The 58,475-nt window shown below is 40.2% G+C and overlaps 1 protein-coding gene across 3 annotated transcripts; it reads right to left on the bottom strand.

The window, feature by feature from the left end:
* Positions 1-17,380: 17,380 nt before the first annotated feature.
* On the bottom strand, positions 17,381-55,023 carry Dcun1d1 (defective in cullin neddylation 1 domain containing 1). Of its 3 annotated transcripts, none has more exons than XM_048347040.1 (7): positions 54,835-55,023; positions 41,107-41,323; positions 38,250-38,418; positions 35,118-35,248; positions 21,353-21,435; positions 21,024-21,120; positions 17,381-19,159 (listed from the first exon to the last, which is right to left on the bottom strand). In XM_048347040.1, exons 1-7 carry the CDS (start codon positions 54,835-54,837, stop codon positions 19,080-19,082), a joined length of 780 nt encoding a protein of 259 aa, XP_048202997.1. In that variant the 5' UTR covers positions 54,838-55,023; the 3' UTR covers positions 17,381-19,079. The 3 variants fall into 3 exon arrangements, with proteins under 3 accessions (XP_048202997.1, XP_048202999.1, XP_048202998.1); XM_048347042.1 differs by lacking the exon at positions 54,835-55,023 and adding an exon at positions 53,924-54,434; XM_048347041.1 differs by lacking the exon at positions 54,835-55,023 and adding an exon at positions 53,569-53,709.
* Between the last annotated feature and the right edge of the window lie 3,452 nt (positions 55,024-58,475).

Here is a 58,475-nt window from a genome sequence, read left to right as displayed (position 1 = left end):
GGCAAGAGTGCCTGCCTCATATACATGAGGCCCTGGGTTCGATTCCCCAGCACCACATATACAGAAAATGGCCAGAAGTGGCGCTGTGACTCAAGTGGCAGAGTGCTAGCCTTGAGCAAAAAGAAGCCAGGGACAGTGCTCAGGCCCTGAGTCCAAGCCCCAGGACTGGCCAAAAAAAAAAAAAAAAGAATGGGTAAAGAACTTTAATTCAACAACAACCAGGGGCTGGGGATATGGCCTAGTGGCTAGAGTGCTTGCCTCCTATACATGAAGCCCTGGGTTCGATTCCCCAGCACCACATATACAGAAAACAGCCAGAAGTGGCGCTGTGGCTCAAGTGGCAGAGTGCTAGCCTTGAGCAAAAAGAAGCCAGGGACAGTGCTTAGGCCCTGAGTCCAAGCCCCAGGACTGGCAAAAAAAAAAAACACCAAAAAAAAAAAAATCAACCCCATTTAAGATATGCAAAGGACTGGAAATGTGGCCTAGTGGTAAAGTGCTTGCCTAGAATGCATGAAGCCCTGGGTTCAATTCCTAAGTACCACATACACAGAAAAAGTAGGAAGTGGCACTGTGGCTAAAGTGGTAGAGTACTAGCCTTGAGCAAAAGAAGCTCAGGGACAATGCTCAGGCGCTGAGTTCAAGCCCTAGGACTGGCAGAAAGAAAAGGAAGGAAGGGGGGGAGGGGGGGAGGGAGGGAGGGAGGGAGGGAGGAGATAGGGGGGGAGGGAGGGAGGAGGGAGGGGGGAAAGGAGGGAGGGGGGAAAGGAGGGAGGGGAGGGGGAAAGGAGGGAGAGGGGGAGGGGGAAAGGAGGGAGGGGAAGGGGGAAGGGGGGAGGGGGGGGAAGGGGGGAGGGGGAGGAAGGGGGGAGGGGGAGGAAGGGGGGAGGGGGAGGGGGGAGGGGGGGAAGGGGGAGGGGGGAGGGAGGGGGGAGGGGGGAGGGAGGGAGGGAGGGAGGGAAGAAATTAACAGGGAATTATATTGTGACCTGGCAGAAGCAGTCTAACTTTAGGCATATATCTAAAACAAATGATAAAATAAACACTTGTACACACAAATGCAAACAGCAATTATTCAATCTAATAGTCCAGAAAGGAACTCATCTGTCAATCAACAATTAATATATAAACAAAATGCAGGCTGTACAATGACATACTGTGATAAAAAGGAATGGAATACATATATGCCATATACTCAATAAACTTTGAAGTCATGCCGAGTGAAAGAAGTCAGTAACACCAGGCCACATTTTGTTTTATTCCAGTCATGTGAAATATCCAGGGTGGGTAGCTCTATAAAGACAAAAATAAATGCACTAGTGATTGTTAGGGACTAGAGAGAAGGGAATGAAAATTTTCTTCTAATATGATAGTAGTGATCACTGAACAACTACCGGAGAAAGAAGAGGAGGAGGAAGGAATGGAAGGGAGGAGGAAGGGGAGGAGGAGGAGGAGGTGAAAAGGAGGAGGAAGAGGAGGAGGAGGAGGAGGAAACTTTCAGCCAGACTCTGGGGACTCACACCTGTAAATCCAACCTATTTGGGAGGGTGAGATGTGAGGATCATAGATCAAAGCTAGCCCAGCAAGAAAGTCCATAAGACTCTTATCTCCAATTAACCAGCAAAATAAGCCGGAAGTAGAGCCACGGTTCAAGTGGTAGAGATCCAGCCTTGAATGAAAAAGCTAATAGAGAGTAGGAAGCTCTGAGTTCAAACCCAGGTACAGGAACACAAAAAAAAGTATAATTGTATTAACACAAGTTATATCAGATATAGCAAACCAAACACAACAATCATATAAAAAGGGTCCTACGCCTGAACTAAGTATGATTTGTCCCAGGAACACAGGATTTATTTAATTTCCAAAAACGACCTAACGTGGTATGCATGAAAAAGAAACAAAACAAAGCGCCAATCTGAATAAACATATGACAAACGTACAATGCAAATCCAACATTCATCCGTGATAAAGTCCTCAACAAATTAGGGACAAAAAGAAATGTATGAGTAGACATTTTCACCACTTCTGTTTGGCATTCTGTTCAACATAGTAAAGATAATAAAAACAAAAGTATATGGATTTAAAAATAATTAAACTGTCTTTATTTACAGATGACATATCCTGTATGTAGTAAATTCTGAAGAACAAAAATTAGGACAATTAGGGCATTATGCAAAGTCACAGGATAGAAGATCAAAGTACAAAAATCTACTTTAGTTCTACATACTAGCAGCAAAATATTAAACATGAAATTAAAATAAAATAGCAATGGCATTAACATAATCAACAATGACAGTACAACACCTGTAAATAGGAAATCATAAAAACTGATGAAGGACTTGAAAGATCGAAATAACCATTTTTTCCCCAAATAAGTCTGCAGATTTAAAGCAAAGTTTCCTAACATTTTTGATGTTGGCATTATTGGCTTTATTTTGTTTTGCTTCGTTGTGTTTGTCAGATGTGGGGCTTGAACTCTAGGCCTGGGTGCTGTCCCTGAGCTCTTCAGCTCAAGGCTAGCTCTCTACCACTTGAACAACAGCACCACTTCCAGCATTACTGACTTTTGACATTCCTGGCTCCACTCGATGTTGGGAGAACCTCCCTACTCTAGTGCAACTAAACGTGTCAAAAGACAGTGATACCACCCATGGGGATAAATATACCCACCATTGATTATCAAAATTAAGAAAGGATTTTTATAAATAGGCTTTTTAATTTTTAAGAAAAAGCTGAAAATTTATATTCAGATGCCAAACACTTAAACCAGTTAAAAATATTTTACAACAGCAGCTAGACGCTGGTGGCTCACACCTATAGCACACTGAGATTTGAAGATTACAGGTTAAAGCCAATCCAGGCAGGCAAACCTGTGAAACTGTTAACTCCAAATTAACTACTAACAAGCTAGAAGTGGAACTGTGGCTCAAGTAGTAGAGTTAGCTAGCCTTGAGCAAAAAACCTCAGGAACAGTGCCCAAATTCTGAGTTCAAGTCCCAGGACCAGTCCCCCCGCCTCCAAAAAAAAAAAAAAAGAGCCACCAAGTTGGAGAATGTAAGGCAGCAATGTTGAAACACTAAGTATTTAAAACAAAGAGAGAACACTGAAGCTGCAAAAGAAAACCTACACCTCACAGTGGCAATAACAAATTTCTTAAACTCTAAGGGCAAGGAAGGCATAGAAGGACATAATCCCATCCCTGAAAGATAATATTTGTCAACTAGATTAGTGTATTCAGTGAAACATACCCTTTATAATTGAGGGAGAAATTAAAATCTTCTATGATAAACAAAAAAAGCTAAAGGATTTCATGACAAAACCAGCACTACATACGATGTTTAAAGAAATTCTATAAACAGGGGAAGACAACTACAACAATGAAAATACAGAGAAGAATAAAGCTCACTAGATAAGAAGTAAATGAAAGGAAGAATAGAAATAAGCAAGCTTCCCCAAAACAATACAACACACCTTTCAGTATTAACATAACAGTTTCAACTCCCCAAACAAAAAACGGAACAGCAGGCTGGGAATGTAGCTTAGCAGTAGAGTGCTTGCCTAGCATGCATAAATCCCTGGGTTTGATTCCCAGAACCACCATATAAACAGAAAAAAAAAAAAAGCCAGAGGTGGCACTGTGACTACAGGTAGCACGCTAGTTTTGAGCAAAAAGAAGCCAGGGACAGTGCTCAGGCCCTGAGTTCAAGCCCCAGGACTGGCAAAAAACCAAAAACTTATAGGTAGGGATGGAAGGGAAAAACTGGGAGAGAATGAAAGAGGGGGTAATACTGTCCAAATAGAAACGTACTCTTTACGCCTGACTCATGTAACTTAACCCCTATGTATATAGCCTTTATAACAATAAAAATCTTTTTTAAATGGGGGGAAAATAACGGCAATCATCAAGAAACAATAAATGCTGGGAAAAAGGAATCCTCGTGTACTGTTGGTGGGAATGTACTTTAGTGAAATCACTATGGAAATAGTATGGAGGTTCCTTAGAACATGGCAAAAAGATCTATGATCCCAGTGACCATACCACTCTTCAGCTATCCAAAAGTGTATAAACAAACACAAAAAGAGAAACCTGCATCGTTATACTTACTGTAGCTCTGTTCACAATATCCAAGCTATGGAATCAGTTGAGGTACCCAACAACAAATAAATGGATAAAGAAAATATGCTACATATATGCCATGGCATATTACTAAAGAAAAATGAAACTGTCATTTGCAGGAAAATGGATGGAACTGGAGATCACCAATGTTGGGCAAAGTAAGCTTACAAAGCCAAATAAGCACCTTTTTGCTCATTTATGGAATAGCTTAAAAATACAACTATATACATGCATAAACACATTTATATACATACTTTTATAGACATGTGCATACAGATACATGTATTTGTATCTGTAGATACAGGTAAACCTCTGTTGTGACTGTGGGGCTGTCTGGGAAGACAAAGGGGTGTCTGGGAGACAGGAGAGAAAAAGCGAATAATGGAAGATGAATGATGTTAAAATACATTGAGTCTGCAAATGAAGATGGCATCAGGGATCTTTCTGAAAGGTGATTGGGGGAAATGGTGAAAGAGCACTTGGGACAGCTGATCTGACTACATATTTATGTACCATGATGAACCTACTTTGCACAATGAATGAAAAAATATATGACAGAAAAGTAAAGCAAGCTCTGTTAGGGGTGGCTATCAGCAGAGGGGAGAAGCCAGTGGGAAGGAGGGCTAACAAAGAGAGTAAGTATAATTTAAGCACTTTATATTTATGGCATGCATAAAAACAGAACAATGAAACCTGTTGAAATTGTTTTATAAAGGGATAATGAAGAATGAAGGAATGAGTAATTCTGATGAAGTGCATCATATGCATGTATGGGAATACCATAATGAAATTCCCTTTATACAACTAATACATGTTAATATAAAGGTGTCTTTAAAAACACATTAAGTTATATGCTGATGGCTCATGCCTGTAATTCTAGATACTTAAGAGGCTGAGATGTGATGATCAAGGTTTGTAGCCAGCTGGGGCAGAAAAGTCTGAGAAACTCCATCTTCAATTAGTCAACAAAATGCCAGACTGGAGCCATGACTCAAGTAGGTAGAGGACAACCATGAGTGAGAAAGCAGAGCAAGCATTCAAAGGCCTGAATTCAAGCCCAAGTTCAATAGGAAAATGAAAATTTAAACACAATTAAGAAAATGAGGATACCCTAGCATTGCAGAGAGATACAAAAGGGGAAAAAGATAAGCCATCAATGAAAAAGTAAATATAAAATATACATCTAGTAATAGACTTGATCTAGATCTATTTTACAATCTCCTGTAACCAAACTATTCTAAAACATCCTGCAATGTAACATCTCTATGACTCTAAATATAAAGAGGTGGATTTTTTACTAACAGAAGTGAATTAGAGGGCTGGGAATATGGCCTAGTGGCAAGAGTGCTTGACTTGTATACATGAAGCCCTGGGTTTGATTCCCCAGCACCACATATATAGAAAATGGCCAGAGGTGGCGCTGTGGCTCAAGTGGCAGAGTGCTAGCCTTGAGCAAAAAGAAGCCAGGGACAGTGCTCAGGCCCTGAGTTCAAGGTCCAGGACTGGCAAAAAAAAAAAGAAGTGAATTAGAAAGATCAGGTCGGGGCTAGGGATATGGCCTAGTGGCAAGAGTGCTTGCCTCGTATACTTGAAGCCCTGGGTTCGATTCCCCAGCACCACATATACAGAAAATGGCCAGAAGTGGCACTGTGACTCAAGTGGCAGAGTGCTAGCCTTGAGCAAAAAGAAGCCAGGGACAGTGCTCAGGCCCTGAGTCTAAGGCCCAGGACTGGCAAAAAAAAATAGAAAGAGCAGGTCCTCTGTTGTGCTAAAACACTTATAAGAAACGTTCCTAGGAGCACCCTTTTTAACTCCACCACTGGGAAATTCAAGACTCCAAGGCCAGCCTGGGCTTGGAAGTGGGACTTTATCCACATCTATATACCTGGTATATCATGCCTCCTAGTCAGGAGAAAGGCTGGTTGATAATCAAGATACCGCTAACCACCTGTAAGAGCCATAAAGCCCACTGTTGTACCTAACATTTTCAAAAAGGACTCTCTTTGGATAGACTGCCGCTTCATGGGTGACTTCAAGTGGAAAGAAAAGGAGCATGTTGGCTTGTTGGGGAAGTGGAAGGGTGGTGTCTCTCAAGTGATCAGGCTCCAGAGAAACCAGTCATCCAAGAGCTTAAGTAGTCAAATTAATTATTCAGGTCTTGAATTCCATTTGGGTGACAGCAAGCTTGCCTTCAGAGCCACATCCTGCCATTGTATTCTTCGGACCAAAGGATGGCCTCCTCCTCAGCCTGGTTTAAAACAAAAACATTTCCCAAAGCAGGTAAGTCATATAAATGAGAGATTTATTCTCTTTCTGAAAAAACAAAACAAACAAAAACCCTGCAAACAAAACAAGCTCTATAAAAGGATCTGTCACAATACATGAATTAACCTTAGAAAACATTGTAAAATAATAACATTTCTTCAATCTTTCTTCTTTTTTAGGGTTTTACAAAACCTTTAATATCAATGTTATCCTTCCCTTATCCTCAATTTCTATTATACCAAATAAAATATAGAAGGGCAATGATCTGATGTAAGCTTCTGCCTTACCCTCCAACAGACCAACCAAAATGGAGTCACACATGCTAACATTTTAGGTCACCAAACCAAAACTAAGTTATCTAAGCTTCTGGGTCATCAGGAAAGTCAATAGTCAGAACTCCAAACAGACTTTGTCAGCTGGCTTTTTTTTTTGGCCAGTCCTGGGCCTTGGCCAGCCCAGGGCCTGAGCACTGTCCCTGACTTCTTTTTGCTCAAGCCTAGCACTCTGCCACTTGAACCAAAGCGCCCCTTCTGGCCGTTTTCTATATACGTGGTGCTGGGGAATTGAACCCAGGGCCTCATGTATATGAGGCAAGCACTCTTGCCACTAGGCCATATCCCCAGCCCCGTCAGCTGGCATTTTGATGAGCATCTTTTTTTTTTTTTTTTCCAGTCCTGGGGCTTGGACTCAGGGCCTGAGCACTGTCCCTGGCTTCTTTTTGCTCAGAGCTAGCACTCTGCCACTTGAGCCACAGCACCACTTCTGGCCATTTTCTGTATATGTGGTGCTGGGGAATTAAACCCAGGGCCTCATGTATATGAGGCAAGCACTCCTGCCACTAGGCCATATCCCCAGCCCAATGAGCATCTTCTTAAAACAACCTGTTGTAAGCCAGTCTGGTTTGTTCCTTATTAAAAACCTACTAACTACTCCACCAGGCTCAGTGAAACTCCTGCTTCTTAGATGAGCTGCTACTAGATTCATGAATCATGAATAAAAGCCAAATTGGTGATTTAATGCATTTGTTGAAATTCTGTCTTGAGAATGATAAATATCACAGACCATTTGCCCCTTAGAAGAATCCTCACAGCTCACCAACTTAAGTTAGCAAGGAACAGGACAAAGCTGGAAAAGATAAATGTGCCACCTAGACCTTGGGGAAAGGTCTAGCTCTAATGGGGTTAGCCTAAAGAATACAATCCCCTCTGTGTGAAGTCAGAGTGCTGATACAGATGAAAGAAGCTGGGTGCCCATGGCTCACACCTGTAGTCTTAGCTACTCAGGAGGCTGAGATCTGAGGATCATGGTTCAAAGCTAGCCAGGGCAGGCAAGTCCCACAAGACTCCTATCTCCAATAAACCACCAGAAAAATGGAACTAGCCTGGGGCTCAAAATGGCAGAATGGTAGCCTTGAGAGAAAAACCTTAGGGAAAGTGTCCAGGCCCTGAGTTCAAGCCCTACAACCAGAAAAAAAATAAACTAAAAAAAAAAAATTAAAAGATGAGAAAAAGCAAGGCTTCAAGTGAATGACTGAAGGTCAACTATTATCATAACTATCAGAATAGACTTCTTTGGGTAACTGTAGGGTGTTAATATTTCAGCCATTATTTTCTGCTGGTAAGAAAAACAACACACACACACACACACACACACACACACATACACACACAGAGAGAGAGAGAGAGAGAGAGAGAGAGAGAGAGAGAGAGACCCAGAAACTACCCAAATAGTCTCCCTTGCTACTTAGTAGAGGCACAACATTGAGAACTCAAAAGAAGCTGAGCAGCTCCTAAGCTTCAGTCTGGAGCCATAGTGCCTACATTCCCTCCAGATATGACCCAAGAATATTTTTACCTTCAAGTCCTGATGGATTCCCTATTTCAGTCATTTACCAAGTTGCTTTCATCAAAGATGCTGAAGGTACAATTCTTCCTGTTTTAAAAGGGAAAATTTGAGCCACATGTGCATGCAATAGTGCAACAATGCTATGGGTGGTTAGAATTGTTCCTAAAATCACATTATTTTCCTGATACATTCATAGAATGTCATTATCACAAAGCTTCACTGGCATCCTAAGAGGATAGTTCATATGCCATTTAAGCCTTTATAACCTTAAATTTATGCCTTGATAACCTTAAATCAGTTTTTAGTATTCACAAAGTTGAGCATCCGACATTGTCACAATATTTTCATTATCCTAAAAAGAAACATGCATCCATTAGCAGTTACTCCCTACTTGCCACTACCCGTGCCAGCCACCAATCTTTCCTTAACAGATTTGTCTGTGCAAATACACCATGTAAATGAAGTCATACTGATGTACCCTCATAACTGTTTTTCACAAATGTTTTCAAGGGATATCTACGCTATAGAATCTTAATACTTCCTTTTCAGTGCCAAGTTCTGTTCCATAATCCTGTCACATTAATAGATATTTTCAGTTTCTACTTTTCCCATATTCTGTGCAATGCTGTATTTATATGTATAATTTTGTATATATATTTTTCAATTTTCTTGAGTTTTATACAAGTAAAACTGCTCGGTCACATGCTAATTCCTATGTTTTCCAAAGCAGCTGCATCAGATTACAATCCAACCAACCATTTTTGGCTTTTTTTCCTTTTACCATTTTCTCAATCCATTCTTTTTTTTTTTTTTTTTTTGCCAGTCCTGCGCCTTGGACTCAGGGCCTGAGCACTGTCCCTGGCTTCTTTTTGCTCAAGGCTAGCACTCTGCCACTTGAGTCACGGCGCCACTTCTGGCCATTTTCTGTATATGTGGTGCTGGGGAATCAAACCCAGGGCTTCAAGTATAAGAGGCAAGCGCTCTTGCCACTAGGCCATATCCCCAGCCCTCTCAATCCATTCTTACTGTCCATCTTTCTCTTTTCCTTTGTGTGTGTGTGTGAGGGGGGGTTGGAGAATGCAGGGTATCAAGTATACTGACCTAATGTGCCAGGTTATTGTCCATCTTCATGATGAAAGCAGCCTCAGGGGTTATGATGTCTCATTATTTGCAATTTCCCTAATCACTAATGATGCTGAACATCTTTTCATGTGGCCATTTTTGTATTTTCTTATGTATCTTCAAATATTTTGCTTAATTGTAAATTGAGCTGTCCTTTTATTAAGATTTAATAGCTTTTTAATATATTCTAAATCCAATATACAATGTGTCTTATGTCTGTTGATAAGCTGGGCTACTGAGGAGGCTGAGACCTAAGAGGCTAATAATTCAAAGTGAGCCTGCAGGAGCTGGGAATATGGCCTAGTGGTAAAGTGCTTGCCTCGTATACATGAAGCCCTGGGTTCCATTCCTCAGCACCACATATATAGAAAAAGCCAGAAGGGGCACTATGGCTCAAGTGGTAGAGTGCTAGCGTTGAGCAAAAAGAAGTCAGGGACAGTGCTTAGGCTCTGAGTTCAAGCCCCAGGACTGGCAAAAAGAAAAAGAAAAAAAAAGTCAGGCTGGGCAGAAGCATCAGAGACTCCATCTCCAAAATAATCAGCAAAATGCAGGGCTGGAAGCATGGCTCAAGTGACAAAACACCCAAATGAGCAAGCAAGTCAGAGATACAGAACCAGCGATCGATGTAGCTGACCTAATTATACTAACTTCTTATATCATCCTTCAGTAACTGCTTTCTCAAATCAGTTCCAAGAGGTTTTAAGGATCCTCAAGTTTAGACTGAAGAAATATAACATACGAACTTTCCTTCAATCATGATGAACTTGGGGGTAATTTGTATACTGACTAGTTACCAACACTAAAATCATAATTACATAGAAAATTAGAATTGTGGGGTTTTTTGTTTTGTTTTGTTTTTGGCCAGTCCTGGGGCTTGGACTCAGGGCCTGAGCACTGTCCCTGGCTTCCTTTTGCTCAAGGCTAGCACTCTGCCACTTGAGCCACAGCGCCACTTCTGGCCGTTTTCTGTATATGTGTGTATCTGTATTCTGTATATATATGTGGTGCTGGGGAATCGAACCCAGGGCCTCATATATACGAGGCAAGCACTCTTGCCACTAGGCCATATCCCCAGCTCCTGTGGTTTTATTTTTTAATTCAGTATAATAAAATATGTACAAATTAAGTGATGTATTGAGACTGTCCCTGTGCTCTTTTTGCTCAAGGCTAGCACTCTACCACTCAAACCACAGCACATCTTCTGACTTTTTCTGTGATTAATTGGATGAGTCTCATTGGGATGTTTCTGCCCAGGTTAGCTTCAAATTGCAATCTTCAGATCTCTGCCTCCTTAGTAGCTAGGATTACAGGTGTGAGCCACCAGCACCCAGATTCATACACTGGTTTTTAAGCAGTCACTTAAGGTTGCTTTGGGCCATGCCTGCCTAAGAACATTGGTAGCTACAACTAAAGAATCACTGATTCCATTTCCAAAGTTATCTCAGCAGTTTGGGAAACAGTGAGATGGAGATTATCAATACAATGCTAATGACCCTCCCCAGCCACTGACTAGGTGGACAGCTGTAAAAGACACAGTAGTGTACAGTAACAGTCAGAGCACCAACCACCAGCAGCACTCTACACCTTACATATTTTATCTCCTCCAAGACCATGAGGGTCCTTGGATAACTACCCCTAATACAAATGCCACCTGGAAGGAAGTACAGGCCCATATAACTTACCTGAAGTTACAGCAATCCCCATCTGAAACTCACCCAATTTGTACATCCCACAATCATACAGGCTAAGGGCATGGTAAAAACTGGTATACTTTTTTTGTTTTGTTTTTTTAGCCAGTCGTGGGGCTGGAACTCAGGGCCTGAGCACTGTCCCTGGCTTCTTTTTGTTCAAGGCTAGCACTCGGCGACTTGAGCCACAGCGTCACTTCTGGCTTTTTCTATATATGTGGTGCTGAGGAATCGAACCCAGGGCTTCATGTATACGAGACGAGGACTTTACCACTAGGCCATATTCCCAGCCCCTGGTATACTTAAAATACTCACCAGAACAGCTGAAGCAATAGCTGCCCAGATGTAAAAAAACAAACAAAAAAACCCATTCTGTATTGTAGTAGGAATGTGTCTAAACAGTCCAGCAATTTTGGAAAAGTTTAATTTTCTTTAAAAATTAAACTTGTCAAACAACCCAATAATTCTGCTGTTGGTAATCTGCATAAGAGCTAAAGTATCTCCACAGACACCTGTGAGCATTGATGCTGTCAAGACTCATAGTGGAATGAAGTGATAATGGAATACAGTGGTATTCCATGGTAAACCATGACACACCAGGGAACAGTGTAGAACACTGAATTTTGTGGTTCTACTCAGATCGAATATATAGGTAAGATTTATGAAGAAAGACTTACCAGTGAGTGCCTGGGGCTGGGGAAAGGAGCAAAATGAGCTGACAAAAATGTACCCATCTGCTGATATACTGTAACCCCTCTGTACATTAGCTTTATAACTTTTTTTTTTTTAAGTGAACTGCAGAGAATTTACAAAGGGAACTTTCTGGTCTGATGAAAATGTTCTAAAACTGGGTGGCTTTAAAAAAATTCTATATGTTTTCTAAAATTGTTGAAATGCACATCTCTAGTAGCTGAATTTTAGGGTGCATAAATTATACTTAAAAGGTGCTGGGGATTGAACCCAGGGCCTTGTTTAACCTAACTTAAGCTCCATCACTGAACTATATCCCCAACATCAAAGCTGGGTTTTTGTTGTTGTTTTAATACTATAATTAATAAAGTCTTAGGAGTTGCCAGATGCTGATGGCTCATGCCTGTAATCCTGGTCACTGGAGGCTTAGATCTGAGGATCACAATTCGAAGTAAGCAGGAAAGTCTATGAGACTCATCACCAATAAACTACTCAGAAAAAACCAGAAGTAGCACTGTGGCTCAAGTGCTAGAGAACTAGCAAAAAGTAGCTCAGGAATGGTACCAAGGCTCTGAATTCAAGCCCCAAAACCTACACACACACACACACACACACACACACACACACACCCCTTATGACTAACAGCCCATTTACTCATATTATTTTAATACAAAGGTAGAACACTACTGGGGCTGACAGCATTGGCATTTGCTTGGAAATTAAACATGCTAACTCTGTGAAAGCTTCTAAATAAATCTACCACTGCTCTGAGTTATGAGCCACTGTATGCTCTAAAACATTTTTGTAAACCTCTTGGTTATTATTCCCAAATTTGCCACTAGATGAAATATCATCTTAGAATACTTCACAGAACTTTTAATGTTTACATTTAACATGGACTTAATATGTACTTTCTAAATATAAAGGTGTTTACTTTTCCATTTTCTCTCCCTATACTTGTGCATTAACCACTCAAATGCTGCCCCAGATGTTTCAAACATTCCACTGTTTCAAGTCAAGACTTGTTTTCACTGCTTTACTTCAAAATTCTTCTTTCTTTGGGACTCAAAACAATTTTTTTCAAAGCGTTGCTGAATCATATACCTAGGTGATTTTTTTTTTTTTTGGCCAGTCATGGGCCTTGGACTCAGGGCCTGAGCACTGTCCCTGGCTTCTTCCCGCTCAAGGCTAGCACTCCGCCACTTGAGCCACAGCGCCGCTTCTGGCCGTTTTCTGTATATGTGGTGCTGGGGAATCGAACCTAGGGCCTCGTGTATCCGAGGCAGGCACTCTTGCCACTAGGCTATATCCCCAGCCCCCCTAGGTGAGTTTTAATATCAGGTAGCTTATATTTTCCAAAGATTGGTTTTCCAAAGAGGTAATGTTCCCTCTCAGCCATTAGGAACTTCTTTTTCTTAATTATTAAAAACCATCAAGCCCAACATCAGTACCTTATACTTGCAATCCTAGTTACTGAGAGAGGATGAGATCTGAGGATCACAATTCAAAACCTTCCTAGATGGGAAAGTCTGTGAGACTATCTCCAATTAACAACCAAAAACCCAGAAGTGGAGCTGTGGTTCAAGTGGCAGAACAGTTGCCTTGAGCACAAAAGATCAGGGACAATGCCCAGGCCCCAAATTTAAGTCCCAGTACTGGCACAAAAAAAAAAAAATAGAAAATAAAAATAACAGTCAGGGGCTGGTGGTTTATACCTCTAATCTTAGCTACTCAAGAGGCTGAGATCTGAGGACTGGTTTGAAGAGCCCTCTTATTCCCAATTAACCACCAAAAAGATGGAAGTAAAGCTGGGGCTTAAGTGGTAGAGCACTAGCCTAACATAAAAAAGCTTAAGGACAGCACCCAGGTCCTGAGTTCAAGCCCCAAGACTGGAATAAAAAACAAAAACAAAGAAAAAACCCACCAAATTGGGCACTGTGACATACACCTATAATATCAGCACACAAGGACATGCAAGGCAGGAGGTGCACCAGCCTGTCAGGCAGATACAGAGCAAAATACATCACTGCCTGCCCAGCCCCTCCCCAAATAAAGCCCAAACAAAAACGACCAAATCAAGTTTCATATGGAACACTAATAACCTACACCAGATAAAATGATAAAGCTACTGATTAAGTGAAAGAAAGATACCCTGCCTGTTAAACCCCAAAGAAACTCCCCAAGTTACAACTTAAGAATCAAAGTATAGGATGGCCTAGTGGCAAGAGTGCTTGCCTCGTATACTTGAAGCCCTGGGTTCGATTCCCGAGCACCACATATACAGAAAATGGCCAGGAGTGGCGCTGTGGCTCAAGTGGCAGAGTGCTAGCCTTGAGCAAAAAGAAGCCAGGGACAGTGCTCAGGCCTTGAGGCCTTGAGCCCAGGACTGGCAAAAAAAAAAAAAAAAAAAAAAAAAAAGAATCAAAGTATACATATACAAGCTGCATTAACTCAGACACAGGGCAACTGCAGAAACTTCAAACTGAAGATAAAGATGTTTGTTATTACTGTTAAATCCTTCAAATACATTTGTTGGTTTCTCTCAAAACAGAGCACTAAAAGCTGAAAGGGGCTGGGAATGTGGCTTAGTGGTAGAGTGCTTGTCTAGCATGCATGAAGCCCTAGGTTCAATTCCTTAGCACCACATATACAGAAAAAAGCCAGAAGTGGTGGTGTGGCTCAAGAGGTAGAGTGCTAGCCTTGAGCAAAAAGAAGTGAGGGACAGTGCTCAGGCCCTAAGTCTATGCCCCAGGACTAGCAAAAAAACAAAAACAAAAACAAAACAAATACACAAACTGAAGATAATGAAGCAATACTTGTAAGAGAAGGAAGCTTTGAGATACACATAATTTTTTTTCAAATCTCTTACCTAAAAATAACTACAAAGTGATTCCCTTTAATTTTCCTCTAAAACTCCAGATACACCTTTTTAGAAATTCCATTTGCTACAAGAGTGTGCCTTTTATCATAATTTCCTTATGACAATTTTTTTTTTGCCAGTCCCAGGGCTTGAACTCAGGGCCTGAGCACTGTCCCTGGCTTCTTTTGGCTCAAGGCTAGCACTCTACCACGTGAGCCACAACACTACTTCTGGCTTTTTCTGTTTATGTGGTGCTGAGGAATCAAACCCAGGGCTTCATGCATGCTAGGTAAGCACTCTACCGCTAAGCCACCTTCCCAGCCCCTGACAAATTTTTTATATAAGAAAAAAAAATGAGGGCTGGGAATATGGCCTAGTGGTAAAGTGCTCGCCTTGTGTACATGAAGCCCTGGGTTCGATTCCTCAGCACCACATATAGAAAAAGCCGGAAGTGGCACTGTGGCTCACGTGGTAGAGTGCTAGTAGCCTTGAGCAAAACGAAGTCAGGGACAGTGCTCAGGCCCTGAGTTCAAGCCCCAGGACTGGCAAAAAACAAAACAAGCAAAAAAAAAAATGAATAAAACTAAAGTCAAAAGCTGCATTAACTTTCCACTGTGAGTAATGAAAAGTTATCATATAAATGAACTGGCCACAGGCAGTACAAAAAGTACTTAAAGTGTTTGGGTAAAGCCTGATTTGGACACAGAAAAAAACCCACTTATTTTTGTAAGTTTAAAGACTATTTCTATCTGCCTCCAAAATCAGGTATAAGTAAAGCAAATATTCAGCTAAAAAAAAAGAAAATGGCAAGGATAACCCTGGATAAAAGACACTGGTACTACTAGGAATTCTCAAAATTAACTACAAAACATAAAAACCCTTATCCTAAGAATCAAGGCAAATACTCTCCACTATGTACTATTACTAAAATTTACTTCTATGATTACAAAAATGGAGGCAATAAAGAGTTCAGAAATATACTCAAGTTTATAATCAATTAAATAATGAGCCATAATTTGAACCCTGTTTGTCACATTATATAGAAATCACAATTCAGGATTTATGTCCTCCATTAAGATATATGTTAAATAATTCACATTTGAAAACAGTACATTATCAAATTTGATAAAATCTTATCAAAACATCTAAGTATTCAATATAAATCATATTATTAAAAGTATAAGATAACATTTAAAGAAAACTGTTGAGGTGCCAAGGTTTTTCCTACTAAGTATACACAATTCAACATTTATAACTACATAAATTAATGCTTGTTTAAGTGTTGATTCAGTTTTACAAAGGCATACTTTGTGAACCATAATGAATTTCCCCAGCACCAGTCCTTTTTATTCTAAAATTCACTATTCTAATGTTTTGTCGTTCATATGTAAAAAGTACAAGTTTACAATATGCAACCCTAATAGTAACATGTATAAAAATTGTGTACACTCAACTACCTATGACTACTCAAATTTCTTGACTATAATCAAATAAAAAATAAATAACACTTCACTTAAATCTTTGAGGACAAAATAGTGTACCTTCCATAAATAAGAATTCTCCAGAAAAGATATTATTTAAAATATTTCCCATGATTGTTAATTTACTTTGTCTCATCAAAACTATTTAAAAGTCTAATAAGGACATGTACTTACAATGCCATATTACACAACTACAGTGGTGTTAAGTAAGTAAAGCAGCCCAGTATAGTTGTAAACATTTCAAATGTAGTAAACAGGACTTGGCAGATCTTTTCTCCCCAAAATCGTACAAAGCTCTTTCCATGAGTACTTATTCTTCCTGGGAAAGTTTTCAGGTATGTTTTAGTTTTTTAAAAACTAATACACTGAAATAATGTGTAAAAAGATCATGGCAATTTCACGGAAGCTTTTATTGCCTCTGTTGGTAAGATGACAGGGATCTTAAGAAACACAGTTGAACTTACAGATATATGCAGGTGATATGCACTAAAGATAACCTTGATCTCAAGTATTTTTATATGTGGGTACTTCTAATTTTATACATTTTACTATTTAAAAAGCATTACATTTTAAAATGGGTACCTGTTCTGACATTTGGCAAAAAGGAAACTGTACCTGCAGTTCAGTTTGAAACAAAGAGATCAGCATGGGAAGTTGACCAGAATGAAGACCAAAATGCTGTGAACTAAAGCATTCAAGTCAAGTGTGTGTCTTTCTCTTAGACGCGCACACATGCACACACACACACACACACATACACACACAGTCATATGTGTAAGCTTTTCTCAGTACAAAACATTATCTATAACCATTTATCCTCAGAATAATCACACCATATTAAATCAGTTTTCTCTTTTCAGCCCTAGTAATAGTTTTAATTCTAAGATGCCATCATAGTGAACAACCTTAACTTTTATGCTACATAATTATATTCAAAGCTTTATGTATTTTTGTTTATAATTACACAGTAATTATAAATGTTTAGTACCATACTGATGACAAACACTATTTTGTTGAAAAGGTCTTGCATTTAAAAGGAAAAATTTGTAAAACTCAAGGCACTAGGCCACAACCAATATCCAATTTTTATGGAAAAAATTGTATTGTGGGAAAAAAGCTAATGAAATCTCATTTCAAAACACAGCATACTTGAATTTAAGAATCTAAAAACAATATTAAAACTCAATCTTCAAGACAGAAAACAATACAATGAAATATCTTTTGAATTTTTTTCATAATTGAAATTCCTCTTCCGTTACAAAAATGAAATCAAGAAAACAACAGGATTCTTCTTTTTTTCTTTTATAGTAATTCCTTTAACCTAAACAAAATTTTCCAATTCTTCTTTTGGTAGTACTGTATTCTTGAAGTTGTAGCTAGAATATTAACATAATATGGAGGGGATGAGACTTCTAGTCAATTTCAAATCAGTAAATCCATGTTTTAGTATGTCACTGTTTCTTAAAAACATATTCTGGTATAAAATGTACTGCTATTCTGAAGTACATCTTTTGTTAATATCAATACTAGATTCTTAGTACCAAGATACACCAAGGAAAATCTGTTCCTATTAATGGCCATGGTCATCTAAAATTTAAGCTTTAACTTGCCTTATCAAAACATTTAAGAAAGTACTTAAAGCCTTCACATGTAAGTAAACACAAATGGGTGTTTTCAGCAGGAAAGCAGTGCATGGGCCTTGTAACAAGCAAAATAAATACAAGATAGCAAACTGCTTTAATGTGAAAACTGAACTAATTTGAGAGAAACAAAAAAAAAATAGTCCAAATAATTTACAAAAATAAAAGCCAGATTGGTATTCTGCATAAAGTATATGGTTGGTTGAAAATCTTTGCTCTTGAAGTTTTTAAATATTTGGCAACCACAGTGATTTAGCAGTTAAAGCAATTTCAACAAAATAAGAAGTCATCAAAAATGGACTACTTGTCTGAAAGAGCAGTACCTATATTATAAAGATTGAACTTCATGGCTCATCACAACCATTTTCAAAATTTAATTCCTACTATCTTCTTATAAATTAAGAGAATTTCATTTGTGTTCCATAGTGCGATGACCAAAAAAGAAGGAAAAAACAAAAAATAAACCCTCATGCCTAAATTTAGAATATTGTATTGTGTAGCAATCCAAAACATTCAAAACAAATTAAATAGTTTAACTTATCTGATAGGCATATAAGTATTTCAAAAGCATAATGAAATCCAATTACGTAGTGCATAATATAGACCAGAGTGGGATCTACATTATGCAGATGTTTTTTCAATAAAAGCTCCCTGTGGGACCACCTGGGTAAGGTAAGTACAGACTAGTTCTGTAGAACCTTTTTGGAATCAAGAGTCTAAAACACAATACATCTTTTGGGTAGGCACCAATTATCCTAAAAAAAATTTTCACGTTGGTTATTTTTGACATTTCTTTCATCAGATATTCTACTCACGTCAATGATACATGTGATTCGCCAGGAAAAAATTAAATCCCCCCTAACAAAAACACCATTCCAGATTCAGTACACTTAAATATATCACTCTCATTGGAAGTGCTATCAGCATAGTCTTTGCAACTAGCCCAAAGCATATATTTAAGAAGTTTTTATAAATTGCTTGTGATGTTCATTATGTTTAATTCTTATGCCAAACTGTTTTCTGATGAAGACAGCATTGTGCTTTATGCAAGAATGGAAACCTCAAAATAATCACCATAAAGCTTCTAAGACTTATGGGAGAACAAACTAGGATGGTCCACAGATATAAGATGAAATCCACAATGTTGGAATTATAAATGTTTAGAGCGGCCCAGACTAGAAGACAAGCCCAAACCACCATTAGGAGAATGAAATACGATATGGTCCAAGATGTATCCTTAAAGATTTGTCTCAACCCTCAGTTTGAATTATGAGGATTGATCTTCAGTTCAGTCCAGCCAGCAGAAATTGACTGTGCAATTTTCCGTTGTATTTATTGTACAGACTATGTACATTCTAGAAGGTTCCTTTAGTGCTACACTGTTGTACTTTTTGTCCCAGCAATTTGAGGGCGTGCAAATTCCACAAAGTCATCAATAAGAACAGGCCATGCTCCTGGAACAAAGAAAAAAAATGTGGGAAAATGGAAGAAAAAAAGAAAGACTAATATTTTAATAAAGTCTTTTGGGCTTTTTTCAAATTCCTTCCTCAGATATCACTGTTTGTTTGGGCTGTTTTTTTGTTTTGCTAGTCCTAGGGCTTCAACTGTGGGCCTGGGCACTGCACCTGAGCTCCTTTTGCTGAAGGTTAGCATTCTAACTAACTTGAGACACAGCTACACTTGAAGCCTTTTCTGTGATTAATTGGAGATAAGTTTCATGGACTTTCCTGGCCTGGGCTGGCTTTGAACTAGGATTCCTAGATCTCAACCTCCTGAGTAGCTAGGATTACAGGTGCGAGCCACCAGTGTGCCAAGCTTTTTCAGATATCCTTCTCACCTATTCCCAATGATACATCTTTCAAAACTCAGTAGTCATAGTTTCTACACAAAATACCCTATGTATTCTTATTACTTGAGTGATGAAAATAACTCCTGGCAATCAATCAACAACATAGTACTATGGTTTCCTGGAAGTCACCAATGACAGGCAATGGGAATATGATTTGGTCAAAACTGGCAGCAGTGCTACAGGAATGGCTCAGCACCCATCTCACAAGCACAAGACTCACAGAGTTCAAATCCCAGTATTGCCAAAGAACAAACTGGAAGCCTAAGGGACAACCAAGATGATGGCACACTGCCACTGCTACAAGTCTAACAGGAAGAAACAAGTTTCCAGACACTTTGAGCTGCTCTCACAAAGGAAATCAACAGCAAGTGTCAAACTATCCCATTTCATGACAATTACTGAAAGATTTTAAATGGAGTACGTGTATGTCTGTACACATCTACATGTCTATCTCCAAATGCTCTATTACACAAACCAGGAAGTTTCCTAGCTTTGTATAAAACCTAACAGAGGGGCTGGGAGTGTGCTCAATCAGTAAAGCATCAAACCCCAGTACTGCCCAACAACAAATAAACCCTCTATCATAACAGAAAACATAATAATCAGTCACAGGAAAGACCACATGTTTCACATTTTAGTGAAGACTATACATGCAGAACAATGAAAATGGGAAGAAGAAAAACTATCAGCTCTGGACAGGTTAATTGGTTCTAGGACTGAAGGCCATAAAAGATTTTTCAAAGAATACTTCCACATTTAATAATCTGAAAAAGTCACCCTGCTAGCTCTCAAAAGGGATGACAGATAAGTATCTGTGAGGAAATAGATATAAATCACCACAACTTCAAGAGCCACAAAAGTACACATGCTGGTGGTAATGGATGGGAAAATTGTATACATATATGAAGAAACAAGTATTTAACTGATGATGATTTACTGAATGTCAATGTACCACACTAGGCAGCAGAAGTGCATGTCAAACTAGACAAAGTCAGTGGACTCAAGGAGTTTACAATAAAGCTTACATACAACACTAACAAAAAGCAGTGAAAATACACACAAGTAAAATACTTAAGAAAATTATTTGTGCTTTACTGAGCCAATCGTGTCTGGAGTTTTTCCCCTCTAAAGCTAAGAATGAAACCCCAGGTGTTGCCATGCTAGATAAGCACTCTACCTCTGAGCAACGTGTACCCCACAGGATGGTAGTAACAGAAATATACAGGTAACAATAAAAATATTATAAATCCGGAAGAGGATAAACAGAGCAAGCATGTGGTCAGCATGTGTAAATCTCCAATATCTCCACAAAAGAGAGAAAAGGAATATGAAACTAATAATAACACAAAAGCCCAGAAGAAAGTTCAACTCCAAAGAAGGCAGAAGTAGATAGAAAGTTCAAGGGTAAAGAATAAAAGACATAGGAAGGCATCTTTTTTTAAAAATGGTAGGGGAAAATTTTTCATTACCTTCTTCATCATAATTAGACATGTCATCGGCAATCATTGTACTGAAGTCTAAAAGAAGATTCCAAGTATCTTTTGGTATTGATCGTTTATGATGTTCCTGTTTAAGAAAATAAAAACATTAAAATAACCTACCACAGTTGCAAAAAATATAGACCAGATAATGCAAAATGCAAAAATGCAAAGAATGAATGGAATTCTGGTAATCAAATTTCTCATTGTATGTCAGATGTTCTGAGACTAGTTTATCATGCTTTAAAATGTTAATTTTATCCTTAAGGACAACATAATCTTAGAGAAAATATAGGAAGCTGCAGAAAAGGTGAACTTACCAACAAAAATTTATTCCATAAGTCTAAGAATTTAAATCTTCCATTAAGCACTAAGTTCCAGTATGCAATGGCCATTTCTAGATCTGTAATATTAAAAATATTTTATGTACTTCAATATTATAAGCATTTGTTCTCCAAGACCAAAAAATGTTTTAAAAAAATCTTGCATCCTAAATATTTACCTATTAAATTTTTCCTAAACAATTATGTCTAAGGTTTGTATCCCGCTTCTTCAATGAACTTCAAGGTCTTAAGGAGGATAAAAATTATATCCCTTACCTCACAGAGGTTTCCTAACATGTAAGTCATATACTGTAGTTAAGACTAACTAAGCTGGTAAATATCAAATGTTAGTAACATTAAGTGTTACAACCTAGGCACTACAAACATTTGTAGCCAGATACTTCTTTGTTGTAGGACGTATTTCTGTGCAATGTAAAAACACCGGCAGCATCCCTGTCTCTGTCCTTTAGGTGCCAGGAGCATCTTCACTCCATCTGCAGGTGACAATCAAAACCACTCTTGATATTGGCAAAAACGCAAATCAACTGGGGAAATTTGTTCCTAGATGGAAATGGATTCATGGGGTTTGGAATGCAAAGGACTGCTCCCCGAAATTTAAAAAACACTGACACTCCAAGATTTTGGCTAAGCCTAAGTATATTGATTTTAAAATGCACAGGGTGGGCACTGGTGGCTCACATCTGTAATCCTACTCAGGAGGCTGAGATCTGACAATAGTGTTTCAAAGTCAGCCCTAGCAGCAAAGTCTGTGAGGCTCTAATCTCCAATAACTACCAAAAGCCAGAAGTGGAGTTGTGGCTCAAGTGGTAGATCCAGCACCAGTCTTCAGCAAAAAAAACCTCAGTGACAGCATCTAACCCCCCAAATTCAAACCCCATTCCTGGCACCAAAGAGAGAGAGAGAGAGAGAGAGAGAGAGAGAGAGAGAGAGTGAGAGAGAGAGAGAGAGAGAGACAACAAATGTAGAAGGCAGCTCTGGTTTCAATTCTTTAGCAGTGAAAAAATTTTTTCAAAATTAAAACTAACAATAATTTAAGACTTTCTTCAAAGTTTGCCAAAAACACAGGCAAGGGGCCCAAAGCAATACTGTCAACACAACAAAAACCATATTTGTCACATGAGAGGATGAATTATAATCCTTCTCAAGGCACTAAAGTACTTAAGAAAGTTGTCTATTATGAGTGAATTTGCATCTCCAAGATAAAAAGAATTATAACTCAGGAAACTGGATGAATTATACCTATTCAGGTGTGATCTCAAAACCAGTCTTGATAGTCACAGGAAGCATGAGAAGTCAAGAAAGACCAAGTTGGCCAAATGCTGCTCCAATTTTTAGAAAATTAAAAAAAAATGGTGTTTATTCAGGCATAAAAACCTATGATTGATAAGAAATCAATTAAACAATTATGAAGGGCAGAAACCTGAAAAGGCTCATTATGAATAAATTGTATGAAACCAATTTCATTTTCTCTTATGAGGATTACTGGATTGGTAGAAAGTGTTCAAGAACTCCATCTTTATAAAGAAATGAAAAGACTTGAACAAAATTATGTTAAGTGAAGTCAGGCCTAGAAAGACAAAGGGTGCATATGTGTGGAAGTTAAATTTACCTTATGAACTTTTAAATAAATATGTTGGGTGGTATGCAAGTGTATACAAGTATATAAACTGAAATACAGACAAACGAAAAAAGAAAATTTTCTATCATATAAAAAATCGAAACTAGAATAAGCAATAATTAACTGATTAAATCATCATTTCCCCAAGAAAAAAGATGAAGTAAGTGTTAACAAAAGTGTTAAGAAAAAGGCTGAAGGAAAATCTCTCCAGGAACATTACTATTCTGTTAGTAATCTTTTTCCATTCAACAATCTCATCAGTGGCTTACATGAAGATAAGGCAAAGTGTGGTTATCACATGTATAGAAAACACAAAGTTGGACAGATATTCAATCCAATGGTTTAGCAGCACAATAAAGCAGTCTCATCATCTTTGCTAATCTCCTTCCTGGTGGACATGATACTATAGAAACTCAGTTAAGAAGGTAGTAAACAACAGAATTTATTTAAATTTTGAGGCCAACTAATTTCTCTGTCATTCCTATTACACAACACTCAAACCTCATGGCTGAGAATGTGGCTTAGTGATATAATAAGAGTGCTTGCCTAGCATGCATGAAGCCCTGGGTTTGATTCCTCAGTACCACATAAACAGAAAAGGCCAGAAGTGGAACTGTGGTTCAAGTGGTAGAGTGCTAGCCTAGAGCAAAAGGAGCTCAGGGACAGTGCATAGAACCCGAGTTTAAGCACCAAGATTGGCAAAAAACAAACAAAACTCAAACCTCTCGTTATCTATCTTCTATATTCACATCCTAATCCCCTTATCTGTGATTCCCTCACTTCCTATCCATCCTCCCTAAATGATCCTACTGTGTCCTGGAATGTCCACTACAACACAACCAATCTCCCTGGACCTTGGGCTTTTTCAGAAAATGTTTCCTCAATCCCTGTGTGCTATTTTGAAGTCTGGCCCTGCTTTCAAGTGCAAGTTCCCAGTTATCCTTCCCAAAGGAGCTCAGTCACTTTCTTAGATCACTATGACTTGGCCACATACCAAACTGCTATTCTTCTGCCTTCATAGAGACAAACTGCATTATGCAACATTTCTCTCCTCATCCCCATTAGTGAAGACTCTATTTAGACCCACCACACTTACTGATGTCCTTGGTAACTAGTTCACAGTCCTTCTTAATCTCATCTTCTGTCGTCATCTTGTGTCATATAACCACTGTAATTTATTAGGTTATACCTGCCCCTACTCTAATCCAAAACAACCACCTTGTCTAAAAGACTCACCAAAAGACTACTGGAATTGATAAGCAGATGCAGTAAGGTTGCAGGATACAAAATTGACAATGCAAAAATCAGCAGCATTTTTATACTATAACAAATATGAATTTGTTGGGAGAAAAATCATGAAAACAATCCAATTGCACAATAGGCATAAAAGATATGAAATACCTGGAAATAAATCCAACCAAGGTAGTGAAAGACTTCTACAATAAAAATTTACAAAGCACCAATGAAATACACACACAAAAAAATATTTAATTTAAAAATTTTTATATGGTTTTCCATGTTTATGCATTAGAATATTGGTAAAATGGCCATAAAAACCTAACCAACTTACAGAGTCAATGCATTCCCTATCAAAATATCAATGAGATTCTTCACAGAACTAGAAAAATCAATCCTACAATTCATACGGAAGCACAAAGGCCATGAATAAGGATTTGGAATGAAGCTCATGATAAGCCTAGCATGTACAAGTACTTGAGTTCAATCCCAATGCCACAAGAAAAAAAAGAATCTTAAAGAATAAAATTGAAAACATTACAATACCTAATTTCAAGACATACTACAGAGCTATAAAATAACCAAAGTAGTATGGCATGGGCTGAAAACAGATGCTTATTATAAACAGAACAGATTCCAGAAATAAAAGTATGCATCAATAGTCAATTGAATCTGGACAAAGGCACCAAAAACATAAACACACATTGAAGAAAGGGCAGTCACTTCAATAAATAATACTAGGAAAACTAGCTACCTAAGTACCGAAGACATAGCTACTACATCTCTCACTGTACAGAACTCAAAATGTACCAAAGATCTATATAAGGTCGGAACAGTAAAAACTACCAGAAAAAAACATACAAGAAACACTTAAAAGATTACTTGCATAAAACTCCAAAAGCACAGGAAACAAAAAACAAAAATAGATCAATGGAATTGTACCACACTAAGAATCTTCATAGCAAAGTAAGAAAGTGGAGAGAAAACCTACAGATTGGGAAAAATATTTACAAATAATTTATTTGACAAAAGATTACTATCAAAGACATAAGAAACTTGAAAAATTCAACAACAGAACCCCAAACATTCCACATTTTTTTAAAAAAAGGAAAAATAATCTGAATTGTATTTCTCAAAAGAAGAAATACAAATGGCCAAGAAACATATGAAAATGATATCCAATATCATCAGACATGAGGGAAATGTAAATCAAAACCACAATGAGGAATCACCTTGCCCCACTTAGAATGGTTAATTATCAAAAGAACAGAAACCAGGCTGGGACTATGGCCTAGTGGTAAAATGCTCGTCTCATATGCATGAAGCCCTGGGTTCGATTCCTCAGCACCACATATATAGAAAAAAGCCGGAAGTGGTGCTGTGGCTTAAGGGGCAGAGTGCTAGCCTTGAACAAAAAGAAGCCAGGGACAGTGCTCAGGCCCTGAGTTCAAGCCCCAGGACTGGCAAGAGAACAAAAGCCAACAAATGCTGGCAAGAAGGTGGAATAAGGGAACTATTCTATACCCTTGGTGGGACAGCCATTATGGAGAAAAATACAAAAAAACTAAAAATAGGAGCCAGACATTTTGTGATTCACAGCATTCTTAGGAAGCTGAGACAGTGATTACACGTGCAAGACCAGCCTGGAATACTCAGCAAGTTGGAGGTAGAGCTATAGCTACACTACAAGTTCCTGTCTTGAACACACACACACACACACACACACACACACACACACACACGAAAAAATAATCTACCATAGACCTCTTGGTGGATTATCCAATAAAGCCCATCAAAGATACCTGCATGTGTATAGTTACTGTGACACTATTCAAAATAGCAAAGATACACAGTCAACCCAGGTTCCCATCAATGGATAAATAGGTAAAGCAAATATAGTACATGCACACAAGGGAGTATTATTCAGACATAAAGGTGAGTAAATACTGTCATTTACAGAAATAGAACTGGAGGGCATTTTAAATGAAATAAGCCAGAAACAAAATAAGCCAATGAAGGCTCTTTCTTTCTTTTTTTTTTTTTTTATGAAGGCTCTTTCTGATCTGTGCAAAGTAGGATGGTGGTTACTAGAGTGGGAAGGTTAAAGAGTAGAGCTGGATAATGGGTTATAGTGTTATACAACACAATACAGTGACTACAGGTCACATAAACTTGCTTTTTATAGTGAAAATTTTATAGTGAAAATCTATTAGGATAGCTCAGATGTTCTGAAAGAATAAATTGCTGCCACCTCTAATGCCAGCTACTCAGGAGGCTGAGATCTGAGGACTGTGGTTCAAAGACAGGCAGAAAAGTGTGCAACTCTACCCTAATTAGCCTGCATGCTAGAGGATATAAAAATGGTAATTAACCTGATTGATCAGTATATACTACAATTATGTGCTGAAATATACTGTGCTCTATATTGTACAATTGTTTCAGGTTAATAATTTTTGTGTGTCTGTGTATGTAGGTCCTGGGGTTGAACTCAGGCAGGGCCTGCTGCTGTTCCTGAGCTCAAGGCTAGAACTCTACCAGTGGAGCCACAGTTCCATTTCTGGCTTTGGGGGGCTTAACTGGAGATAAGAATTTCATGGACTTTGCTGCCCAGGCTGGTTTTGAACCAAGATCCTCATATATTAGCTTCCTGAGAAGACAGACTTATAGGCATGAGCCACTGATTCCTGCCTAGGTTAATAAATTTTAAAACTTCCAGACACTAGTAGTTCACATCTGTAATCCTAGCTACTCAGGAGGCTGAGATCTGCGGATCACAGTTCAAAGCCGGCCCAGGTAGGAGTTTGTGAAACTCATCTCCAATTAACCTCCAGAAAGCAAGTGGTGCTATGGCTCAAAATGGCAGAGTGCTAGCCTCAAGCAAAACAAGAGCCCAAGGACAGGGCCTTGCCCAGGCCCCAAGTTCAAACCCCCATGACTGACATCATCAACAGCAGCAGCACCCTCATCATCATCGTCATTATCAAAATAATAATTCTGGGGCTGGGGATATGGCCTAGTGGCAAGAGTGCCTGCCTCATATACATGAGGCCCTGGGTTCGATTCCCCAGCACCACATATACAGAAAATGGCCAGAAGGGGCGCTGTGGCTCAAGTGGCAGAGTGCTAGCCTTGAGCAAGAAGAAGCCAGGGACAGTGCTCAGGCCCTGAGTCCAGTCCCCAGGACTGGCCAAAAAAAAAAAAAAATAATAATAATAATTCTGTCCTAAACCTTTAAACTACACCATCTCATATATAGCCTAATCACTTCAGCTTTCTCTCCTCTGTTCTGATTTTATCTGTCCTTCAGTTGCACCCTACTCCATTCCCTTTCCATGATGTTTTACTTCAAACAAACCCTTCCTATAGTCCTGGTAACCTTCCCTTTGCCTCTCTCTCAAATTTAACAGCTCTCTAAAATTCATATCCTAGACGAATACATCTTCAATCCTGACAGTGAGGGACACATTTCAAAAATAATGCTGTAGGAATCCAGTGATCTACTTGTTAAAAAATAGTCACTTTGGGCTAGGGGTATTGCTTAGGACAGAGCATAGTCACCATGGGTAAGGCCTTGGGTTCAATTCTCAGGAGAGAGGGAGAGGGAGGGAGAGGGAGGGAGAGGGAGGGAGAGAGAGGGAGGGAGGGAGGAGATGGGGGAAGGGGGCGGGGGAGGGGAGGGAGAGGGGAGGGGGGAGAGGGAGAGAGGGAGAAAGAGAAAGAAAGAGAGAGAGAGAGAGAGAGAAGAAAGGCACCTTTATTGTCTTCCATTAGATTTTTCAAGTTCCTTAACTCCATACTTTCTTTAAGCAGAGAATCCCACATCCTACTTCAAAGAAATATAGGCTCTAAGGCAGAAAAGTTCCCAAATTCACTGAATGTTATCCTCTTTAATGACAAGAACTACATTTCCCCAAACAGTAGAGTCAAACACACCGTGGGCATTCAGAATAAATGAAGTCTATTGTTTCATATATAAATTAATATATATATATATATATATTTTTTTTTTTTTTTGGCCAGTTCTGGGCCTTGGACTCAGGGCCTGAGCACTGTCCCTGGCTTCTCTTTGCTCAAGGCTAGCACTCTGCCACGTGAGTCACAGCGCCACTTCTGGCCATTTTCTGTGTATGTGGTGCTGGGGAATCGAACCCAGGGCTTCAAGTACAGAAGGCAAGCGCTCTTGCCACTAGGCCATATCCCCAGCCCAATTAATATATTTTTTAACCTTCAAATCCATCATCATCTTCCTTCCAACTCAGTCAGGTAGAAACCCATTATATCCCTACTCTGCATACATTATCATCCTGCTTCTAAAGGACTTACATTTGTTGAATGACTATCCTCTTTTCAACAACTTAAACCTTTTCCCTTCTATATTTCTACACTCCACAGAGAAATGTGTTCAGATTATCACATATCTTATCCCTTTTACTATCTACCCACAAAGATAGTCCTGAAAGAGTATAGTCCCTCTACTTTTATACATCAATCATTCCTGAAAACATATCTACAAGTTAAAAAATCTGATCTTTATGTTCTGAGAGAACTAAAAAATATGGCACAAATTCCTAAGTGTGCTTCCTTGGTTCTTGTTGATGCCAGTTCTGGGGCTTGAACTCAGGGCCTGGGCACTGTCCCTGAGCTTTATTACTCAAGGGTAGAACTCTACCACTGTTGTAGGGAGTACAACTGACTCCATCTGACTAGGCAAACATAGTAGGAAATGTTGGGGGGAGTAGATTAGGTCAATCTGATCCCAAAATTCTGCTTCTGTAAATGGCTTGCTGAACTTGTTTGTTGCTTGCTCTACCCCCTACATCAAACTCCTATATCTGTGCTATGCTTTTACCTTTATAAACCCCAGCTCGAGGGGCTGGGAATATGGCCTAGTGGCAAGCGTGCTTGCCTTGTATACATGAAGCCCTGGGTTCGATTCCCCAGCACCACATATATAGAAAATGGCCAGAAGTGGCGCTGTGGCTCAAGTGGCAGCGTGCTAGCCTTGAGCAAAAAGAAGCCAGGGACAGTGCTCAGGCCCTGAGTTCAAGGCCCAGGACTGGTAAAAAAAAAAAAAAAAAAAAAAAACACCAGCTCGAGGGCTGGGGGGGAACAGTGTTAGCGCCCGAGTCTGCACTGAGTCCCTGGCTGGTCAGCCCGCTTTTCACTGTCGCAGTTCAGCTCCCGAGTCTGTGCTGCATCCCTGGCTGGTCAGTTCACTTTTTGTTTCCCCAATAAATCCATCTTTTTGCTTGAGATGGTCTCTGAGTGGTAGACTCTTGGAGGGACGTGGAATCTCCTCCCTCGAACCCCGTAACACCACTTAAACCACAAATCAAGTTAATTGGAAAAAAGAGTCTCATTTTCCTAAGTAGGCTGGCTTTGAACTCAGATCTCAGTCTCCTTAGTAGATAGGATTACAAGTGTGAGCCACTGGCACCTGGCCAAATTTTCCTTGAAAGTACTCCTCAATAAATGCCACTATCCTCCTGCACTGAAAAACAATTTCTTATTGTGAGGGAACATCCTATGCACAATAGGACATTCAGCACCCCTAAATGCTAGGATAAGCCCTCTGTCATTACGACTACCAAAGCCCCACAAATTTCTACATGCCCTGTTAAAGGTACTGAGACACAATGGAGAAAACTTCTCCTCTTATTACCTTTCAAATCTCTCTCTTCCCATTCCCAGCAGTGGGGGCTATGTTAGGATAGTCTTCTTCCTAACTATCTGGCTACAACCATTATCTGTACTCGTTTATAAAGAACCACAGTATTTTGAGATGGACAGCTCAAGCATGAGTCTTGTGTTACCTTCCATGTTAAAATTTATCAATGATTTCCTGTTACCTTCAGATAACATATATTCTTCCAGTCAAATGAACCACAGTTCCTCAAAGGTATGATATTCCTAATTTACCACTAAGCAACTGAACATTCCAATCCACAAGCTGGAATGGCGTTTTTCTTTTGGCCTTGGAAATGTTTATCCTTCAAGGCTCAAATTTATAACCTTTTTGAAGACTTCACAAACTAGTCTGACTTTAGAAGTTCCTGACTCTGAGTTATTAAGAGTAAGCAATCAATGAATGTTTTTAGCTTTAAAAGACTCTGATTAATAACTTGTAACTAAGAGCTGACTGTGACTGGCTTTAGAGTAATACTTAACAGATAACCTTAAAATAATTTAAATATGCTGCACAGGTATAAAATTTTACCTGAACTACAATTCACAAGAGAACAATCTACAGATTTTATTCTAACAAAGATTCAATATGACTCTTCAAGTGACATGGCTGCTAAGAACAAATATAATCATTGACCAACTTAAAAGAATTACCAGCTAGGTGCCAGTGGCTCACACTTACACCCAGGAGGCTGAGATATGATGACTACAATTTGAAGCCAATCTGAGCAAGAAAATTCATGAGATTCTTATGTCCAATTAACCACCAAAAAAGCCAGAAGTGGAGCTGTGGCTCAAGTGTTAGAGCTCTAACCTTGAGCAAAAATGCTCAAGGACACAGTGTTCAGTCCTTGTGTTCAAACCTCAGGACCAGCACAAAATAATTTTTTTTTAAGTGCAGTGTTCTATTTTAAACAGCTTCCTTCTGGAATACTGTTTTCAGCTTTTTTCTTTCTTTTGCCAGTCCTGGGCCTTGGGACTCAGGGCCTGAGTCCGGTCCCTGGTTTCTTTTTGGTCCAGGCTGACTAGCACTCTACCACCACTTGGGCTACAGCACCACTTCCAGCTTTTTTTGTTTATGTGGTGCTGAGGAATCGAACCTAAGGCTTCATGCATGCTAGACAAGCACTCTACCGCTAAGCCACATTCCCTGCCTGTTTTCAGCTTTTAGTGCTCTATTTTGAGAGAAACCAACAAAGTAGAAATGTATTTGAAGGATTTAACAGTAATAACAAACATCTAAAATGAAGAAGAGTTAAATTGGAATGCTGACCTGGAAAAAAAGGACAAGAGATGAGTGATAGTGATCTTTAAGTGGTTAGACTTTCTCAATGCTGCACTGGAGAACAAGTAAGACCAAGCATGGAAGTTGTAAAAACAAAGATATTATCTTAGAAAGAAAGAGCCATGTTATAAAAAGTGAATTTTTGTGAGAATAGAATAACTTCCTAAAACAAAGTGTGTTCAGTCCCTGTATGTTCAAAAGTAGAAGTTAAATGAGAATTCTTAGTTAGGGTTGCTAGTTTGGGTAGGTTATAGATTTTATAGAGGACTTAAGAAATCTCTTCCAACTTAAAAGCACCATAAAAATGACAGGTGTTGGGCTGGGTATATGAGGCAAGCAAGAGTGCTTGCCTCATATACATGAAGCCCTGGGTTCGACAGCCAGAAGTGGCGCTGTGGCTCAAGTGGCAGAGTGCTAGCCTTGAGCAAAAAGAAGCCAGGGACAGTGCTCAAGCCCTGAGTCCAAGGCCCAGGTCTAGCCAAAAAAAAAAAAAAAAAAAAGAAGAAGAAAAAGAAATGACAGGTGTTTAAAGCAGATACTGGTGTCAAAAACAAATGATTACTGGACTGTAGGTATAGCCTTATTAACATAGCACTTGCCTACTCTGGGTTCCATTTCCTGAGCACCACATACAGAAAAGGCCAGAAGTGGTACTGTGGCTCATGTGGGAGAGTGCTAGCCTTGAGCAAAAAGAAGCCAGGGACAGCGGCCAGGCTTTGAATTCAAGCCCCAGGACTGGCAAAATAAAAAGAGGAAAAAAAAGTGGGAAAGCAACAGTACTCATAATTTAACACAGCTATTTACCAACAAACTAGTGTTGTCACTGTCACTTTTTGCTAATTTCTTTGGACCTCATCTCTAAGGTCTTCTTTCAGCCAAGTCTTGTAATTTAAAAGCCCTGTGAACTTTTAGACTGTCAAGAACATTTTCTTTTTAATTAAGCTCATCAAACAAGTTGTAACTTTTCCTAACACTTAACATGAATACAAAATAAAGAGAAAACATGTCTTTTGTTACTTCTTCCTCTTTCCCCTTCTTCCTTGTCCTCTCCTCTCTCACAGACTTCTTTCATTTCCCTCTCAGTTCCTAGTAATTTTAAGATCTTGCTTTAGGGGGTGTATTTTTCATAATTGAGGAATCAATGTGGACACATTACAATTAACTAAAGCTCTTCTATGTCAGGGTTCACTTTCTGTATTGTTTGTGGCTAAATACACATGAAATTTACATGTTTCTATGCATCTTTCAGAATAGAAATTCTGTAACTACTAAACAATATTTCAATCTTCTAAACCACAATACTAGAATAAGCACAATTTTTTAAATGTTTTACATAATCTTCAACTTTTTCTGCAATCTAAAATTCCAATTTAACACCATATTAATATATCTAATATCCAGAAAAACTTAATCTTAGCTATCAGCGACTCTTGTTTGTAATCCCAGCTATTTAGAAGGTTGCAATCTGAAGGATCATGACTGGAAGCCAGCCCGTGCAGAAAAGTTCCAGACTCCATCTCCAAAATAACCAGTAAGAAGCTAGGCTGTAAACAAAAGTTCAAATGGCAGAATGCCAGCAGGGCCTGCAAGTCAAGAGAATGGCAAGGCCCCCCGGAACTGGGGGGGGGGGGGGGGGATTTACTTTCACAACATCAAAACTATTTTATTCACTAAAACACATATTTTTGGTGTTCCCATATAAGGAGTAAGACTACAAATAACAAATAGTTTCAGTCTCTTTAAATCAATTTGACATTTACAACATTATGTTTTATCTTATCAAAATGTTATATTTTAAGTGTCACAACATTTGTGTGTGTGAGAGAGAGAGAGAAAGAGAGAGAGAGAGAGAGAGAGAGAGAGAGAGACAGAGTCTGGTACTACTGGGGCTTGAACTCAGGGCCTGGGTGCTATCCCTAAATTGTTGTTGTTGTCTTGTGCCACAGCTCCACTTCTGGGTTTTTTTGAAAGTTAAACAGAGTTTAAGAGTCCCATGGACTTTCCCGTCCAGGATCGCTCTGAACCACAATCATTAGATCTCAGCCTCCTCAGTAGCTAGGATTATAGGCTCAAGGATTGGTGCCTGACCACAACATTCTTGTAGTACAAATTCAAGGGCTTCTTAATAGATTTTAATTTGTGAGAAAGACGAAACTATAGAAAGGAGGGAAAACCCATGTAACTGATGGCTACATATAATAGAAACTAGCCCTAAATATCTTAGCTTATTTTGTCTGCAAAATGAGGATAAAAGACACACTACACCTCATAAATATACGTAACTACTATGTGTTGACTAGAAATGAAAATATGAATAAAATACAACCTATATTACACAATCAGCCCAGAAGGAAGCTGCATTAGAAATTTTGCTTTAGGAATATTCGAAAATCTTAATTCAGTCATATTTACTCCCACTTTAGGCTAACTCACAATTACAAATGTTGTACATATTCCTTTCGCTTTTAACTGCCTTTTTTCCCCCAGTCCTGGGGCGTGAAATCAAGGCCTGGGTGCTATCTCTAAGCTGTTTTTGCTCAAGGCTAGCACTTTACCACTTTAGCCACAGTGTCGCTTCTGGCTTTTTCTATTTATGTGGTACTAAGGAATCAAACCCAGGCCTTCATGCATGCTAGGCAAATACTCTACCATTAAGCCAGATTCCCAGCCCATGCTTTCTTGATATAACACCTAATCATATAACCTTTTTCTTAAACTGTTCCCCACTCCATCTAAAATATAACTAAGGATTAGTACAAAGAGCCATATTAGTCTTTCCAACTACTGTACCTTCAAAAAACAAAAGCAATGCCTGGGGGTGCAGCTCATTGACAGAACTCTTGCTCAGTATGTATGAGGCCCTGAATTTAAAATTCACTTCCATCATTCCAAATCATTTAACCTTCCTGTGCCTTAAGTTTCTCATTAAGGATAAAAAATGACTGGCATGCCTTACTACATACCAGGTACTCAACTCATAAAACTCAGTTTCTGGTATAATGGACATGAAGCACTTAGTACCCCACCATGCATGCTACAATTTCTCATTTATTAGAAGTTTACTACAGCATCAAAATCTTTGCTCTAAAGCATAAACCAGTGGGTCCGTCCTTCCTACAAATTCCAATTTAAATATTTTTGTCCCATTTCCAAAAGCAGCCTACGGTTATTTAGCCTCATTATATCTCACCAAATGATCATTCCCACTAAAATCAAACCAATACCCTCTCTCTTCCACAAAGCATCTAAGCCTGTTACTGAGATATATCATTTATAACTAGTGGGCATCTTTTCTGTTCCCTCATCCAGTAAAATACTAAATTCTTTAGTTCATATGTCACCTTCCCCAGAAAGCATTTTCTAGTCATTCCTCCCTTTCTCTAAAACTCTTATGTTCATTTAGATTATAAGATCTACAACTGTGTAATCATTTTAGGAAATTTATAAATTGCACTGCTTCTTTGACTTCCTTATTTCCCTGTCTCAAAAGCAAATATATGGGCATTACATTCTGTATACAGTAATTGATCTAAACCAAGTGAGGTCATTGCTTGATTATATTGTTATCAGTTATTTTTGAATAAAGTTATCTCGTATTCTGTGATTGAGAAATCTTATCATGCTATGTTATAAGATCATCTATAAATAAAAGCATATATAAATATCAGTGGAATATTAACAACTATTTAATTTCTGTATTTATAGTTTTTATGTTAAAAAAAAAAATCAGTGGTTTACCTATGATACCCAGAATAGCCCTGGCATCTTCTGACTAAAGTCCAATGTTCCTTATTGTTTTCCAATGAACTCGTATTTTCATAATGAGTTTATGTTCAAAACACATTTCTACTGCAAAAACAACTACTCATTTATTTAAGTATATATGAACACCAAATATAATTTTCAAATATTCTTACCTAATCCTTTTTGTCCTGGATTCTTTGCAAAATTAAAAGTAAACTGGTAAAAATCCTTAAATCGTCCTGGTTCTTTCAATTCTTGTTCCATCTTGGGTATCTGGGCCTTTAGTTTTTCTATGCTGTCACATCTACGTTATAAAATTAAGTTTATAAAAGGTTAACTTTTCACTATAAATTTAAAACTTAGCTTATTTATTTTGATAAAGGTTCATACTTATTTATAGCAAATCATATAGAACTGTATCTTCTTATATTTACATAAATAGTGCAGGCGTCCCCCATTATCCACAGGGCATATGTTCCAAGACTCACAGTAAATGATTGCAACCTTGGAGAGTAGCACCATACATATGCTTTGCTTTCTTCTATACTACCTACATGTAATAGTTTAATTTATAAATAAGGCCCTAGTAAGAGATCAACAATACTAATTTAAAAATTATAAAAATGTACTACCATGTAACTCTTACGTAAGTATGGTCTATCTTAAAATATCTTATACTTTTTCACTTAAATGAAGCAATTTTCAGCTTTTCTTCAGCATATCTGAATTGCTATTTTACTACTCTTGCACCCTGGGACCATTATTAAGCAAGATAAAGATTACTTGAACATAAGCAGTTGATCTGGTAAATAAAGATTACTAAATGATGAGCAGGTAGGTAATATCTACAGTGTGGATAAGCTGGACAAAAGAAAGATCACTTCCCAGGCTAGACAGGCAGGTAGTGCAAAAATTCACCAACCTACTCCGAACAATGAACAACTTAAAACTGATGAACTGCCTTTATTGTGGGATTTTCCAGCTAGTAATTTGGGACCACAGTTGATCATAAGTCACTAAAGCCTCAAAAAGCAAGGACAGACAACAGGGAATTTGTGTATGGGTTAGCTGAGGAAGAGGTCTGGACTGATAAAATGTTAGAAATAATTACTTTAAAAAACAGGTTATGGGGCTGGGGATATGGCCTAATGGCACGAGTGCCTGATTCGTATACATGAGGCCCTGGGTTCGATTCCCCAGCATCACATATACAGAAAACGGCCAGAAGTGGCGCTGTGGCTTAAGTGCCAGAGTGCTAGCTTTGAGCAAAAAGAAGCCAGGGACAGTGCTCAGGCTCTGAGTCCAAGCCCCAGGACTGGCCAAAAAAAAAAAAAAACCAGGTTTTGGAGGCTGGCCTAGTGGAAGAGTGCTTGCCTCGTATACATGAAGCCCTGGGTTCGATTCCCCAGCACCACATATATAGAAAAAGCCGGAAGTAGCACTGTGGTTCAAGTGGTAGAGTGCTAGCCTTGAGCAAAAAGAAGCCAGGGAGAGTGCTCACACCCTGAGTTCAAGCCCCAGGACTGGCAAAAAACAAACAAGATAAATCAAAATAGGTTATGGGGCTGGGAATATGGCCTAGTGGTAGAGTGCTTGCCTCATATACTTGAAGCCCTGGGTTCGATTCCTCAGCACCACATAGATAGGAAAAGCCAGAAGTAGCACTGTGGCTCAAGTGGTAGAGTGCTATCCTTGAGCAAAAAGAAGCCAGGGACAGTGCGCAAGCCCTGAGTTCAAGCCTCAGGACTGGCCAAAAAAAAAAAAAATGGTTATTACTTTTAAATACGTAATTCATTGAACCGTCAACATGCTAATAAAATATATAGTAATCAGCATTACATATTAGTTTAAACTGTAAGAGATACTTCTTAATTAGTAATTAATCACATGCCTAGATCCTAAACTAACTAGAAACAAGAATCTTTTGCTTTAGATGAATAAGTGTTCCTCTTGGAAATTTGCTTCTTACTATGTACAAAGTATAATAATAAATATCAACTGAGCCTCCCACCACTTCTACTCTCCCTCCCTCCTAGAAGGACTGGATCTCAGCAGTGCTAGGAACTCTTCAGTTTCTAAATTCCTTCTTGGTTTCTTCATTTCACTTGACTCTAGGGATGACAACAGCTACAGCTACCTGTGACATCTTAAGAATTTCCTTTTGCATAATACAACACATAGATGAATTTCCCCTAGCCAGGGCTAGGGTAGATGAAGCTCAGGGGTAAGAGTACCTGTGAGATGCTAGGTTTCATCCCCAGCATCGCGGAACAAATAAATGAAATTTTCACTGGTCAAATTTCTGGTGTTGCTTTTTTTTTTATTTTTATTGGCTGGATGCTGACTGATTACGATGTCCTCATGTTCAAGAAGCAGAATCCTGACTTCAATCCTGGCTCTAATATTGCCTTTTATAATACCTTTGTACCTTAATACTTGAAAACTTGTTAAGATGTGGGAAAAGCAATCAGCATAGTTATTAAAATAATGGCCAACTATCGTTAGCTATTATTATTCAACATCAGCCCACTAAAAACAGAAGGTAGCTTGCTACCTACATACCAACTAAAGACAGACTTCTGCAATCTCATTAAACACAGACAACTAAAGATCACAAGTAAAAGCTTCACTCAGGACTTTTCAATCTATTTATCCAAATACATATCCAATAAATTAGTTGTCAAGGCACAACTGGGACAAAAGGCAATTATAACTTATAAGGGGCCTTCCAGGGGCTGGGGATATGGCCTAGTGGCAAGAGTGCTTGCCTCGTATACATGAGGCCCTGGGTTCAATTCCCCAGCACCACATATACAGAAAATGGCCAGAAGTGGTGCTGTGGCTCAAGTGGCAGAGTGCTAGCCTTGAGCAAAAAGAAGCCAGGGACAGTGCTCAGGCCCTGAGTTCAAGGCCCAGAACTGGCCAAAAAAAAACAAAAAGGGGCCTTCCATTTTATCAACCTATAGTATACAGCCTTGCATTAAGAAATATTCTTTATTAAACTTGTTCATTTCACTTTTCCATATTAAATCTATTAATGTCCATTAATGCATATAGTATTAACTTTAACACTAATGATCCTCTCTTAGAAACAAATGATGTAATAGCAAATTGAGTAGGATGTAATAATTATACAGACACTTGACAAACCCAAAAAACTACTTAACATGAGAACTAACATGTTATCTCATTTCTATTTATGCCATTTGTGTAGAAATTTAAATTACATTTAAGAATTGATGACACAGGTCAGTTCATATCCTCACAGTACTGCATCCGATTTTCTACAGCAGTCATATACTCACCCTAGTTCTGTCATGCCATCCAGAAACTCCTGTTTGGAGAACTCACACTGTGTTGCTGCTCTGAACTTCCATGCAATGATCAACACACTAATGCTGGCTGGATCAAGTGCCAGGTCATCACAGAACTGCTGTATACCATCTATTCCAATTTTATTTTCATCTTGAGGATCTTTAAAAATAATATAATATCAAATTAGTGGTATACCTTATTATGATACATTCTTAAATTTCAAAGGCAATGCTGTACTTTCCATTTTAAAGCAGGTAACAATACACCAAAAACGTGTAACAATATTACACTGATAGCTGAAGTCATTTTGCCTTCTAAACAGTATTATCAAGATGAACAAGAGGATATATATGTAGATGTATACATTTCTAAAACTCTCATTTATCCATATGAAAAAGTCCCATATCTGTACATATTCAGGAAATCAAACATTCCTATGTAGGGGAGGAGGAGTTCTGATTGAACACAGCCATATTTAAAAGTCATTTTAAGATAGCAGTCTTAAATACAGAAGTTCTTTTTTTCTTGAAGTTCATTTTACCATTACAATCACTTTTTAAAAGTTATCAGAGAAAAACTACTTTGGTTTCAATAATATAAACATGTTATTTAAAGAAAAAAAACAGTATTATTTACCACAGGAAAATTTTATATTGATAGAACACAAGTATAAAAGCATCCTTATACTATTATCAAATATGATTTACTAAAATCTTTCTAAAAACAATCTGGCAATAACTCTACCAGTAATAAACACATTGAGCTAGAGCGCAGCTTAGTGGTACAGTGCTTCCCTGGAATGTACAAGCCTCTAGTTTTAATCTCTATATCACAATCACAATCTCTCTCAATCTCTCTCTCCTTTTCATTTTTTTAAAGCACATCTTTGACTTTACAGCATGAGTTAGCATGTAATATAATCCTATTAGAGGGAAAAATTCATATACTTTTCTCCATGTATATCTTTATAAACATGAAAGACATGGAAGGAGGCCTGGGATGTAGCTCAGTGGCAAAGCGCTTGCCTAGCAAGTACAACATCCTGGGTACGATCCCCAGTACCAAAAAAGAAAAGACAAACCCAGGGGCTGGGAATGTGGCTTAGCAGTAAAGTGCTTGCCTAGCACGCATGAAGCCCTGGGTCAATTCCTCAGCACTACATAAACAGAAAAAGCTAGAAGTGGCGCTGTGGCTCAAGAGGGAGAGTAGCTAGCCTTGAGCAAAAAGAAGCCAGGGACAGTGCTCAGGCCCTGAGTCCAAGCCCCAAGACTGGCAAAAACAAAACAAAACAAAAAAAACCCAACCCAATGAAAAAGACATGGAAGGATCCATACCAAGCTACTAAATATTTCTGAAGGAAAAGACAACCTAACTATTAACTCATCACCCACAGCCCTATGCAAACTAGACAAGTGGCTCTACCACTGAGCTACAACCCCATCCCCAGTCTCTTGATAAATGTACTGCTTTTCTCCCCCACCCCTTTTATTTCTTTGCCAGTACTGGGGCTTAAACTCTGGGGCCTGAGCACCGAGCTTCTTTTATGCTCAAGGCTAGCCCTCTACCATTTGAGCCATGGCGTCACTTCCAGCCTTTTCTGTTTATGTGGTACTGAGGAACTGAACCAAGGGCTTCATGCATATTAGGCAAACATTCTACCAGTAAGCCACATTCCCAGCCCATCTTTCTTTCTTTTTTTTTTTTTTTTTTAAAAAAAAAAGAGTTAGTTGTAGAGCTTTCCCAGTGCCTCATACATACTAGGCGAGCATTCTATAACTGAGCTACATCCTCAACCTTGTTAAACTTTTTAAAGTAGATATTGCTTTATAATTCTTTTTTTTTTTTTTAAGTCACTGTGTTGTGTTAGTCAGGTGCCAGTGGCTCACACCGGCCGAGATCTGAGGATCCCAGTTCAAAGCCAGCCCAGGCAGGAAAGTCCTTGAGACTCTTTTCTCCAATTAACTACCAGAAAACCAGACAGGGCACTGTGGCTCAAAGTGGTAGAGCACTAGCTAGCCTTGAGCTGCAGAGCTCAGGGACAGCACCCAGGCCCAGAGTTCAAGCCCCATGCCCAACAACAACAACAAAAGTCACTGTGTAGCCAAGTAGCATTGGCTCATGCCTATACTTTTAGCTTCTCAGGAGGCTGAGGTCAGAGGATGCAGTTTGAAGCCAGTCCAGACAATAAAGACTATGAAAGTCTTACCTCCGACTAACCACCAAAAAGCCAGAAGCAGGGCCACTCATGTGGTAAAGCGTAAAGAAACTCAAGGACAGTGCTCAGGCCCTGAGTTCAAGCCTCAGGAATGGCCAGAAAATAAAAATAAAAGTGTGCACATTCTCATAAAATCTGGCTCAGCTGAGTTTTAGAAAAATGAGGGGTGGGGGTGGGAATGTGGCTTAGTGGTAGGGTGCTTGCCTAGCACGCATGAAGCTGTGGGTTGGATTCCTTAGTACCACATAAACAGAAAAGGCTGGAAGTGGTGCTGTGGCTCAAGTGGTAGAGTGCTAGCTTTGAGCAAAAGAAGCTCAGGGACAGTGCCCAGGCCCTGAGTTCAAGCTTCAGGACTGGAAATAAAAGGGGGGGGGGAAATGGCCCACCACCTCCCATTTTTAAGTTGGACAATAAAAAAAGAAAAAAAAAGGAGAGGATAATAAAGAGATCCAGGAGATATTTTGGCAAGGAAGAAAATAATTTCTCCTTTCAGATCTCTTGAAATAATTTCAAGATCTACAGAGTTCTGCTGGACACACCACTCAAATTATATTCTACATAGTAGGGTCATTTCTCCCAAGCCCATAACTTTGGGAAACCTGGTCAAAATATTTAAAGTTACAAACACTCACCTTTGTATCTATTGTATAGTTGTTCTAACTTCTTCCTGTCCAATGATCCTTTTACGCTTTCTCGTATATAAAGTTCAGGATTTTGGAAAAAATTATCTGTTGCAACATCTAACTTCCAGTCATTTTGAGAAAGACAACTTACTGCTGTTTTTTCACTAGATTGTGTGAAGATCATAAACTGACGAACTTTATCCTTCTGCGATGATTTCAACTTGTTCTATTGAAACCAGAAAATAAACTGAAAGTATGTAAAAATCACATGAGACTCTAAATATTTCTATATGAATGACTGGTCATTCTAAGTAATAGTTTACTCATACAATACTAAAATATTTAGCTTATGACTTATTCTTATCTATTGTTAATCATCAAGGCAATTTTAAAAATATGGAATATGAAATCTGTCATTTTCAAAAAGGAACTAGCAGCACAAAGGTAAGGAAATTCTCGCCTCCCTGCACTTCTCCTCAGGTAGGCCCAAGTACATGGATAAAGACTCTATAAGGGAAGTACCTCAAAACCTCAAAGAAGATGCAGGACCCTCAGCCAAACGACCCTGACAATGAGGTGCAAGTGTTCGCTGAAGTCCTAACAGCCATTACAAAGCATATAGAGTACCATGCTCCTCAACAGTATCTGCCTTGTTTTCTTACCATTTTTACCAAGTAGAGAAAGGCAACAGAGTATTAGTATCTTACATTTCTCCAGATGGTACTCAGGAACCATATTATTATTACTAAATTCCTCATATTTTCACTCAAATGGGAGGGGAACATCTTTCCTACTGAGATACTTTTTAATAGGACTTTCCCCTCTGCTTCCCCTGAAGGACTCATCCTCAGCCTGAACCAGATTTCCTCTTTTCACTTGCCCCACACCAACAAGAATTCATTTCCCAGGGACCAGAACCCAAAGTAAAATGAGGTAGGGCAATTGAGCCCACCACTCTCTCCTGGTAAAGACCACATTCCAGCACCTAGCACCATAACCAACACTCACCAGGCACCTGCTCTCACCCCACACTAGATTCCATTTCTCCCCACTATTAACTCTTCGTCCTCTCATGTCCCAATACCATTGTCTAGCAAAAAACTTTTGCTGCTGGTCTTATACTACTATACTAAATGAGAGGGGAAAGGGCTGGGAATATGGCCTAGTGGCAAGAGTGCTTGCCTCCCATACATGAAGCCCTAGGTTCAATTCCTCAGCACCACATATATAGAAAATGGCCAGAAGTGGCGCTGTGGCTCAAGTGGTAGAGTGCTAGCCTTGAGCAAAAAGAAGCCAGGGACAGTGCTCAGGCCCTGAGTCCAAGGCCCAGGACTGGCCAAAAAAAAAAAAAAAAAAAAAATGAGAGGGGAAGGATGTAACTGAGTTGAATACATATTAATAGACAAACTATTCTATAGCTTAAGCAACACATTTGAGAACCTCAGAATCTATGGCTGGACAGGTGAGAAAACCAAGGTTTTTGCTCTCTAAAATCACTCAGGTTGTTTAGTAGAAATAAGACAAGAACAAAGCAGTCTCACAAATGAAAGTCTTAGTAATCTTTTCATTAGTCACAATGCTTGCTGTACATATTTATAAAGATATATTTCTATCTGTCACAATCTTAGTAAAACTAAGACTGTAAAATCAAATATGAAAACCAATTCTATCTCTTACAGTATAAAATGTGTATGCCTAGGGATCTGATCAATCTGCTACATTCTTCTCTTTGCAAATTTTACTGTTTATGATTAAAGATTAAAATCCCAACCTCTGTTCTCCATTAAAACTAAGAAACTAGCCCAATGGTGGCTCACACCTTTAATCCAAGCTATTCAGGACACTGAGATCTGAGGATCGTGGTTTGAAGCCTGCCCAGACAGCATTTGAAACTCTCTCTAAAAAAGCCAGAAGTAGAACTGTAGCAAGTGATAGAGCGCAAAAAAAAAAAAAAAAAGTTGAAGGGCAGCACCCAAACCCTGAGTTCAAGCCCCAGAACCAGCACCCTAAGAAACCTAAAAAACCCTAAGAAATTACATATAAATTCACTAACCTCCTGCTAACTCCTAATGCTGCCACCTGACACTAAATAGGATATATCACACTAGACAACTCATCTCTCAAAGAACTAGCATTCTTCCTTTTTGAAAACTTACTTCTCGAGATTTTTTTTTTTTTTTTTTTTTTTTTGGCCAGTCCTGGGGCTTGGACTCAGGGCCTGAGCACTGTCCCTGGCTTCCTTTTGCTCAAGGCTAGCACTCTGCCACTTGAGCCACAGCGCCACTTCTGGCCGTTTTCTGTATATGTGGTGCTGGGGAATCGAACCCAGGGCCTCATGTATACGAGGCAAGCTCTCTTGCCACTTGGCCATATCCCCAGCCCTCTCGAGATTTTTTTATTCACAATGAAATCAAATACCAAGGAAGGAAACTATTTAAATTTCTGAAATTAACTCAAACTAAATAAGAAATGATTTCAACTTGTTACTGCAAACTATTTTTAAACTTAGTCACCCTTTCTCCTCTGAGCCTTTCAGGCACAGAGAAGTACTAAGGGCCACTTCAGTCATCAGTGACTGCTGCACAATGCTGTGTGAGGCACTGGACACTAACCTGAAAGCAGACCAACCAAAAGCCATATGGAAATCATAATAAAAGCTAATACAGAAGCCAGGCACCAGTGGCTTCTGCCTATAGTCCTAGCCAGTGAGGAGGCTGAAATCTGAGGGTCACAGTTCAAAGCCAGCCTGGGAAGACAAGTCTGGGAGGCTCTTATCTCCACCTAACCAGCAAAAAGGCAAAAGTAGAGCGCCAGCCTTGTGAGTAAACTAAGGGAGAGCATGCGACCCTGAGTTCAAGCCTTAATACTGGCACAAAAAGTAAAAATAAAGTAAAATCTAAGATTAACTTCTTGCCTAACTTTTCTCCCATTCTCCTAAGTGATGGAGGCAACAAAATAACCAGGCTTATTTGAGGTTTTGCCATACTGTATGTATTAAAACAAGTGCTCTGGGGCTGGGAATATGGCCTAGTGGTAGAGTGCTTGCCTTGCATACATGAAGCCCTGGGTTCGATTCCTCAGCACCACATCTATAGAAAAAGCCGGAAATGGCGCTGTGGCTGAAAAAGAAGCCAGAGACAGTGCTCAGGCTCTGAGTTCAAGCCCTAAAAGAACAAAAACTACAACAAAAGAACAAAAACTACAACAAAAGAACAAAAACTACAACCCTTCTCCCCCACAAATAAAAGTTTCATGAAATTACCAAAAGAAAAGTGCTCTGTACCCTGAAGTTTTAATCATCTTTATTGAAGACAAAGTTTTAAAAAACATGCAAATTAAATAATTTCCCCAAGTAATAAAGAGATGTTCTCGCTTATTAATAATCTATCAGAAAGCAAGATATTAGAAAACACCCATTTCCAATATAATAAAAACTAATGGAGGACACCTGACAAAGAACTGATAGTGTAGAGAGACTCCAGCTCTGCCCAGAGATTATGGCCATTCCTTTCCTGCCAAGTGTGTTAACACTTTCCACCTTGTGTACTTAGAATGTACTCTCATCGCTGTCAGCTTTCTGACACTACTTCCCTACTTGGAAGGATATACTCATTCTGTAGTCTCAAAGACTGTTAAATTACATACATGTGCCCTTTTCTCAGGCCTGTTTAAAACCCAGGCCACGGGGCTGGGGATATGGCCTAGTGGCAAGAGAGCTTGCCTCGTATACATGAGGCCCTGGGTTCAATTCCTCAGTACCACATATACAGAAAACGGCCAGTAGTGGTGCTGTGGTTCAAGTGACAGAGTGCTAGCCTTGAGCAAAAGGAAGCCAGGGACAGTGCTCAGGCCCTGAGGCCAAGGCCCAGGATTGGCCAAAAAAACCCCAGGCCACACAGTTAAGTGGCCAACTTGCCTGATGGCAAGGTGTTCACATTTTGATAATATGGCATCAACAGTTTAAATTTCTTATCAACTTAAGCAAAAGGAAAAAGTGTGACTAACGTAAAGAGAATTGTTTTATGAGGGGTAAGAGGGTAGAAGAAAAAGCAGATATTTCTCTTTCTACTATGAACCTAATAGGGATCTTCCCAAGAGCAAACCATAACAGCTGCAATGATTCAGCATTCAAATGTAGTACTTTAAGACTTACTCAAAAAGAACAAAGTACTATGTTGAAAATGATCTGTACAACTTATGGGTAGGGACAAGGGCAAAGGAAGGGGTGACACTGTCCAAAAAGAAATGTACTAACATTCTGACTTAGGAAACTGTAACCCCTCTGGTACATAACTTCTATAATGACAATAAGTATTTTTATTTATTTTGTTTTTGCCAGTCATGGAGCTTGAACTCAGGGCCTTGGCACTGTCCCTGTGCTTCTTTTTACTCTACAACTTGAGGCATAGCACCAGTTATGGCTTTTTCTGTTTATGTGGTACTGAGGAATTGAACCCAGGGCTTCGTGCAGGTTAGGCAAGCACTCTACCACTAAACCACATTCCGAGCCCTAAATATTTATTTTTAAGAGGAACAAACAAGAGTGGTAATCAAACAAGACTAGGTAATGTATCCTTCAGTACCTAAATATATTTAAACTACATAGGCGGGCTGGGAATGTGGTCTAGTGGCAAGAGTGCTTGCCTCGTATACATGAAGCCCTGGGTTTGATTCCTCAAGCACCACATATATAGAAAACGGACAGAAATGGCACTGTGACTCAAGTGGGAGAGTGCTAGCCTTGAGCAAAAAGAAGCCAGGGACAGTGCTCAGGCCCTGAGTCCAAGCCCCAGGACTGGCAAAAATAAATAAATAAGTAAAAAAATAAAACTACATAGGCATTATCAAGTTTTCGAGGAAACTTCAAAATGTGCAAAATGTATAAAACATGGGCTATATTTTAATTATTTTAAATTCTAGTCAAGGGGCTGGGAATATGGCCTAGTGGCAAGAGTGCTTGCCTCGTATACATGAAGCCCTGGGTTCGATTCCCCAGCACCACATATATAGAAAATGGCCAGAAGTGGCGCTGTGGCTCAAGAGGTAGAGTGCTAGCCTTGAGCAAAAAGAAGCCAGGGACAGTGCTCAGGCCCTGAGGCCAAGGCCCAGGACTGGCCAAAAATAAATAAATAAATAAATTAATTAATTAATTACTAAATTCTAGTCAAAAAAAGGTAGATGATGAGTGAAGGAGAGGAAAAAATGGTAAAGAGAAACAGAAAAATCACTGTCTCTCCTAAGAGGAAGCTAATCATAATTTTATCAAAAATGACCACAGAACTTTTTTCATCTGGACAGTAAAAAAACTTATTTGTTCATCTTTCCAAAATAAATAAAATAACTACATTATTAACACATACACTTAAATCTTGCATATATTCACATTTCTTTTTTACTCAAGAAATATAACTCACATTTAAAATAACAGAACATAGAGAGTTGTAGAGTACATACTTGGCATATACAAAAGTTTAATCCTCAGAACTGAAATAATCAATCTGAAAAAAATTCAGAAAAATAGTGTTTCTTTGGTTACAGCCAAGAATATAGTCAAGTGTATTTTGCCACTAAACCTACTGTAATAGAAAAATGGAGGTTCAAAACTCTATTGCAAAAGTAATAATGAGAATAGTAAAGTTAAGGAAATCTACCCACTATATTTCCCCCAAGAAAAACAATGAAGATGGGAAAATGTCTTTTTTGATCAACTAATACCTAACAATTTCAAAACAAATAATTCAATGAGAAACTCATACATATTATGATCCACTTCATTTTTTTCTATTAGCCTTAAATTTTAACTTCTCACTTTCAACTTCAATCTGAACTCTAGAAACACACAGACACACAGACACACACACACACACACACACAATTTTAAGTTTTAAAGGAATTTCTCTTCAAATGTAACTTGATTAATCTAGTTCAAAAAAGTCATGTTTCAAACATCAAAATCATCCTGAATTTTCATTAGCTTAGTGTTAAGTCACAGGTGACTATCACTGTTAAGTTTTAGCTTATGAAATTTAGAGTCGTTTTAGTCTAAAAGAATCATACTCTTCATATGCAATACATAGTATCTGCAGACACAGCTGAATGTTACTACTAGTTTCGAAAACCACTCTTTTATAGAATTTATAAAAAGCCTTCACATAGATTATGAGTCAAGTCAAAAGGGCAGGAAAAATCAACTCAAGGAAGGAGACTACTTGCTCCAAAATCAAACTTCAGTTTGGGGGTAAAGTTCTACTTCTGTATAAGAATCTAAGTAAGAGGAGGCCTTCCACTTTCCTCTATCTGAACAAGAGAAACAATGTATCCTGATTAGTGCAGACTCATAGACCTAACTAGCAGGAGTTCAACTGCACCTGTACCTTCAATTGCTATGTGATTTGGAGAAAATTGTTTAATCTCTCTGGTTCAATTTCCTCATCTATACACAGGTATTATAGTTTTACATATTTAACTTGAATTCATATAACATTAGCATATAGTAAAGACTCCTTACAAGTCCATAAACTAAGGAAGAACAGTCAAGAGATAATAGCCCAGACTGGCCTTGATCTAATGGTCCTCCCACCTCAGCCTCACAAGTGCCAGGACTACAAGTTTGTACCACTGTACCCTGCTGGCACTTAAGTACACTCACCCAAAAACCAGTTAAGCCACAACACAACTCTGATGCCTGGCTTCAGCAAAGCATAAAGTCTTCCTATTTATTCTAGTTACCTTCAAGTGAAAGGGAAAACAAAAAAGGGCAAAAGGGCAAGCACTAACTTCCTAGTGAGTGCTGGGTGAGGTGGGGGGGGGGGGTCACAAGCATCAGTTTCTTCACCTACTTTTAAGGAAAAGGAAGGGAGGTAGTGGAATTAACCTTTCCCCTTTCACATACAATTAGAATTCTAACTAAAATTATCCCACTAAGCAGTTCCTTACAATCTAACTAAAAGGCATTATCCTTTCCATAAGGATGGAATGTTTATAGTGTTTTGGTGGGCAAGGGGGGTTGTGAGGGAAACAGGCTAGACTTTTTTAAGACAAGTAATACAACAGAAGAAATACTATGTCTCCCATGTTGTCACAGTCTATCTTAAAAACAATCTACAGCTTTGGTAAAGAGGTTAAAAAAAAAATCAGAGGATACTGGTAGTCAAGGTTACCTTTTCCAGTGGGAAGGCTCAGAGCTCAGCCTCTTGAATAACTAGGATTACAGGCATGAGCCACCAGCACTGGGCTTCATAAGTTTTTCAAAAATATCCTCTTAAAGGAACGTTAAACAAAATGACTTTCTCCACACCACTGTTCAGAATTAGCTCATTCAAGAGATGGCTACCATCATAAATACAAAAAAGGTCTTGATTTTAGAACACAGTATGTTTTGACCAATAAGTTATTTTTGCTAGTTCTGATTACCTACAAGACAAAAAGAACCTTAAAATTTTAATTTTGTTATCCAGGTTTCAATTGTTCACTCAAATTTATTGTTTGAACCTCTATCAAGCAGTCAAAATAGCTAATTGAAATTTCCTTTCCAAATGGGGTATATATTGGTCCACATCAATAGTCCTAACCACCTAGGAGCCTGAGATAAGAGGATACTTAGGCCCAGGAGTATGTGCAAGATCCTCAACACAAAAACAATTACCCCAGAATCAATTATACTTCTATAGATAAATTATCAAATAGCTAGCATACAATAATCATACAATACTTGTTTCCTAAGAATTGTACCTTTAAAAAATGAAAACTAAGATTTGACATCTACGTACACTCTGAATAGAAATATTAGGATCATATAACAATAAACACCAAGTGTTTATTAAAATGAAAATAGCCAATATAACGGAATAGGTTATGTATTTCAGCAACTTATTTTTATGTTCAGTGTTAAGGCAACAGGTGCTCACATCTGTAATCCTAGTTACTTTGGAAACAGAGACTAGGAGGACCAAGGTTCAAGGCCAGCATAAGTGTAAGACCCACATCTCAATCAGTACCTGGATGAGTGCCTGTCATCCTAGCCATAAGAGAAGCTTAAATGGGCAGATTACAGTCTAGGCCCAACCCAGGCATACTTACTAAAAAATAAAGAAGGCAAAAAAGGGCTGGGTGAGGCTCAAGAGGGAGAGTGCCTCCCTGGAGAAGGGCAAGACCCTGAGTTCAGTGATCAGTACCACCAGAAAAAAAAAAAAAAAAAAAGCAGCTTATTTCTGCCTACAATTGAATCCTATTAACTGGAACTATTCCTCTTCATTAAATGGCATTGCAACTTGATCCCCACATAGTTAAGTTCATGGGTTTGGTGGAGACTTTGTGTTTTGAGACAGGTTATACTATACTATGTATCCCAGGCTGGTCTGAATTTGCTACATAACCTCTGTTGGCCTCAAACTCATACTCATGATCCTTTCCTGCACTATCCAAATGCTAGGATTACAGGTACACACCACCTGGGCCTGAATCTCCACATACTGAATTTAAAAGGAGGCTTTCTAGGGTTGAGGATGTAGTTAGTTGTTGAAAGCTTGCCTAGCTGATGCCCAGAATCAGCACTGAAAAAAAATTTTTTCCTCAAGTTTTCTTAATGCTTAGCCCAACTTAAGAGACCATAATCATAACAGCCATTTGCTCCAAATGAGCTCTACTCTTCAATTTAAAATAAATTAATTAATAATTTTATTTCTATTTTCTTTTACCACAAGTACCAAAAGTCCTCGGGGGGGGGGGCGGGGATAGGTGTGGGGGAGTACTGGGGTTTTGAACTTGCTAGGCAAGCACTCTGCCACTTTTCCTCTCTCACACTTTTGCCTGGCCCAGCACTGGATTACCATTCTATATTTACCTTCCAAGTAGCTAGGCTTACAGGCATGATTTGATTTTCAATTATGTACTCAATGTTCACATCAGGTCATTTGATTTGATATGGAAACAACTAGGTGGCCTTCAATATGACAAGAAAGAAACCAAGGTGAAACCAGTCAGAAATTCCACACCTGTGCTAAAATGGTGCTTGCTAGTGGACTAGCCACTGGGGAAAATATAGAACCAGAGACCATCCTTCTAATCTCTGCTCTGCTACATACTAGCTTTTTACTGTGGTCATATTATCTACAACCAAGTCTACATTTCCAGATATGCTAAAAGGAGGTCGAAATAATACCTATTCATAAGTGGGGATACAGATTAAATAACTGATCTCATTCAGCATATAATACGTTCTTACTAAATGTCAATTTCCTCTCTCGCCAAAGGCCCATTTTCTGCATAGTCTCACTAAACCACATGCAAACCAGCAGAACACATTTAACTATCTATGAGAGAGGTTTTATTGTGTTGTTTTTATTAACAGTAGTAAGATTAAGTAAACTTGATGGTCAACTACATTTTATTGAACGCTAGACTGTCATCCTAAACAGAACTTAAAACTTTGTGCAGGTTTGCTGGGCACAAGGCACCAGCAGTTCATTCCTGAAATCTAAGCAGCTCAGGAGGCTGAGATCTGGGAATTGAAATTTAAAGCCAGCCCAAGCAGAAAAGTTCAAGAGATAGTATCTCCAATTAATCAGCAAAATGCTGAAATGAACCTGTGGCTCAAGCAGAGAGCAAGGCCCTGAATTCAAGCCCCAGGACCCATATGAAATAAACCACTTTATCACTTTTTACATATAAGCTTCACGAGAAAAAAAAAACTCTAATTCTAATAACTTTCTAAAAAACTACTCAAGAGACTTAGCTCCAATTAATGCCAGAAAGCCAGAAATGAAGCTGTGGCTCACCATCCATGAGCAAAATGCAAAGGCACACTGCACATGCCTAGGCCCTGAATTCAAGCCCTAGTACCAGCACAAAAATAAATATAATTATCTACTGTCATAGGACACTAAGTTGCACAAGAAACAAGGACTATCTCACCACTCAGAATCCCTTACTGGATTCCCATTTCTATTAGGAGGTAACTTTACAATGTTCACTTATGCCTATCCCCACTCCCTAACATTCATACCTTATTTGCTCTAATGAACCTCTCTACACACTCACATATTACTCCAGCCACACTGATCTGACTTTTCCTCACAATCTCCACTATACTTCTGTGTGACTTATACTCTATTTCCTCAATGGTCCAGACACCATTTCTGCAAGTCCACTCCCACCATGCCTCAGCACTCCAATCCTCTTCCCCACAGCACTCAGCACCTAACACAGTAAGAAAATTCCAAACTATAGTTATTGCTCTTTCCCTCCTTAAAGGTAACCCTCCACAGAATAATGCTCCTTTTCAGTGACACACACACACACACACACACACACACACACACACACACACATCCTCGGTGCCTTCAACAGTGTCTGACATGGGACACATATTCAACAATTTTCTAGATGAACTAAGGCCCTCCTTTAATGTACTTGCAGATATACAAAAGAGCTTGTAACAAGTTCTGGAGAGACAACGTGAAATAGATTTTGACTTACAAGTTCCAATGCATGCAGAAAACATGATCTTTTTCTTTTTTTCTTACCAGTCCTGGTGCTTGGACTCAGGGCCTGAGCACTGTCCCTGGCTCCTTTTTGCTCAAGGCTAGCACTATGCCACTTGAGCCACAGCGCCTCTTCTGGCCTTTTCTATATATGTGGTCCTGAGCACTTTACCACTAGGCCATATTCCCAGCCCCCAGAAAACATGACCTTTAATTTCCAAGTCCAGGGCTGGGAATATGGCCTAGTGGTAAAGTACTTGCCTCTTATACATGAAGCCCTGGGTTCTATTCCTCAGCACCACATATATAGACAAAAGCCAGAAAGTGGTGCTGTGGCTCAAGTGGTAGAGAGCTAGCTAGCCTTGAGCAAAAAGAAGCCAGAGACAGTGCTCAGGCCCTGAGTCCACGCCCCAGGACTGGCAACAAAAACAAAACAAATAAACAAATTTCCAAGTCCATACATTTTTTAAAGAGCCATTAAAAATAAACTCCACGCCCCAGGACTGGCAACAAAAACAAAACAAATAAACAAATTTCCAAGTCCATACATTTTTTTAAAGAGCCATTAAAAATAAACTAACATCATTAACCACCCATTAACTCAAATTTTACTTCATAACATACACACCATAATATTTAAGTTGTCTTGTTTAAGTAACAATTTAGTTTTAAATGAATATTGCAACCATTTCTCTAGAATTCATGAGATTTCTTTCGTTCTAACGAGTTAATTAGATATTTGAGACCATTTCAGGTCTAAAAATTCTGACACTGACTTTATAAAAGCCTAGTAAGTTAAACAATCTTTACACATCTCATAAATTTAATTAAAAAAATCATTAAATACCAAATTATTAAGCTGGGTAGACCTTTAGACGTCATCAAATCCAATCCTGTCATAAGAGGCAACTCAGACATTTTGCATAATTTTTCAAAAGACTTTCAAAAACTAGTATGGGTCACATTCGTGTAATCCTATCTACTCAGGAGGCTGAGATCTGACGGTGGCGGTTCAAAGCCAGCCTAGGCAGGAAAGTCCATGAGACTCTTATCTCCAATTAATCACTAGAAAGCTGAAAGTGGCTCAAGTGGTAAAGCACTAGCCTTGAGCTGAAGAGCTCAAGGACAGCATCAAGGCCCATGCCCCACAACAGACAAAAAAAAAAAAAAATGTAAGGTCTTAGTTTGGGATTATTTTGGTTTGTCTTGTAAGAGAGGTAATTGAATAATTCTTTCCTTACAGAAAACATTTCAGGTATCCCATCATTTAGGTGTGTCCCAGAATTGACAATAATGTCATGTAGAAACTGTTTACACTACACACACACACACACACACACACACACCAATAGCCCCCAAACTATCAAGAAACAATTACAACTTCACAATAAAATATCTTAACTATAAAATTCTTATAGGCCCATGTGAGCTACACTAAAGGAACAAGAGCATAGCAAGACAACTGTGATGACACAAACTGAGTTCAGCCAAAACAGAACATGTTTTAATGATAGGTTGTTACCACCGGTACAAATACAAGACTTAATGGCTAAATTCCAAAGCTATCTAATATAAACTAAAGGACAGACGTTTACAAGCTCCAACCCATGCTGAACACTTTGCTCAGCTAAATTCATCAATCTCGAATTCCTGAAGAGGTGTTGCACCTCCTCAGACCTAGGATCCTAGGGAATGTGGCTCGATAGAATACCCTAACTATAAGCCTGCCTTTCAGTGCTAAGTGTTTACCAAGGAATGCATTTCATTACTTCAACACTGCTATACTCCAGTAAATACCTAGTCTGGAAACTCCTGTGGAGTTTTAAGAGGAATGCCAATGAACCTGCTCAAATACTTAAGAAATTAGAAACTGTTGAGGTACCCTGGTGCAGCTTTTGAGTTTACATTGCAGTATCAGCACAAACATCGATCTGTATTTCACAGGACAGTTTTCTTACAAATAGAAACGGTAATGTCTCATGGGACTTACCATGAACAGAAATCTTGAACAAGGAGTAAACCAGCATACATATATCCATACACGACAGCAAAATACTGCCAAGCTGGAGGATGGGACTAAATTAAGAGTCCTTTAACAAAACCAAAGACAACAGGGCATTCCCTAACACCTAAATTCTCTCTCTCTCTCTCTCTCTCTTTCTCTCTCTCTCTCTCTCCCTCAAAGAGGCGTTAATGTTCCCCAAAAGCAAAAGGACAGTATCACTTTTACTATTCATACAGTAACCTAAGTGGAATTCCACACAGCCCAGCCTGTAGAATACCAAACCACACTTCTGGAAAAACAACAAACAAGGAACATCCACCCAGGTCAGGCACTTAATTACCACCGTAAACAACTGGACTCCAAGGGTTTCTTCAAGCTTGGATGACTTTTTTTCCCAAATAACAAATAAGCGAGGAGCAACTTGACAAACTGTTGTTTTTCTTTTAGTCACAAATGGTCCTGAACTGCTATAATAAAGCCATTACTCCTCCCATCCTAAGCAAATAAAGTAGGTGCTGGCGAGTCAGCGCGTCTGCTTCTCCTCATTTTTATAGGAAACAGGTTGCACTTCCGGACCCCCACCCCAAGCTCAGCGATCTCCCACGTTTTGCGGAGGTCAGGAGAACCTCCACCAGCTACGAGCCCAGTAAAACTCATTTCCTCCAAAGCCTGGGGCGCCGCGGAGGTGATGGAGAAAGGGAAGGGGCCGGTGCCCCGCGCTCTCAGCCCCAGTGCCGGGAGACCTGCGGGGTGCAGGAGCCCGGGCGGCGCGGCGCGGGCGAGGCGCGCCGGCAAAGTCGTTCCAGTGCCCGAGCCGAGCCGGGCCCAGCCGGGCGGCGAGGGGGGAGCGCACCCGGAACCCGGGACCCCCGGCCAGGCACAATGGGGCCGGCCCCGGGGACCCGGCAGCGCCGGGCCGTTGCCCCTTCCCCTCCCCCGCCCCCAACGCCTTCCTCCCTCCCCCCCAAAGCCCGCGCCGGGCCCCGCCGGGGCTCCCGCGCCCCAAACTCGCCGGGGTTCCCGACTAGGCCCGGCTCCGCGCCGCCTCCTCGGCTCTCGCGTAGCGGCGGCGCCCGGGCGGGAAGGAGCGAAGGAGGAAGGGAGCGGCGAGGAAGCGAGCCCCCGCCCGGAGAGCGGGACGGAGGCCGCGGGGCCGGGGCTCGGGGCGGCCGGGCCGCCGCGGGACGGAGGGCGGAGGGCGGCGGGCGGGAGCGCAGCGGGGCGGGCGGGAGGGCGGCCGCAGCGCCTCACCATGTTGGTGTCCTCCAGGCCTCTCCCCTCCTCCTCCGGCTCCGCAGCGAATGGACGGCGGCGGCGGCGGCGGCTCCTCTCACGGGCTCGCCGGGCTCCCGCTCATGCGCAGTGCGGGGCGGCCCCGGCGCGGCCCGCGGAGGCTGCCCCGGGCCTCGGGAGGCGGAGGGACGCGGGTGGCGGCGGCGGCGGCCGTCACGGGCTTTCCCGGGCGCGGGGGTCCCCGGGCGGGGGGCGCTGGGGGCGGGCGGGCGGGGGGTGGGCGGGACGGACGGTGCGCGTCCTCCGCGCGCCGACATCCTCCCGCCGCGTCGCCGGCCTCCCGCGCGGCAGGGTGGGGGCGCCGAGGGACACCCCACCTCCGCTTCTCCCGCCGCCGCTTCCGCCCGCGGACGGCCGCCTCCGCACGGGCCCGGGAGACCTGCGGGGGCCGGCGCCAGAGGGACAACCGAGGCACGCGGGTCGCCGCTCCCCGTCGGGACCGAAGAGAAGGAAGAAAACCGGGACAGCCGCGCTGCCCCCTGTGGTCCCCCGCAAGCCAGGCTCCGAGATCTGGTCTGCACCCGCTCCCCCACCCGAACAGCCCGGGACACCTCAGTCTAGCCGCCCGCAGCCCCCGGGTGACTGGGCACTGGGCGTCGGAGGCTGCGGCCGGAGCCCAGGGGGGGCCCAGCCTGCTGCCTGCTGGGCTCGGCGAGGCCCAGGTTACAGCCTCTCCGGGTACGTTTTGGGGGCAGCTTTACACCCAGGATTCACTTCACCCCAGGTAGACGAATCTGGCCCATCCCTGGGTTCTAAGCCTGCTTAGGATGAGGATTTAACAGAATTCTGAGCAGGGAACCCAGTGGGCGAATATGTACTTGGAAGGAATACAGAAGACTTGCCTTAAGAAAAAGAAAGCACCTTCACACACAAAGGACGGAAATAAGGAAATGGACAGCCCCACGCAGAAAGTCACAACGGAGCCAAGTCAGTTTACATGCGTTACGTAATACTACCATCCTGAGTAGCCTCACCTCGGCAGAAGCGGAGGTACCAGATCACTCCTAGAACGTAGTCTTCTTAAAATGACTCTTTTGATAACTCCTATCACTTCCTGGAACCTGCCGGGTATTAAGGATCTTCCAAATTCTACTAAGGCAGAGCATTAATTCATTCTCCCCGCCACCATTTAGTGTGGACACTCACATGGCAAACTTGCTAGATCCTAAGGAAACAGTTTTGCAAGAAATGGCAAGGTCTGCCTCATGTAGCAAGCCTCAAATCAGACTACAGGCCATGAATATTCTCCAGGAATTCACCTAGCAACCTAAAATAGTAACATCTAGGGTCTTAGAGAAGAGGAGGGACTGTCTCTCCCGTGCTACTCTGTTTTACTTCATTAAAGTGTAATATAGCTTGTGTGTTTTCTTAAGCTTTTGCTAATTGCCGACTCCAATGGACAATTCATAACTCTTCTCCTTAAGCTCTTTCCTACACTAGAACACTTCCTCCTTTAAGTTCCAGCGTTTTCCATGACTCCATTTTTCTCTATGTTCTCTATCCAGAAGCTTAATTTCTAGCTCCAAAGGGCAGGCCTACACCTTATTCTGGTCATTTTGCAGGCCACAGAAGCCCAACAAATCCAAAGCCCAACTCTCTTTCCTGTCTTTTCACCAAATCATACAAAGTCAAAATTAAAGCCATCCACAACTTACTATTTCATCTCCTTTAAGCTGTTGTCAATCACTAGTTTTTTTTTCTTTTGACTAACTTTGAAATATGCACTCTACCTTCCATCTTAGCCAAGACTTTATCATTTTATCAGTTGCTTTTTTTTATTTATTTATTTTTGCCAGCCCTGGGACTGAGCACTGTCCCTGGCTTCTTTTTGCTCAAGGCTAGCACTCTACCACTGTCTCTGGCTTCTTTTTGCTTAAGGCTAGCACTCTACCACTTGAGCCACAGTGCAGCTTCTGGCTTTTTCTATATATGTGGTGCTGAGTAATGGAACCCAGGGCTTCATGTATAAGAGGCAAGCACTCTACCACTAGGCCATATTCCCAACCCTTGGTTGCCTTTTTTTTTTTTTTTTTTTTTTTTTTGGCCAGTCCTGGGGCTTGGACTCAGGGCCTGAGCACTGTCCCAGGCTTCTTTTTGCTCAAGGCTAGCACTCTGCCACTTGAGGCACAGCGCCACTTCTGGCCGTTTTCTGTATATGTGGTGCTGGGGAATCGAACCCAGGGCCTCATGTATACGAGGCAAGCGCTCTGCTCTTGCCACTAGGCCATATCCCCAGCCCCCCCCTTTTTTTTTGTCAGTCTTGGGGCTTGAACTCAGGGGCTGAGCACTGTTCCTGGCTTCCTTTTGCTCAGGGCTAGCACTCTACCAGTTGAGCCACAGAGCCACTTCTAGCTTTTTCTGTTTATGTGGTGCTGAGAATCAAACCCAGAGCTTCATGCATGTTAGGCAAGCTCTTTACCATTAAGCCACGTTCCTAGCTCACCTCGTATACATGAAGCCCTGGGTTCAATTCCCCAGCACCACATATACAGAAAATGGCCAGAAGTGGCGCTGTGGCTCAAGTGGCAGAGTGCTAGCCTTGAGCAAAAGGAAGCCAGGGACAGTGCTCAGCTCCTGAGTCCAAGGCCCAGGACTGGCCAAATCCAAACAAACAAACAAAAAAAAACCTACCATCTATAAAAGCTGGCCAGTCCCCCTTCTTCAGACTCCAGAGTGCTGGTGCCCAGGTGTCAGTAGCTGAACTTTCATCTAATCGCCTGGCCTCTACACTGCGCCAGGGCTGTCTTTCTATAATGCAAATCTGAAATTCTTCTCAAAAACTCTCCAAGGACTGACTTAGCACATGCCTCTCTGTTGTAGCCTACAAGGTCCTCTACCTCTATCCATCTATTTTTCTTGCCATGCCTCATGACCCTCCACACAAATGTAACTCATTTTTCTGTTTTAGCAAGCTACGTGTACTTTATGTTTTCTTGGTTTCTCTTATTCTGCAACCCCTAGCATACTAGCTAGCATGGAGCTAAGGACGTTTCCTGTCTCATGCACTGTTCTAACCCCATTACACTCTCTTCACCCTCACTTCAACGGTCTGGGCTATGCTCAGAAATGCCCATTTTATAGGAGACAAAACTGAAGCCCAGAGAGATTAAATAACATGTGCAAGGTTCCACAGCAAGGAAGTAGTAGAGCTGGGATTTAAACTCAACCTGGCCTCCATAACCAACTCTCTTACCAGACTGAGCACTGCTGTATTACAGAGATCAAGTTACACAGATCTTTTCATTTTCAGTGTCAAGGCATTGCCTGATCTATGTAGTACATGTCTCTGTGTATGTGCTATCACTCTTAAGTCTGTGCCTAAGTTTGTGGGTGTAGTTCAGTGGTGTAATGCTTACGTAACCTGTTCCATGACATTGGTTCCTCCAGGCCCTAGGTTCAATCCCGTACACTACCAAAAGCAAAAAAAAAGAGCCCATATTGTTCATTACAGTGATGGAATGGCCCCTGACAGATGTATGCTGTACCACGTGGTCAGATGGTAAATGTAGGAGCAACTGTTCCCATCTTTTCACTTTCTAGCTCAGAACTGAATGTGAAATAGGGAATAATTCCTCAATCATCATTGCGTAAGACAAGCA

The sequence above is a fragment of the Perognathus longimembris genome, chromosome 5 (assembly GCF_023159225.1).
Source record: "Perognathus longimembris pacificus isolate PPM17 chromosome 5, ASM2315922v1, whole genome shotgun sequence".
NCBI lineage: Eukaryota > Metazoa > Chordata > Mammalia > Rodentia > Heteromyidae > Perognathus > Perognathus longimembris.
The sequence above is the reverse complement of the archived record's forward strand: the minus strand, read 5'-3'. Positions and strand labels throughout refer to the sequence as shown.

Coding starts and splice junctions, on each gene's coding strand:
- Dcun1d1 (XM_048347040.1), bottom strand. Junction 35,249..38,249: donor GATGGCATGACAGAACTAGG/GTGAGTATATGA, acceptor TTTATAACGTAG/ATGTGACAGCATAGAAAAAC. Junction 21,121..21,352: donor TATGGAATAAATTTTTGTTG/GTAAGTTCACCT, acceptor TTTCTTAAACAG/GAACATCATAAACGATCAAT.